General features: G+C 39.6%; 1 protein-coding gene across 1 annotated transcript; it reads left to right on the top strand.

Moving 5' to 3' along the window:
• The first annotated feature begins 27842 nt into the window (after nucleotides 1-27842).
• Nucleotides 27843-66646, top strand: ZNF875 (zinc finger protein 875). Its single transcript, XM_037820225.1, has 5 exons — nucleotides 27843-28122; nucleotides 28540-28628; nucleotides 36065-36191; nucleotides 37246-37341; nucleotides 60833-66646. The coding sequence occupies exons 2-5, from the start codon at nucleotides 28596-28598 to the stop codon at nucleotides 62512-62514; spliced, it is 1938 nt and encodes a 645-aa protein (XP_037676153.1). The 5' UTR covers nucleotides 27843-28122; nucleotides 28540-28595; the 3' UTR covers nucleotides 62515-66646.
• The last annotated feature ends 5443 nt before the right edge of the window (nucleotides 66647-72089 follow it).

Below are 72089 nucleotides of genomic sequence, written 5' to 3'. Positions count from 1 at the left end.
AGTATGTTTTTATTTGTGTGCTGGTTTGGATGTATTATGTCCCCCACAATGCCATGTTGTTCAATGCAATCTTGGGGGGGCAGAGCTATTAGTGTTGATTAGGTTTGAATCTTTTGATTAGTTTGTTTCCATGGAGATGTGACCCATCCAACTGTGGGCAATACCTTTGATTGTATTATTTCCATTGAGGTGTGGACCCACCCATTCAGTGTGGGTCTTGATTGGTTTACTGGAGTACTTTAAAAAGAGCCACACAGGCCTGGAACCTTGTTGCAGCCAAGAGAGACATTTTGGAGATGGCCATTGAAAGCAGACTTTTGCTAGCCCTGAGTATGCCTGGGAGAAACTAAGAGGACACCCCTACACTCCTAGAGAGGAACATCCTGGGAGAAAGCCATTTTGAAAACAGAACCCTAGAGCAGATGCCAGCCATGTGCCTGTGCCTTCCAAGCCAACGTTCCTCATTTCTCCATTAGTGTCTTCTTTTGATTTTAATTGATTTTTGTAGCATACTGTTTGATTACCTGCTTATTTCCTTTCCTTTGCACATTTTTAGGTTATTTACTTGGTGGTTACCCTAGGAATTATAATTAACATTGTAAACTTACAACAATCTAATTTGAATAAATACTAACTTCAATAGTTTATACAACTCTGCTCCTTTACAGCTCCATCCCAGTTTTTTTTCTTCTCACTAATTACACTTTTATACTTTATGTGATTGTACCAATTTGCTAGAGCGAAATACCAGAAATGGACTGGCTTTTATAAAGGGGATTTATTAGGTTACAAATTTACAGTTCTAAGGCCATAAAAGTGTCCAAACTAAGACATCAACGAGAGGATACCTTCACTGAGAAAAGGCCAGTGGTGTCTGGAACACCTCTGTCAGCTGGCAAGTCATGTCTCTGGTATCTGCTTTTCCTTTGCTCCTGGGTTCTGGTTTCAAAACACCTTCTCCAAAATGTGTGGGTTTCTGTCTCTCTTAGCCTCTTTGTGTCTCAGCTGCTGTGCATCCATGCTTGTTCTCTCAGGGTGTTTCTCTTTAAGTGTCTGGGGATTCCTCTGTTAGCTTCCCTGGGGAAAACTCTGGGCTTCATCTCTTAGCTTATCATCCAAACATCTTTCTCTCTGCATCTCCAAGTGTCTCCAAGCACTTGGGTCTTTGTAGGCTCTCAGCTCTCTTAAGGACTCCACTAATCTAATTAAGACCCTCCCTGAATGGGCAGGGTCACACCTCCAAGGAAACAGGAAACAATTTAATCAAAAAGTCTCACCCACAGCTGAGTGGGTCATGTCTCCAGGAAAACAACCTAATCAAAAGGTCCCACCCACCTTTCCTGGGATACATAACACTTTCAAGCACATTCCATCCCCTGGTCCCCAGAAAGACATATTCTTTCCAAATGCAAAAGTACATTCATTTCATCACAATATTTCAGTGACAACAGATAAGTACAAAGTCTTATCAAATCAGTTATAGGCATGTTTTGTCCTAAACCAAAATTCTCTGGCTGTGCAACTTAGAACAAGTTATTTGCTGCCAATATACAAAGAAGGGACATTAATAGGATAAACATTCCCATTGCCATAGGAAGAAATTTGAAGGAAAACAGGGTTTATGGGACCAAAACAATTCATAAAACCCACAGGGCAAGCTCCATTAGATTTCAAAGTCTGAGAGTCATTAAAGAATGACGATTTATTCTTGGGGCTTGACAAAGTGGGAATCCCAGCCTTTCCAAGGGCCTTCATAGTGGCCATGCACTCTCCAAATGCTGGGGTGATTTCTCCAACATATCCAAGAATTGGGAAGACCACCTTGTTTTCAGCCCCATCCTTCCCAAGCATTGAGGTGCCACCCAGACTCTGCATCTCCAGGGCAAAGGCTGTCTGCTTTCTGAACAGTGGAATGATGGCCACGCTCTCCTCAATCCCCAAGGAATGTGTTCCACACTCTCTGAGATCTGAGGCACCAATCTCTTTCTGAACAATGGAGTGGCCAAGCTCTCCTCAATTCCTCTGGCATCTAAGATCCCTTAGGTGGTTGCACTCTTAAACTCGGCGCTCTGAAACTCATCCTATCCTATCCACGTGCTTGGGTGGGCCCACTCTTCTGGCCCAAGGTTTCTTATCTTCCATGGTTCTGCTCTTGAAGTCATCCTTCCTTTAATTTGTCCCTTCTCCATCCCCTCTAGTGCAGACTGGCAGTGGTTCCATTTAAACAAATCTCACAAAATATTTATTGGCTTGGCATGCAAGCATATAGGGGTTAAAACCATCAGACAGTAAAAAAGAACACCCAAATCATCCCCCCATACAAAATTTTTCATTTAGTTTCTTGTCGCCATTTTCCTACTCATCCATCCATTCACTGGATAAAAGGACTGCAATCCACAAGATTTTCACAATCACACTGTCACCCTTTGTAAACTGTATTGCTATACAATCATCTTCAAGAGTCAAGGCTACTGGGTTGTAGTTTGATAGTTTCAGGTATTTATTTCTATTTCATTGCACTAAAACCTAAAAAGGGTTATCTATATAGTGCATAAGAATGTCCACCAGAGTGAATTCTCGGTTCCATCTGATATCTCTCAGCCACGGAAACTTTGTTTCATTTCATTTTGCATCCCCCTTTTGGTCAAGAAGACATTCTCAATCCCATGGTGTTGGGTCCAGATTAATTCCCACTCATATCTCATGTTGCTAGGGAGATTTACAACCCTGGGAGTCAGATCTGATGTGGGGCGGGGGGGGGAGGCAGTGAGTTCACCCACTAAGTTGGCTTAGCTAGAGAGAGAAGGTCATATCTGAGCAACAAAGAGGTACTCAGAGGGAGACATTTAGGCACAATTATAAGCAGGTTTATCTTCTCCTTTGCAGTAATGAGCCTCATAAGGGCAAATCCCATTATAGAGGGCTTGTCACATCAAACCATCAGTCTGCAATGTTTGTGAGAACATCAGCAACAATCCAGGTGAGGAAGGCAAACACCTCTGCATTTTCCCCCAGTTCCTCAGGGGGCCCCCGTATATATATTTTTATTCTCTGCCCAAATTACTTCGGGATGTGTCGCTATTCCACACTAACCTATGCAAACCTACCAGGTCTCACTTCCTATTCAAAGTTCTATGTAATTACGGTATTTGAACAAACTGTATGAGTTAAATTGTTTAGGAAATATAGCTCTTCCACCAACTAACCATCTTTTCCTTTGGTCTCACATGGAATTTGAGGTTTTTCAATGCAGTCAGTATTGTGCTTTACCCTTTGGCCCAATTTGCCCTAGCCCTAATGACGTCTTCTTCATTCATATATATGGTTGAATCCTGGACTCTTTTTCAGCTTTTTTAACAGTTGCTATATGTTCTATTACTGACTTTCATATCTGCCAAGTTCTACCTCTGAGTTTCAGTTGTCACACGGATATCCAGTGTTCTAGAGACCAATCACAAAGGGATCAGCACCTCACAGTTTGGAGACAGCCATTACAATTTGGGAATAGATTTGACTGCTGTAAGAGCTTACAATCTAGGGACCATTACAATAATCATTCCTCCATTAGGCTGTGCTCTAAGGTTCAATTCTGAGTTTCCACATTGTAGTTAGTACTTACTGGTGAGGCATTATAGTGTTTGCCTTTGTTTCTGGTGTAGTTCACTCAAAATGCTGTCTACAGGTTCCATTCACCTCGTTGTGTGTCTCAAGCTTCACTCCTTGCAGTTTCTCAATATTCCATTGTATGCACACACAACAGTTCACCATTCTGTTCCTCAGTCAATGTACTCTTAGGCCACCTCTAACCATTGCAAATCATGCATACTCTCTCCATGAACACCAGTGTGCAAATGTCCATTCATACCCCTGCTCTCAGATCCTCCAAGTAAATGCCCCCAAATGAAGTTGCAGGACCTTATGGCACCTACCTACTTAGCTTTGTGCAGAACCACCCCACTGTCTTTTCAGAAAGGCTATGCCATTCTACCTCCTAACTGACAGTAAATACCTTCTAACTGTGTTTTCTCCAGCACTTTTATGACTGCTAATATTTTTCCATACAATTTTATAGAGCTATGTTCACAAACCATATAATTATCCACAATGTACCATCAGTTGTTCATGGTATCATCATCCAGTTGTGTATTTATCACCACAGTCATCACTTGAACATATTGATTACTACAAAAAAGTTTTTTAATGAATAAAAAAAAGATAATAAAAAATAAAATACACAATACAATATAATAGTAGGGTCAGACAACACCACTAGCAAGAATTCCATATCCCTCCCTTATATCCCCCTCTCATACACATTTAGCTTTGGTATAGTGCCTTTGTTACATTTAATGGAAGCATATTCAGTATTATTGTTGACCATAGACTCCAGTTTACTTTGATTATATTTTTTCACAACAATATTGTCCATGGTTCATGTAAAAAGAAATTAAGTGTAATTATTATTGAAAGTTGCAAAATGTAAGTAAGAGAAACATTAAAAATAGTTATAGCACCATATTGGGAAAGTGGTACAGGAACTGGGGGGGTGATGTGAGCTAAATCCGCACCTATCAGAACAGGAAGTCCTCAGATACTATCTCAAATTGATATATTAAGAAATAGAATATATATATTATATAAGATATAGAGGTGAGGTGGGGCAAGATGGCAGACTTGTGAGCTGTAAGTTTTAGTTACTCCTCCAGGAAAGTAGGTAAAAAGCCAGGAACTGCGTGGACTGGACACCACAGAGCAATCTGTCTTTGGGCATACTTCATACAACACTCATGAAAACGTGGAACTGCTGAGATCAGCGAAATCTGTAAGTTTTTGCGGCCAGGGGACCCGCGCCCCTCCCTGCCAGGCTCAGTCCCGTGGGAGGAGGGGCTGTCAGCTCCGGGAAGGAGAAGGGAGAACTGCAGTGGCTGCTCTTATCGGAAACTCATTCTACTGATTCAAACTCCAACCATAGATAGACTGAGACCAGACACCAGAGACTCTGAGAGCAGCCAGCCCAGCAGAGAGGAGACAGGCATAGAAAAAAAACAACACGAAAAACTCCAAAATAAAAGCAGAGGATTTTTGGAGTTCTGGTGAACACAGAAAGGGGAAGGGCGGAGCTCAGGCCTTGAGGCGCATATGCAAATCCCAAAGCAAAGCTGATCTCTCTGCCCTGTGGACCTTTCCTTAATGGCCCTGGTTGCTTTGTCTATTAGCATTTCAATAACCCATTAGATCTCTGAGGAGGGCCGTTTTTTTTTTTTTAAATCCTTTTTTCTTTTTCTAAAACAATTACTCTAAGAAGCCCAATACAGAAAGCTTCAAAGAATTGCAATTTGGGCACGTCAAGTCAAGAGCAGAACTAAGAGAGCTCTGAGACAAAAGGCAATAATCCAGTGGCTGAGAAAATTCACTAAACAACACAACTTCCCAAGAAAAGGGGGGTGTCCGCTCACAGCCACCATCCTGGTGGACAGGAAACACTCCTGCCCATCGCCAGCCCCATAGCCCAGAGCTGCCCCAGACAACCCAGTGTGACGGAAGTGCTTCAAATAACAGGCACACACCACAAAACTGGGCGTGGACATTAGCCTTCCCTGCAACCTCAGCTGAATGTCCCAGAGCTGGGAAGGTGGAGCAGTGTGAATTAACACAGCCCCATTCAGCCATCATTTGAGCAGACTGGGAGCCTCCCTACACAGCCCAGCAGCCCAGAACTGCCCTGGGGGGACGGCACTCACCTGTGACATAGCACAGTCATCCCTCAACAGAGGACCCGGGGTGCACAGCCTGGAAGAGGGGCCCACTTGCAAGTCTCAGGAGCCATACGCCAATACCAAAGACTTGTGGGTCAGTGGCAGAGACAAACTGTGGCAGGACTGAACTGAAGGATTAGACTATTGCAGCAGCTTTAAAACTCTAGGATCATCAGGGAGATTTGATTGTTAGGGCCACCCCCCCTCCCCGACTGCCCAGTAACACGCCCCACATACAGGGCAGGCAACACCAACTACACATGCAAGCGTGGTACACCAATTGGGCCCCACAAGACTCACTCCCCCACTCACCAAAATGGCTAAGCAGGGGAGAACTGGCTTGTGGAGAACAGGTGGCTCGTGGACGCCACCTGCTGGTTAGTTAGAGAAAGTGTACTCCACGAAGCTGTAGATCTGATAAATTAGAGATAAGGACTTCAATAGGTCTACAAACCCTAAAAGAACCCTATCAAGTTCAGCAAATGCCACGAGGCCAAAAACAACAGAAAATTATAAAGCATATGAAAAAACCAGACGATATGGATAACCCAAGCCCAAGCACCCAAATCAAAAGAACAGAAGAGACACAGCACCTAGAGCAGCTACTCAAAGAACTAAAGATGAACAATGAGACCATAGTACGGGATATGAAGGAAATCAAGAAGACCCTAGAAGAGCATAAAGAAGACATTGCAAGACTAAATAAAAAAATGGATGATCTTATGGAAATTAAAGAAACTGTTGACCAAATTAAAAAGATTCTGGACACTCATAGTACAAGACTAGAGGAAGTTGAACAACGAATCAGTGACCTGGAAGATGACAGAATGGAAAATGAAAGCATAAAAGAAAGAATGGGGAAAAAAATTGAAAAACACGAAATGGACCTCAGGGATATGATAGATAATATGAAATGTCCGAATATAAGACTCATTGGTGTCCCAGAAGGGGAAGAAAAGGGTAAAGGTCTAGGAAGAGTATTCAAAGAAATTGTTGGGGAAAACTTCCCAAATCTTCTAAACAACATAAATACACAAATCATAAATGCTCAGCGAACTCCAAATAGAATAAATCCAAAAACACCCACTCCGAGACATATACTGATCACACTGTCAAACATAGAAGAGAAGGAGCAAGTTCTGAAAGCAGCAAGAGAAAAGCAATTCACCACATACAAAGGAAACAGCATAAGACTAAGTAGTGACTACTCAGCAGCCACCATGGAGGCAAGAAGGCAGTGGCACGATATATTTAAAATTCTGAGTGAGAGGAATTTCCAGCCAAGAATACTTTATCCAGCAAAGCTCTCCTTCAAATTTGAGGGAGAGCTTAAAATTTTCACAGACAAACAAATGCTGAGAGAATTTGCTAACAAGAGACCTGCCCTACTGGAGATACTAAAGGGAGCCCTACAGACAGAGAAACAAAGACAGGACAGAGAGACTTGGAGAAAGGTTCAGTACTAAAGAGATTCGGTATGGGTACAATAAAGGATATTAATAGAGAGACGGAAAAATATGGCAAACATAAACCAAAGGATAAGATGGCCGATTCAAGAAATGCCTTCACGGTTATAACGTTGAATGTAAATGGATTAAACTCCCCAATTAAAAGATATAGATTCGCAGAATGGATCAAAAAAAAATGAACCATCAATATGTTGCATACAAGAGACTCATCTTAGACACAGGGACACAAAGAAACTGAAAGTGAAAGGATGGAAAAAAATATTTCATGCAAGCTACAGCCAAAAGAAAGCAGGTGTAGCATTTTAATCTCAGATAAAATAGACTTCAAATGCAGGGATGTTTTGAGAGACAAAGAAGGCCACTACATACTAATAAAAGGGGCAATTCAGCAAGAAGAAATAACAATCGTAAATGTCTATGCACCCAATCAAGGTGCCACAAAATACATGAGAGAAACACTGGCAAAACTAAAGGAAGCAATTGATGTTTCCACAATAATTGTGGGAGACTTCAACACATCACTCTCTCCTATAGATAGATCAACCAGACAGAAGACCAATAAGGAAACTGAAAACCTAAACAATCTGATAAATGAATTAGATTTAACAGACATCTACAGGACATTACATCCCAAATCACCAGGATACACATACTTTTCTAGTGCTCATGGAACTTTCTCCAGAATAGATCATATGCTGGGACATAAAACAAGCCTCAATAAATTAAAAAAGATTGAAATTATTCAAAGCACATTCTCTGACCACAATGGAATACAATTAGAAGTCAATAACCATCAGAGACTTAGAAAATTCACAAATACCTGGAGGTTAAACAACACACTCCTAAGCAATCAGTGGGTTAAAGAAGAAATAGCAAGAGAAATTGCTAAATATAGAGAGATGAATGAAAATGAGAACACAACATACCAAAACCTATGGGATGCAGCAAAAGCAGTGCTAAGGGGAAAATTTATAGCACTAAACACATATATTAAAAAGGAAGAAAGAGCCAAAATCAAAGAACTAATGGATAAACTGAAGAAGCTAGAAAATGAACAGCAAACCAATCCTAAACCAAGTACAAGAAAAGAAATAACAAGGATTAAAGCAGAAATAAATGACATAGAGAACAAAAAAACAATAGAGAGGATAAATATCACCAAAAGTTGGTTCTTTGAGAAGATCAACAAGATTGACAAGCCCCTAGCTAGACTGACAAAATCAAAAAGAGAGAAGACCCATATAAACAAAATAATGAATGAAAAAGGTGACATAACTGCAGATCCTGAAGAAATTAAAAAAATTATAAGAGGATACTATGAACAACTGTATGGCAACAAACTGGATAATGTAGAGGAAATGGACAATTTCCTGGAAACATATGAACAACCTAGACTGACCAGAGAAGAAATAGAAGACCTCAACCAACCCATCACAAGCAAAGAGATCCAATCAGTCATCAAAAATCTTCCCACAAATAAATGCCCAGGGCCAGATGGCTTCACAGGGGAATTCTACCAAACTTTCCAGAAAGAACTGACACCAATCTTACTCAAACTCTTTCAAAACATTGAAAAAAATGGAACACTACCTAACTCATTTTATGAAGCTAACATCAATCTAATACCAAAACCAGGCAAAGATGCTACAAAAAAGGAAAACTACCGGCCAATCTCCCTAATGAATATAGATGCAAAAATCCTCAACAAAATACTTGCAAATCGAATCCAAAGACACATTAAAAAAATCATACACCATGACCAAGTGGGGTTCATTCCAGGCATGCAAGGATGGTTCAACATAAGAAAAACAATCAATGTATTACAACACATTAAAAACTCGAAAGGGAAAAATCAATTGATCATCTCAATAGATGCTGAAAAAGCATTTGACAAAATCCAACATCCCTTTTTGATAAAAACACTTCAAAAGGTAGGAATTGAAGGAAACTTCCTCAACATGATAAAGAGCATATATGAAAAACCCACAGCCAGCATAGTACTCAATGGTGAGAGACTGAAAGCCTTCCCTCTAAGATCAGGAACAAGACAAGGATGCCCGCTGTCACCACTGTTATTCAACATTGTGCTGGAAGTGCTAGCCAGGGCAATCCGGCAAGACAAAGAAATAAAAGGCATCCAAATTGGAAAAGAAGAAGTAAAACTGTCATTGTTTGCAGATGATATGATCTTATATCTAGAAAACCCTGAGAAATCAACGATACAGCTACTAGAGCTAATAAACAAATTTAGCAAAGTAGCGGGATACAAGATTAATGCACATAAGTCAGTAATGTTTCTATATGGTAGAAATGAACAAACTGAAGAGACACTCAAGAAAAAGATACCATTTTCAATAGCAACTAAAAAAATCAAGTACCTAGGAATAAACTTAACCAAAGATGTAAAAGACCTATACAAAGAAAACTACATAACTCTATTAAAAGAAATAGAAGGGGACCTTAAAAGATGGAAAAATATTCCATGTTCATGGATAGGAAGGCTAAATGTCATTAAGATGTCAATTCTACCCAAACTCATCTACAGATTCAATGCAATCCCAATCAAAATTCCATCAACCTACTTTGCAGATTTGGAAAAGCTAGTTATCAAATTTATTTGGAAAGGGAAGATGCCTCGAATTGCTAAAGACACTCTAAAAAAGAAAAACGAAGTGGGAGGACTTACACTCCCTGACTTTGAAGCTTATTATAAAGCCACAGTTGCCAAAACAGCATGGTACTGGCACAAAGATAGACATATAGATCAATGGAATCGAATTGAGAATTCAGAGATAGACCCTCAGATCTATGGCTGACTGATCTTTGATAAGGCCCCCAAAGTCACCGAAGTGAGCCATAATGGTCTTTTCAACAAATGGAGCTGGGAGAGTTGGATATCCATATCCAAAAGAATGAAAGAGGACCCCTACCTCACACCCTACACAAAAATTAACTCAAAATGGACCAAAGATCTCTATATAAAAGAAAGTACCATAAAACTCCTAGAAGATAATGTAGGAAAACATCTTCAAGACCTTGTATTAGGAGGCCACTTCCTAGACTTTACATCCAAAGCACAAGCAACAAAAGAGAAAATAGATAAATGGGAACTCCTCAAGCTTAGAAGTTTCTGCACCTCAAAGGAATTTCTCAAAAAGGTAAAGAGGCAGCCAACTCAATGGGAAAAAATTTTTGGAAACCATGTATCTGACAAAAGACTGATATCTTGCATATACAAAGAAATCCTACAACTCAATGACAATAGTACAGACAGCCCAATTATAAAATGGGCAAAAGATATGAAAAGACAGTTCTCTGAAGAGGAAATACAAATGGCCAAGAAACACATGAAAAAATGTTCAGCTTCACTAGCTATTAGAGAGATGCAAATTAAGACCACAATGAGATACCATCTAACACCGGTTAGAATGGCTGCCATTAAACAAACAGGAAACTACAAATGCTGGAGGGGATGTGGAGAAATTGGAACTCTTATTCATTGTTGGTGGGACTGTATAATGGTTCAGCCACTCTGGAAGTCAGTCTGGCAGTTCCTTAGAAAACTAGATATAGAGCTACCATTCGATCCAGCGATTGCACTTCTCGGTATATTCCCGGAAGATCGGAAAGCAGTGACACGAACAGATATCTGCACGCCAATGTTCATAGCAGCATTATTCACAATTGCCAAGAGATGGAAACAACCCAAATGTCCTTCAACAGATGAGTGGATAAATAAAATGTGGTATATACACACGATGGAATACTACGCGGCAGTAAGAAAGAACGATCTGGTGAAACATATGACAACATGGATGAACCTTGAAGACATAATGCTGAGCGAAATAAGCCAGGCACAAAAAGAGAAATATTATACACTACCACTAATGTGAACTTTGAAAAATGTAAAACAAATGGTTTATAATGTAGAATGTAGGGGAACTAGCAGTAGAGAGCAATTAAGGAAGGGGGAACAATAATCCAAGAAGAACAGATAAGCTATTTAACGTTCTGGGGATGCCCAGAAATGACTATGGTCTGTTAATTTCTGATGGATGTAGTAGGAACAAGTTCACTGAAATGTTGCTATATTATGTAACTTTCTTGGGGTAAAGTAGGAACATGTTGGAAGTTAAGCAGTTATCTTAGGTTAGTTGTCTTTTTCTTACTCCCTTGTTATGGTCTGTTTGAAATGTTCTTTTATTGTATGTTTGTTTTCTTTTTAACTTTTTTTTTCATACAGTTGATCTAAAAAAGAAGGGAAAGTTAAAAAAAATAAAAGAAAAGAAAAAAGAGAAACAAGGAAAAAAAAAAAAAGATGTAGTGCCCCCTTGAGGAGCCTGTGGAGAATGCAGGTGTATTCGCCTACCCCACCTCCATGGTTGCTAACATGACCACAGACATAGGGGACTGGTGGTTTGATGGGTTGAGCCCTCTACCATAAGTTTTACCCTTGGGAAGATGGTTGCTGCAAAGGAGAGGCTAGGCCTCCCTGTATTTGTGCCTAAGAGTCTCCTCCTGAATGCCTCTTTGTTGCTCAGATGTGGCCCTCTCTCTCTGGCTAAGCCAACTTGAAAGGTGAAATCACTGCCCTCCCCCCTACGTGGGATCAGACACCCAGGGAAGTGAATCTCCCTGGCAACGTGGAATATGACTCCCGGGGAGGAATGTGGACCCGGCATCGTGGGATGGAGAACATCTTGACCAAAAGGGGGATGTGAAAGGAAATGAAATAAGCTTCAGTGGCAGAGAAATTCCAAAACGAGCCGAGAGATCACTCTGGTGGGCACTCTTACGCACACTTTAGACAACCCTTTTTAGGTTCTAAAGAATTGGGGTAGCTGGTGGTGGATACCTGAAACTATCAAACTACAACCCAGAACCCATGAATCTCGAAGACAGTTGTATAAAAATGTAGCTTATGAGGGGTGACAATGGGATTGGGAATGCCATAAGGACCAAACTCCACTTTGTCTAGTTTATGGATGGATGTGTAGAAAAGTAGGGGATGGAAACAAACAGACAAATGTACCCAGTGTTCTTTTTTACTTCAATTGCTCTTTTTCACTCTAATTATTATTTTTGTTATTTTTGTGTGTGTGCTAATGAAGATGTCAGGGATTGATTTAGGTGATGAATGTACAACTATGTAATGGTACTGTAAACAATCGAAAGTACAATTTATTTTGTATGACTGCGTGGTATGTGAATATATCTCAATAAAATGATGATTAAAAAAAAAAAAAAAAAAAAAGGCAACTTAGACCAGAAAAGTAAATCAATTGTGAAAAATTAAAACCAACTACAAATTCTTTGCTACTGCTCCCATTCAGAAGTGGATTCCATACCCAACCCCTTGAATTTGGACTGGCCTTAGTAACTTGATTGACTGATGGAATGTGGCAAAAGGGATATTTTGGAACTTTCAAGGTGGGTTATAAATATCCTTGCAGTGTCCGCTAGGCCTCTTAGAATGCTCCTCCTGGGGGAAACCAGCCATCATGGAAGGAGTCCAATTAACCCGAGGCCACCATGCTGTTCCAGTCAACACCTCCAGCTGAGCCCAACCTTCCAGCCATCCCCACCAAGGCACCAGAAAGGTGAGGGGCGCCATCTTGGACCTCCAGATCAGCTCATCTGCCTGCTGAACACCCCGACTGACCTCCCCTAACACCATATGGAACAGAAGCATCACTAGCTGAGCCCTGCCCAAATTCCTGACCCACAAAACCGTGAAGCTAAATTAAAATAACTGTTGATTTAAGCCCCCCCCCAAAAAAAAAAAGATATAGAGGTAATTACATTGAGATATAGAATTAGAAACAGTTTAGAAGATTTAAATATGGAATCATTTGGGAGCAGGACTGGGAACAATGAAGGAACAGGGCAGGGGTATAGTTTTCATTAAAATCCCATTTGTTAGTGTGTGATTTTTTTCAACCACATGCATAAGATTTCTGGTATAAAATTGAAAATTCAATAAAAGAAGAAACCAAGTTGTATACAGGGGACCCCAAGATCACCCTCAGGTACAATGATTTGCTAGAAGACACACAAAACTCTGTAAAGCTGTTGTCATTTATGATAATGAAGGGATAGAGATAAATGAGCAACAGAAAAAGCTACATAGGGCAGAGTCCAGATGAGGCGCGGAACAAACTTTCAGTTGTTCCCAACCAGTAGACACATATGGACAGGACTGAATTCTCCTAGCAACAATATGTGGCAATATACAGAAAATATTGTCAACCAGAGAAACTAAGTTGAACTTTTGCATCCAGGGTTTTAATTGGGAGTTGGACACATAAACAAGGAATGCCCAGGTGGCTGACCTTACTCAGTCTCTATCTTCTCCAGAGGTCAGGCTGATTCCACATTGCCCAAGGCACCCACTATAAATCACATTGTTAGCATAAACTATCTGGTATGGCCCATGGCCTCTGGTAAACAATGACACTTTTTTCAGACAAGATATTGCAAGGGTTTAAAGATTATCTCCCAAGAACAAGGCAATAACCAAATGTTTTGTTGGAATATGCATATTTGAAACCTTTACCATAAGCCTTCCCCTGATAACCTGTGCTCTCAGATTCAATTCTCAGAGTTTGCACATTATTGTCAGTCCATATTAGTGAGGCTTTATAATGTTAATCTTTTTGATTCTGGCTTATTTCACTCAACATACTGTCTTCAAGATCCATTCACCTAGTTGCATATCTCACAGCTTCACTTCTTCTTGCTGCTGCTCAATATTCCATGAAATGCATACATCACAGATCAGCATTCCTTTTATTGGTTGATGCACCCTTAGGTCACCTCCATCTGTTGAGAATCATGAATACTGCCATCGTAAACACCAGTGTGCAATGTCCATTCATGTCCCTGCTCTCAGTTCTTCCAAGTGTATACCCAATAGCAGGGTTGCAAGACCATATGGCAACCTCATATTTAGCTTCCTGTGGGACCATGACACTGCCCTCCAGACGGGCTGCACCATTCTACCAACAGTGAATAGGTAAATCCCCATCTCCACATTTTCTCCAGCACTTGTATCCCTTTGTTTATTTTTTAACAGTTTTATTCACACACTATTCAATCCATTCTGAGTAAACAATCAGTGATTCCCAATACAGTCACATAGTTATGCATTCACCTCCACAACCCATATGAGGACATTTCCATTTCTTCCACAAAGAAAGAGGAAAAGGAGAAAAAAATGAAGAATAAAAAGATAAAAGATAAAAGAAAAATAAAAAATAAAGTAAAATACAATGAAAAGGTCAGACACCACCACCACCACCAAGAATCCCATATCACTCCCTTATAACCCCCTCTTATAGACATTTAGCTTTGGTATATTACCTTTGTTACAATTAATGGAAGCATCGTACAGTGTTACCATTAACTATAGACTCTAGCTTGCATTGATTGTATTTTTCCCTTGTACCATCCAAATTTCAACACCTTGCAATGTTGACATCCATTTGTTTTCCCTCTTTTAAAAACATTCTTATATTTGTACATTTAATCACCATCATTGACCACTCTAGGTTTCACTAAGTTATACAATCCCAGTCTTTATCTTCTATCTTTCCGTCTGGTGTCATACATGCCCCTAGCCTTGTGCTACAGTCACACAGTGTTATGCTATCCATTTCTGGATCTATATAATCAATCCTGTTTACCCTTATGTACTCCTTCAGCATCAAATGCCCAATTTCTAAGCTCTTTCTATCTCCTGATAACCTGTGTTCTCTATGTTAACTCTCCAATTTCACTCATCAATGTTAGTTCATATTAGTGAGTCCATAGAGTACCTGTCCTTTTGTTTCTGGCTAATTTCACACAACATGATGTCTACTGTCTACCATTTTGACTTTATATGTCATATCTTATTTTGTTTGATTTTATTTTCTCTCCTTTTTATTCTCACTGAGTCTTCATTTCTATATTCTTCTTGAAACCTCTCTCCTATCTTTTTCTATCTGCCTGTAGTGCTCCCTTTAGTATTTCTTGCAGAGGTTTCTTGTTCACAAACTCTCAGTGTTTGTCTGAAAATATTTAAAACTCTCCCTCATTTTTGAAGGACTGTTTTGCCAGATATAAAATTCTTGGTTGGCAGTTTTTCTCTTTCAGTATGTTAAATATATCATGCCACTGCCTTCTTGCCTCCATGGTTTCTACTGAGAAATCTGCACAGTCTTATTGAGTTTCCTTTGTATGTAATGGATCACTTTTCTCTTGCTGCTTTCAAAATTCTCTCTTTGTCTTTGACATTTGATAATTTGATTATTAAGTGTATCAGAGTAGTTCTATTCAGATCTATACCATTTGGGGTATGCTGTGTTTCTTGGATCTGCAATTTTATGTCTTTCTTAAGAGATGGGGAATTTTTAGTAATTATTTCTTCCATTATTGTTTCAGCCCCCTTTCCCTTCTCTTCCCTTTCTGGGACACCCATGACACATATTCACATGCTCCATGTTGTCATTCATTTCCTGAGACCCTGCTCATATTTTCAAACATATTTGTTTGAAGATCTTTAATTAGTTGTTTCAACTCCTGTATCTCATTTGAAGTGTAAGCTTGTTCCTTTAACTGGGCCATATCTTCATTTTTTCTAGTGTGATTCATAATTTTTTGTTGTGTAGGCATCTGGTTTCCTTGATTAACCCAATCAGATTTTCCCAGACCAGATGGCCCTGCTTCCCCCTTTCCTTAGGGAAGATAAGCCCTTTAGGGATTTATCTCCTACATTTGACTTCTTCCTTTGTCTCTCTAACTATCTTAACTCACCCTTGCCTGGATCAGCACTGACAACTGAAAATGCCTGAGGCTTTCTCTAATGAGCTATGTAGAAAAAGAGAAAAAAGGAAAAATAAAGAAATCCTCTTTTCAGAGCCAGTCCACAGCCCCCCAGTTACCAGTCAAGAACCAGAGTTGGTGTCTGGTTCTATGTCCCCCTTTTCTTGGCACATAGCCCTTTTTCAGTATTCTCAGCTCAGTCAACTCCAAAAGCCTCTTTGTTTAGTTAAGTATTTTTTTTTCTGTCAGCCCTGCCTCCTCGCTGCTTGGAGAAACCACTGAGTTCCTTTCCTGCTTGCTCTGGGTTTATCTGTGCTCGTAGCTTGTATTCAGTAGTCCAAATTCATCAACTAAAACCACAGTTGGAACTTGGTTGACCTACCTTCCCTTCCTCCTAGTAGACTGCTTCTTTTTCCCACAGGGAAGTGTGTCAGCTCAGCCTGCCATGCCAGTGGGGGAGGGGCTCCAGCTCTGCAGTTTGAGGAGATTTACTTAAGTTTTTATGCTGTGATCTCAGCCATTCCATCCATTCCAGACTAGTGTACGATGTGTGTCCAGTCACAGATGTCCCCCAGTGGTTGTTCCAGTCTATTTACTTGTTGTTCCTGGCTATATGCTAGTTGTTCCAGAGAACCAACTAAATTCCGCATCTCCCTATGCCACCATCTTGCCCTGCGCCCTGCCTATTTTTTAACTATTACTTTTATTATTGGTTCAATGAAGAATGTGTTGAGTTATTGGCTGGAAAGACAGACTACAAGATTGGAGAAAAAATTCCAATTTCATGCTGTTTATAAGGGTCAACTCAAACAGATTCAAACAGGTTGAAAATACAGGGATTTAAAAAAGGAATATCACAGTAAAATGTTAAAAACAATTCAAGTATAGAAACAATAGGACAAAAGGGGATTCAAATTCTTTAGCACTAAGTGAAAAAAATTAATAAAACTAATGAGTGGAGAAAAAGACAGGAAATAAAAGAATAAGAATGCAAAATAAATAGGATCCTTGAAATATGAAAGGATCAGTGAGTTTAAATAGATCATAATCACACAAATGTGTTAAGCATACATATCCTAGTAGGAGAAAACCACCTAATATAATTTGTTGGTTTTGATAATTGGACTATGGTTACATAACATGTAAACATTTTGGGGAGGATGTTAATGTTTATTAATGTGATTATAAGTATCAGTATCTGTGTAAGGCAAGCTGTAGTAAAAAGTTAAGCATTTACAGAACCAAGAAACAGGATTAATAAAGCAGACAGGGCAGAGTGTTAGAATAAGTTTAATTACTTTGCTTAAAGAAAAGTAGAAAGGTATTAAATTTTTAAAAATAATCAGTCAAATAATTTGGAAATTAAAATTAAAATTAAATCACTGGTTCTGGTCAACCAAGAAGGTGGCATAAAACACCTACAGAATGGGAGAAAATATTTGGAAACCACATATCCAATAAGGGTTTAATATCCAGTATATATAAAGAAATCATACAACTAGATGCAAAAAGACAATCCAATTAGAAAATGGGCAAAAGATTTGAATATACATTTCTCCAAATAAGCACACGAAAAGAGGCTCAATGTCATTAGCTGTTAAGGAAAAACAACTCAGAATTACAATGAGATACCATTTGCATACTCTCTAGAATGGCACTGCTAAAAAGAAGTGTTGGACTTCTGGGAAGATGGCAGATTAAGAGAGGCAGAGCAAAATTCTCCTTCACGTGAAAGACTAGGTAAAGGGCAGAATGCATTCCAGGACAGCAGGGCTGGGCAGGGATGTCTACACCACATAGTGTAGATCTAGCTGGAGAGGCAGGGAGACTGCATTTGTAAGGATCAGTGATTGTGTTCGGCCCAGACCACCACTGGGGATGGGTGGCTGCAGCCAGCTGAGGAGCATGGGAGGGAGCAGATTCCCACACACTATACACCCTTCTCAGCAGTTGGCTGGGGAGATAACCCTTCACAGCCCTGTAGATGATGGCTCCTATGCTGGAGACTGGCAGCTGGAGATGGCAGATGGGTGTGGAAGGGAGCAGCTTTCCACATCCTGTGCACCCATCTCAGCAATTGGCTGGGAATATAACACTTCATAGCCCAGTGGCCAAGAGCTCCTGTCCCAGGGACTGGTGGCTAGAGTCAGCCACTATGTGTGGTGAGAGCAGCTGATGAGCATGGAAGGGAGGAGCTTTCCATGCCCCATGCAACCATCTCAGCAGTTGGCTAGGGAGATAGCCTACTTCATAGCCCCACAGCTGAGAGCTCCCATGTGGGAACTTGGGATGCAGTGCACTTGTGGTGACCATACTCACTCTTCCTCCATGGAAGACTATGGTGTGCACAGCTGAGAGGCAAGGGCACTGCACAGAAGCTCCAGGTGCCCTTCCCCAATCCCAGGGACTCAAGGGTGCCTGGCAGACAGTGACTGCAGTGCATTTGAGCTGGAAGGTGAGACACACAGCTCCACAGCCCCAGAGTGGTCCAATTCCAGCTTTGAGAATTTCCAGGAACACTGTGCCCTGGTGCAGACTCCATGCCTAGCTGTGCAGTTCCCACCTTCCTCTCACAGGGCTGGCAGTCACAAGTGCACATTGAAAACTGGTGTGCTGATTGGATTTCCACCTGGATTGGACCCACTCAGTGCAGAGACGAAGTTGGGGGAGAGCTGGCTTGAGGGTAGGAGGTGGCTCAAGAGCACCATATGCTGGTACAGGGAAAGTGCACTCCACTAAACTGTGACTCTGACAAATTACACATAAATGCTCAAATAATCCTGCATTTCCCAAAATATAACCTTACCAAGATAATCAAATGCCCCGAACCAACAGAATATCATAAACAGCCTGAAGAACCAAGAAGACCCTAAAGAGCATAAAAAAGAATTTGAAAGAGTAAATAAAAAATGGATCTTATGGAAATAAGAGATACTGTTGATCAAATTAAAAATGTATTAGAACAGAATGGAAAGGCAGAAGAAAGGATAAATGAACTAGAAGAAACCAAGTCCTGAAACATATGACAATATGGATGAACCTTGAAGACATAATGCTGAGTGAAATAAGCCAGACACAAAAGGAGAGATATTGTATGTTACCACTAATGTGAACTCCCTGAACCATGCAAAATCAGTGTCTTATAATGTAGTATATAGGGGATCTAGAGATAGACAGAAGCTAGTAAAAGGGGGATGATAACCTAATATGTACAGACATGATAATGAGGGTGAAGTTAAAGTTATGGGAATGGACAGGGATGATTGTGGTTTGTTAATGTGATTATGAGTATCAGTGCCATATTGAAGGTGAACATGGTCAAAAGTGGTTGTTTAAAGGCATATAACCAACAGAGTAGCACTACCAATATAAGTGTTTGCATGATATACTTCTAAGGTATGACATGGGTACAAAGAGTTAACAACAGAGTGATATATGGAAAAACTACCCATTACATATTATAGACTATATTTAAAAGGAATATCCTACCAGCACTACACTAATACTAGGGGTGAATATTTAGCAAGTGATAAGAGTTCTGGGATGTTTTGCGTTGTGATAATTGTCTAAAATTGAGAGTGATGATGATTGTACAACTAAGTGAAGATAATGTGAGATACTGATTATTCATCTTGAGCAGAATGTATGCTATGTGAAATTAGGAACTCCGTACTTAAAAAGTCAAGCCCTCTCAATATTGAGGCTTGCTCTTGTGAAACTTACAGCTGTAAAAGGGAGGTTAGACCTTCCTATATTTATGCACAAGAGGCACCTCCAGAGAATCTCTTTTGTTTCTCAGATGTGGCCTTTCTCTCTCTGAGCCCAAATAAGCAAATAAATTCATTAACCTCCCCCCCCATGTGGGACATGACTCTCTGGTGAGTGAATCTCCATGACAATGTGGGACACGACTCCCAGGAATGAGCCTGGCCCTGGCGTTGAGGGATTGAAAATAACTCCTTGACAAAAAGGGGAAAAAAAAGGTAACAAAATAAGGTTACAATGGCTGGGAGATTTCAAACAGAGTTGAGAGGCTATCCTGGAGGTTTCTCTTATGGAAGCTCCAGCTAGATATCCCAAATGGCCACAGTATGACATGCCCTAACCAACAGTAGTCTCTAAATACCTAGTTCCCTATCTAGATCCTATAAAATTTTCCCTCACTAAGTTTATGTCTCAGCAGCTTAAATCCACCAGAGTGTTCCTATGCTAGACAAGTCCTAAAATCCAGAGGCAACAACCTCTTTAAGAACAACAATCAGATGCAGCAACTTTCCCTATAATGTTGACACCCCTTTTCAATATGAACAAGTTAGGGTAGTCTCTGCTTAGAGACCCCTGAAATCAAGAAAGTGATTAAACTAGAGGAAGGGGTAGCAACAAACAAGATAGGATTTAACAAAGGATTACAAGTACTGAATCTTTATATAAATATATTTTTTAGATGCTAGGGTATTAGAATAGCTAGAAGGAAATAACTGAAAAGGTGAAACTGTAACCCATAACATGCTTTGAAGTTTGCTCTATAGCTACTCATTAAATTTCACTTTGAAAGTTACCACCTTTCTGTATATATGTTATATTTTAGAATAAGGAAATAACTGAAATTGTGGAACTGTAACTCATAACATTCTTTGAAATTTGCTAACTACTCGTTCATACTGTGAAAGTTATTACTGTTATGTATATATGTTAAACTTAACAATAAAAATATGATAAAATGTATCATTTAACCAGCTTTCAGAATCCTTAAGAATTAAAGCATTATGTAAAAAAAAAAAAGTGTTGGCTAGGATGTGGAGAATTAGGAACACTCATTCATTGCTGGTGGCAATGTAAAACAGGTTGTAACCACTGTGGAAAATATTGTCAGTTCTTCAGGAAGTTGAGTATAGAATTATAGAATTATCATATGCCTCAGCAATCCCACTTCCAGATATCTACCCAAAAGTATTGAAAGCAGGGATTCAAACAGATATGTGCACACCACATTCTTAGTGACATTAATCACAATTGCCAATCTCAATGAAAATCTCTTCCAACCCAGCTCTTGAAGGGCTTGAGTCAGGGCAGCCACAAGACCAAAGGACATGCCAAACACAGAGTCAGACATGAGTTTTATTAGTCTCCAGTGGCAGCTGTCCGGAAAATGGAAACAGTGCTCTGCAAAGGTGGAAGTGCAAGGGGCATCTTCTAAGAGTTTATGACAAAGACATTCCAATGAGTATGAGAACAGTTTCAGCAGGGTCTCATGACACAGGGGTCTAGAGTTTTGTTACCAACATAGACGTCAGGGGAGAGGAGTTTTAATGCTTTACAAGATAAGTCCTTTACAATACCATCTGTACATTCTTGCTTCCCTGAGGAGGTCTATTGACTTTTAACTTCTCTCCCAGTCACGTGGGCAGCTGTGTGCAGCAACTTGCTCTCTGTAGGGAGGGGGAGACCAAACCCTGGGTCTCCTCAAAATCTCAGCAGTTTTTATTTAATAGAATTTGAATTGCTCATTCTAATACTCATTTGGAAGACAAAATTGGTCGGAAGGGTCAGAAAAGTTTTAGAATATAAAGGACTTGCCCTACTAGAGTCAAGTATTCTACAAAACTTCAGGTGGTATTGGGACATTAATAGACAAACATGGACTAAAGAGAGAGAGCCCACACATAGATCCAGATCTATATAAGGTTATTGGACAAGGTGGCATTTCACATCAGTGGAAAGGATGACTCTTCAGTAAATGGTGTTTGGACAACTGTTTATCCATCTGTGGAAAAATAATTATATCCATCCCTCACACCATACCCCAAAATAAGCTCCAGTGCTTGAGTTTTCATTGGGGTCTTTTTGCAGGATTGATGGAATCAATGTCCATGTGATTGAATTCCAGCACGCTTCTCTTACTAAGGTTGGACTGGTAAGACCTGACTTAAAGCTCCAACACCCTAATCACATGGTTGGTCTTTCTGGTTTGTGGCCCACTCCCCATTCTAAGATTACCTGTGTGGTTGGACCCACCCTGTCATCTCATTAGAAAAAAGTATCAGGTATGGTGGTTGTTGTTGTTGGTGGTGCTTCCAAGAACAACAAAAGATACTCTTATCATGGGAAATTCCAAAGTTTTGGAGGAACTGGAGACAAAGACAATCTATGTCCTCTATTATACACATGCCTAACTCACAGAGAAAATACCAACCAGAAAAGATAACTTGAGGGGAATGGAAAGATAGTTTCTTTGAGCTTACCACTAAGTGAGGTAGATTTTTAGTACTTTTGAGCATTAAGCACAGGCCTGGGAGGTCAATGGCATCTCTTCAGATTCCAGATCCAGCCTTTATTTATTAGCTGTCCATCCTTGGATCCACCAATAAACCCCTCTGGGATTTGTTTCATCATGAGGAAATGGTGACACCCAGGATTGCTGGCTGCCAGGTTCACATAGAATGACCCAGGGGAAGTATCCAGCCTTTGTCTTGCCCTTGGTGTTCCAACCTTTCCACTGTTAATTGACAAAATGCTGCTATACACACTTTCTGGGGATGTTGCTGGCATTTACTGTCTTCAGAGTTTACAGAGAAGCCTTTCACATATCCACCTTTTTCCCTGGCTTTTCATTGTTGCTAACTGCCTACCTCACCACCCATCTAGGTATAATTTTAACTGTGTATGAGTTTGGACAGATATAATTTTGGCCTATGAGTCTCCTCAAAACCTGATCACTCACCCCCACTTCCCCCAGGATGTGGAATTTCTCAGGACCTACCCTCCAGTCCATCCTTAGAGTCTCTATCTCTTTCCACCCCCAATACAAGTTTATTACTTGAATATTTCATGGTGGGCATCCCTCCCTGACTTGGTATTATATTAAATTATATTAGTTTATCTTTCTCTGTGTATTTGTGTTATGTTGCAGTTCTTGCAGGTAAATGGGTCTAGTTGAGCTTTGCCCTCTGCTCCTGAAGGACTTTTTGAGCAGAGATGGGAGAGCCTGTGCTGATGTTTCTTAAGGGTTTCCTCTCAGAAGGGAGAGGTTGAACTTTCCCAGGCAAATCTTGTTTTGTATTCATTTAGGTCTAGATTTTGGATGAATCTCACTAGAAGTTGGAGAGGTAAGGCTGAGATGTGAACATTCATACTGAGAAAGGAGATGACTTGTGCTGTGGTTTTCAAAGGGGTTGAATTAGGAAAGTCTAAATATAACCCAGAAGTTATGGTATGGCTGGAATGTGGGGTCCCCCTTTCCTGCACTGGCAATGAAGACATGAAGACCCATGTGGTGCCAGTGAGGGATAGAGATGCTATGGGGGTGAGAATTTTTTCACTCAATTCAAAGGTATTCCCAGATCACTTACCTATTTTTGTGCTGCCCCCCACCCCGACCCACCTCCTGCATAAGCTCTGTGCATCTCTTTGAAGGAGTAAATTTACATGAGCACAGAGATCCAATCTGAGCGGCACCTGTGGTTTGGGTTGTGACCTCATGTTATGGTAATAATAGAGAAAATGATCCTAACTGTAAAATCCTTTCGCTTGTGGGTGGGTAATTGGAATAAAGTATATGTGTTATTTAGTCTCAATCCCATTGTCCCTCCTGAAGTTCTTTAGTCCTTCATTCTCCCTGAAGTCTCTTTCAGAGCCCCTGCACTACTGGGCTTTAGTTTCTGGTGAGTTCTGTGGTTTATACATTTGTGTTTGCAATATTCTGAGTGGGGTGGCCAGGCTGTGATTTGCCATCAACTGCTGAAGGCAGTAGACACTATTCAGAAGGAAGAGGAGAAGCTGTGGTGATGTTCTGAAGTGCTTCCCACTAAATGGAGATTGACTTTCTCCATAAATGTTATATTTTTACTTCATCTCCTTGTCGATTTCACAATATAAATGCAGTTCATGTAAACATCTCCACTGGGTGATGTATGCATATAAGTATTTATGTAAACATATAAAGTCCACATATGTGGGTAAATTCCCCATACATGCCATTCATTTATCCATCATCATGTACCTATGGTGTTTAGCTCATTCCTCTACCTTATTTTCTGTCACTGTATCCATCTCTACCTGAGATAGATATTATTAAATATTAAAAAAAAAATACACAACTATTATGTTTCCTCTGTGTTTCTTCTCTCACCACCGCCCTTCCCCTCCACTCACACACATGAGAACATGGAGCCTCCTCCCCAGTTGAGGTTCCTTATGGGACCAGCAGTTCTCAGGTCCTGCTGGGAGGCCCCAGATTCTCCTGAACCCTCTGGCAGTCTCTCCTCTGCTCTAATCACTTTGTGGTTAGCTCAGCTGGGGCAGTGGGTTTTGCTGGCGCCCTGTGGATTTGGTACCACTCAGGGGTGTGGGCTGCTGTCTCCTGATGAACCCACAGCCTTGTCCTGAACCCCTGGGTTTCCTTGTAAGTGGACTTAAGTGCTGTGTCTTTCTGAGGACAGGATTGTGCCCATTTCCCCCATTTCTTTCCCGAGGGGCTGTGTTTTCACATGCTGTTTTTGACTCCCCATTTGTCCACTTGCACCCAACATCTGGAGACATCACCTGTATTGCCCTTCTGCTGAGCATAGGATGGGAAAGTCTCCACAACTAACTCTTCTGTGTTTCTTATACAATGTCAATCCCTGAATATACCCTCCAGGGGTGTCTGTCACCTTCTTCCTTCCATCCCTAGTGCAATCCTGTGCACCCACCTCCCCACCTTCTCTCTATATTGTGACTTTATGCATATGCTCTTCCAGCCTTCTCCATTCTCATTGCCCCACCTAGAGTCTGTTACCTTACTCTCTTCTGTCCTATTGTTCTGTTAGTTTTTCTAACCTGAAGGTGTTTTTCAGCTCCCTAATTTTCTACCTTAACTTCTAAGTCATAGATTACTGTAAAGCACCACCATTTTGGCCTCATTCTACAAGTCTTAGTTCGCAGTTTTATTCATCAGCATTCATTGGAAATTAAATTATTTTAAAATTATTTCTTCTTTGGCTCATCAATGATTTAAACTCCCTCCTCCCCCAATTCTGGAGTTTTGTTCTGCCTTTTTTTGTAATTTCTATTTAAACTTTTGAGTTTCAGAGTAGGAACTCTGTCTATGTTGTATATAAAGGTTAATAATTTTATGCTTTTTTTGGGGTACTATTTTTAAGACTGTAATATTTCTGAGCACTGATGTGTAGCAGTAACCTCTTAAATGTAGTTGGAAAACTGTAAGCAAGTTGTGAACGAGAGCTCTGTCTTACAGTCTTAATGTAAAATCTCCACTCAGATATGAATAAGCTTTCATTTATCACCCCAGACTTGGAGGCACCATCCCCAGGTGTCCCAGAGGATGTAAATCCTAAAGGAAGTAGTAAATAACTGAGATAAAAAACTGCTGAAGCTCCAGGCCTCTGTTACGTGTTACTCAAGATGATTATCTTTATCTCTGCCATGTATAAAAGACAATTGAAAAATCACCACAGAGAGACAGATTTGGTAAAATCTCCTCTGCTCTCCTGCTGGTGTAAATAAACCCCATTTTCCTCTTCAGCTGTTCAGTGTGTCTGTACATTTGGCCACACCAAGTGACGAACCTAGATTTGGGGAGGGCCCCACTGTAACCAAGAAGAAGGACTGATGATGATTACTGAATCATCATGTAGATATTCCTTTTTATTTTCTGATATATTAGGTAGACAGAGGGAACTATCTGAAACCTGAACTGTAATCCAGCTGCCTTGATCTCTGATAATGACTGTATAGCCTTTAACTTGTGCCCTTGTGATTGTAAAAACCTTGTGTGTATAACCTTCACTTGTACCCATCTATCCAGTTTGTCTACTTTAGAGTCTTACTATACTGAAGACAATCCCTAATGCTTATTAATGAAGGGTCTTGGGTCAGCCCAGAACTAACCGACTGCAAGTTCAAAATTATCTAGCTAACCCAAGCATGATTTAACCAAAATGGGCTTGCCTGTCATGCACAGTAGCTTAGACTTTAACCTACAAGACACCTATACCTCATTATAATACTAAATATCACGCCCATCATTATATTAAGGCCACCATTTTCTTACATATGTTCTGATTTTTATCTATGTTGAATTAATTTTAATCAGGCATGTTACCTAGATGGGCATGTCTATGTTTTTTTCAGTTTGTAATTTAGATGGATTGTCATATCTGTGAGGCTCAGAGCCCAGACAGAAGTGTGGGAAATGAGGATCCTCAAAGTACAGATATCACAGAGGGCTCCAAGATTTATGAGCCATACTCAGGTCTATCTGTGGTGTATCATTGTACCTGGGATATAGCACCCAGTAAATATCACCTTTCATTTAAATGAACACAGCTGTAAATGTTTTCTTAGGTGTCCTTGGAGTTTAAGACATGTTCTTTCCTCTTTCTGTTTTTCTAGAGTCACATCATCACCTGACCTGCTATTATATTATGTTTGATTTATTGCAAATACCTTATCAGCCTGGGTCTCTCCTCACTGCCTGGGAAACACATGTCAACTCACAGGGATTTGGATTCTCTCAGGATCCCAGCCCCCCAACCCTCACCCCCATTCCTCTTTCTGGAGTTTTCCAGCCCCTGCATTTCTTTTGTGCCTTCTCACAGCCCCATCCCTGCCTGATTTTGGTTCCCAATGAGTTCTGTTCTGAGCATTCTGCATTCTTGGACGTGAAATTTTTGGCAAGGCAGGTGACCTGGACTGGATCCCACCCTGGCACCCACCCAAGGGGAGAGGCTGACACTTAACAAGCAAACTCTGTTTCTAATTCTCCAGGTGAAGGGATGTTGGAGAAAGACTCTGGAGGGGGGTGTGACGATTTAACAATTGTCTTTGAATATGTATACCAAGGCCTTTGAGGTACCTTGGGGGCAGGTTTTTGGGAAGGATGGTTACCAAGAAACTAGAGATATTAAGGAAGTCAAGAAAGGAAAAGAGAAGGTAAACCACCATTCATCAATTCAGTTCAAAGCTCCTAAAGGGCTCTTTCTGACTACTAAATACCCAGCAGCCAGGCCCTTACCCTCCCACCAAGGCTACAGGCCAGTAGGAGCCATGAAGTTCATATAAAGTGTCAAATCAATTCTTGTGTTTCATTAATGCAGGGCTTGTGGGCGCAAAATTTCAGGGGGGGGGGCCCTAAACCCAGTAACCAAGATAAATATTTTAATGTAATGTTTTAAAAAATCAAAATCAATGCAAAAAATTCTCTTATGTACAAAACAGAATTATGCATCCTCTCACCCTCCAACTCCTCGTCACACCGCCACCACCACCCGGGAAAGTTTGCACCAAACTGCACTTTTTCTCCACGCTCCAATAAAATCCCAGGGATTTCTGATCAAGCCGCGCATCCTCACCACCACCTCCAGGATATCTCTGGCTATTTTCCCTAAGTTCAGCCTCCTCCACCCGCTGACCTCTCAAATCCCAGGGACACAAGACCAGAGAACGGCTCCCACCTCCATTCGGGGAGTTTGTGCATCCCTCCTGTCCCCGGGGACGCAAGACTGCAGTCGCCCCAAAGCAGAGTACCAGGCGAGCCGCATCCGGACGACCGGTCTTCTAAATCCCGAGCCCTGAGCCGCGCCCCTTCCCGCCACTCTCAAGCTCCACCCTAGCCGACCCTTGTCTCCGCACCGGGCGGGCCACACCGGGGCCGGGACCAGCGTGCGTGAGCCTTGCTCACTGGCACCACTGGAGGACTGGCTGTTCTGCCTGGCTGCCTGCAGACCACGTGCACCAGCACGGACCACATTTCCCAGAATGCTCGCCAGCGCTTCAGGACTACATTTCCCGGAATACTCGCGGTCCGAGCATCCTAACAATGGGCTCCAGGTCTTGGGTGTTTGAGGGGTGCAGAAAGGGTGACCCTACCTTGGAGAAGCCAACTACCCCTCCGCTTCTCTGCTTCAAAGACTACAAGCTCCAGATGCCCCTGCGCCCGCCGTCGTCCTTCCTGCTGGGTTGACGCAGCAGAGCGCTCTCGGTTGGTGGGTCCGGCCGGGGTTAGGCCTCCCTGCTGGTGTCTTTCCTACCCCGCAGCACTTCGCTCTCTGGGCTTCAGCCTCGGGATCGACAACGTGCACCCCCTGTGTTCCGTGAGTGCCCTATAGGCATGGCCTCATCCAGTCAGCACGTCCCTTTGCTCGCCCCCATTTTGCTCACAGGAACAGAGGCTGGGAGAGGCAGAGCTGTCTCTGAACTCGGGGGTTCTCCTGTAGGCACCTTCAAGCCTTTTTCCTTTCATTCAAACCCACAGGGTCAGAGAAAAAGCCTCATCCCGCTGCTGGGCGAAAGGGGCTTCACTCCCTGGCCAGAGCTGAGAGGCCGCGCTTGTCGGTACTCTACAACCCTGGGCCTTTTTTTCCCCACGGCTCTGTTGGGAATTGGGCTGAGCTGGTGATTTCTATGACACCTCCGATACTCAATAGTAGGGCTGTGGGGCGGATCCCACGTTCACTCATGGGGAGGAGTTTTCTACCCAGGTGCTCTCTCATTTCTCTTCACGTCCCCAGATCTGTCTTCTGAGACTTTACCCTTCTTCAGGGAGAGCACTCAGGAGACCAGGAAAATGGCCACGCGGCTCCTGAGAGCCAGAAAAGAGGTGAGAATTTCCGGTAATTCCATGTTGGCAGTCAATAGGTTGGATCTGTTCCCTTACCTTGCCCTGTAGACTGCCCTTTTGGTATTGGGCAAAGTCTGCTCTTGGTTTGGTGGGGGTGGCTCATCTAACATGGAGTCCCCCCTCAGTATTTGTTTCTGCTCTGTCCACGCCTGAATCACCCACCAAGTGGTTAATTATGAACAACACACATGGAGCAGCTTAAATGAAAATACTGGGACATCCATGCTCAATTGTTCAATGTTATGGGTGAAGGGCAGGGACAGCAGAGATCTCCGTGGCCCAAGTGAGGGGGAGAACTTCCAGGAGGTCCAGGGCTGTCTGAGCTGTACCTGATGTGTTCCATAATTTGGAGAGTTGTGGGGGGATAGGCATGCCAGTGGATGTGTGGTGATACTGGGATGCTAGGCTACTGGGCTCACTGCCACTGCCACAATGTGGGAGGACTGTAGTAGCCAGTGGATTTCCTTAGGGTTGATTTTTAAAATATGTGCAGGTGAAAATATAGACTAGCTGTTCACATTTTGATATGGCCCAAACCAGATTTTACATTTGAGAGCATTTTCTGCATTTGATAATTGGGAGATTTCACCAAAAGTTCTGGATTGCCTGCTTCTCTGAAAATGAATCTGCCCTGAGATGCACTGGCCCTTTGTGGCAAGCAATTTGAACTGAACGGTGCCTTCATACCTTTAGACAGGGCCTTGTGGGGACTATTTGCTGTACTTCTTAGTTTCCTCCACACTGAGGCTGAAGCCATTTGCCAGTTCACCTGCCTGCCTCTCTCATTTTTAATACTTATTTGGTTCCTGAGGACTTTGCATTTCCCAGCTCTTAGTCTGATCCAACGATCTGGAATGGCAGGCAGAGGAGCGTAAACTTTGTCTTTGAGCAAGCTGAATTTTGAAGGATGCTGAGAAGAGGTTTGTCATAAGGAAACCAGTGCTATCTAACAAAGAGTGATTGATGGTGTTCAGCGGCTAAAGGGAAAGCTTTCTAACCCTTGGGAATGGTGATTATGATGAACTTTACTTAATTGAACGCAGTTAACATTTATTGCGCCTCTACACAGTTACCAGGCTGGTAACTGTAATTTTTTATATGAATTGATTTGGCTAGTTCGGGTCAAGCATCCTATCAAAAAAAAAAAAGAGTAAAATTTGGACAGGAAAAGAGATCTGGATCTATTCTTAGTTTAGGCTTCCTGCGCTGGAGAGTTACATGTTCCAGGATTTTATCAGAACAACATTGAGAGTTCTGTGTTTTCATTCCCAAAACATGTCACTCATTTGAAAGTATGAGTACCAAGAATGCATAAGAAATCCAATTCAGGACATTTCCTAAGGTAACAGTGAGTCATTTGTGTGTGAACGTTCTGCACCTTTCTTATTGTTAATAGGGAAACATTCTGATTTGCTAGGAAAAGAAGTTTGTATCAGTTGACGTTTCCTGGCCCCGTTCTCCCACTTTCAATGGGATTCTTAGGTCTACCCTGAACTGTATTCTGTCTGTAGCTAGCATCTTCCACAATATAGCTTTTTTGTTTTTTAAAGTTATTCAGGAAAAACTGATCAAAGAGCATGAACATTTGAATGCCTAAGTTATTGCAGATGAAACCTCTGTGCCTAGAGGAGTACCTGGCACATATGAAATGTTTGGTACATGAAGGAACCACCACCTAAAATAAATTATTTGAAGGAACTAAATAACAAAGGAGTTTTTGTTGTTTGTTTTGGAATATGCTATCTAAGGCATATAATTAACCACATTTTTCAGGGGGTTTGAGTAGATTTTCCAGTTACTATGATTTGTATGACATCTGAATTATACAGAAAAATCTAAGTAAATACACAGTAGGATATTAGGTATCTCTGCCAGGAACCTCGCCTAAGAGGATAAATTAGAATTTGTATTAAGCTTGTAACAAATGATATGGTTTGGCGGGCATACATTATTACTAATTCTTAGTATTTTATCATTGATTCTTTTCAATAAATTTGCTGAATAGCTGCTACGTGCAGAATACTTTGTTAGTCTACATTTGATGATGTGCAAAGCACAGTCTGCACCCTTAGGAGTCTTCCATTTTATTTTAGTTTTCATCCGTCATTGGGATTTGATTTGATAAATTTATACATTTACATAACTACACACCTACATGCATACATTTTTACTGTCCTTTAAGATAAAATCACAGTGTATTAAGGCTAGTGACATGTATCTACCCCAAGCCCATAATTTAAAAAATGAAGGAACAGCCAACATTTATCCTACTAAAAGTGGCTTCTATGATAGTCCATTGAAAGGAAGAACCTGTTCACTGTTTCTCAATCTTTGGACATTTAACTTGTTCCCGATGTTTAATTGTTAAAAATATGGTCAACTTTGTGCATGAATCACTTTTATAGATTTGCATTTCTTTTCAAGACAAAATATGACAAGGTGAATAGAAATGACTGTTTTGAAGCATTATGCACTCAACCCCTGTTGGAGCTTTGAACTCTGCCTGTCCTAAAGCAATGATTTTTTTCCTTTTTTGAGATTCCATTCTTCCTTCACTGTCTTTACTTTACACATGCAGTTTTACGTTCCCAGGGCAGTCTTTAGTCTTCTTTCAAGCAGATGCTCATAGTATGTCCTGATTTGTTTCCACATGTTGATATGGTCCTTTACGACCCAATGCATGCTTTGGTAATCCTCATTTTCCCCATATATTACAGTAACATCAGTTTTTTTATTCAGAAACTTTTAGTAGCTCACAACAGTGTCTTAGATATTCAGGACAGTCCTGATTTCAAATGTTTTGTCCTGTCATCTGATATCATGTTCTGATTATTCATTCTGAAAATGTTTTTTTGCCACCACAGTGAAGTCATTTTATATATAGCTTTTATGGAGATAAATTCACTTTTTATTCATGAAGCTGAAAAAAGGGAGAAAAATAACATTCAAGTGATTTAGGTCAATTTGTTCTCTTCCGTTTAATGAGTTCATACCCTGGAGAGAGTGAGAGATGGGAGGACTGAATCTGTTACTCTCTAGGTCTTTCTTCTGAGTTTCTGACAGCCTGAGCATCTCAGCAAGGCAAGGATGATGTTAGTCAAAAGAATTTGTCATCTAACATGACTCTTCTATCAGTGAATCAGCGTTTGCTGCACAATAAACCACCCCAAAACTTAGTGGCTTGACATAAAATCACTTATTTGCACACAGTGCACACAATGTGGTAGATTGGCATTTGGGGCTGGGCTCTGGTGGTTAGTTCTTCTGCATGTTTCATCTGGGCTTGCTCATGTTGTTGTTGTAGCTGGCACCTTAACTGGCGCTGAATGACCATCCATGTGTGACAGTTAGCAAGCTGGTTGGCTGTGGTGTCTTGTTTCTTCTTAGTTCTCTTCTACATGGGCTTTGGCTTATTCCAGAGACTGCTCGGGCTTGGTCAAACATTGGTCTCAGGCTTCTCTACACAGCAAGACAGAGAACAGCCCCAATGAACAAGCATGTTTTAAGCCTCTGCTTGTGTCTTGTTTGCTAATGTCCCTATGGCCAAAGCAGGTCACATGGCCAAGTTCAGAGTCATGATAGAAGGATGTAGATACAGGAAGACATGATTCATTGAGGTTCATTACTGTAACTATCACAGTCTGCCTTCTGGCCCCAATGATTCACATCCTTCCTACGTACAAGATACACTCACCCCTTCTCCCAGGATCCCTACAAATTTCATCCTCAAACTCAAAATCAGTAACTATATGCATCAGTCTGGATGAGGCTAAGGCTTTTTTGGTGACAATACTTTTGAATCAGAGACATATGTACTAAAAAGATAAGTTATTTTTTCCCTCTACCCCCAACCTAATATACAGTGGTGAGGCAGGGGCAGGAGAACTGCGAAAGACACTCCCATTCAAAAAGGGGAGTGATGGGAGGCACGTAGGGAGCCTCTTTTCGTTCTGAATAGACTGTAGCCCTTTTGGCCCAAGCTGATTCATCTTTGTTCCAACCTGGCTCTTGAAGGGCTTGGGTTGATGCAGCCGTAAGACCAAAGAACATGCCAGGCACAGAGTGAGACATGGGTTTATTAGGACTTACGAACAGGAGGGTCCTTGGTGGCAGTCACCTGAGGAAAATGGAATTCGCACTCTGCAAGGATGGGGAGTGCAAAGGGCAGCTTATAAGAGTTTAGGAAAAAGATATTCCATAGGGTATGAGAAGAGAGTTTTAGGAGAGTCTCATGACACAGGGGTGTGGAGGTTTGTCATCAACAGTGATCAGGGGAGGGGAGTTTCAGTGCTTTGTTTATGATATTATCTGTACGTACTTTTTTCCTTGAGGAGGTCTGATGACCTTCAACTTCTGTCCCGGTCAAGCAAGCTGCTACATGCTGTGGGGTCTCATTCCCCATTAGGGATGACCTGGATCCTGGGTTCCCACAAACTTCATTAAAGATTTCATGGGTTTCCTATGTATCAGATTATAGTCTACTTGGTTAGACAAAAGCTACACTCATAATTCTTTCTGAGATAGGCCTCTCGTCTTTTGGCAGGGTGTGAGGGTACTTTGGGACAATTCCTGAAAGAATCTCAGAAGCCATTTTGTCTGGCTTAGAGAGTCTATTAGGTACCACCTTAACACTTTCAGAAGTCTTAACAAAAGATTTTTCAGCCAAACTCTTGATTTGATCTTTACCCTGAGGCTATTTCTTATTTTGAGATTATTTTGCTGGCTGGAGAGACTGGAGATATAACAACAGTTTTATTTTCTAACCCAGCAAGTCCTGGCCCCTCTACATTTCCTCTAAATGGTGCTTGCAAACTGCATAGTCGTTCCTTAGTGCTTCTCTTTCTATATGTTATCATAGGCAGATAGAAGCTTCCAACTGAAACAGTATTTCTGGAGATCTCTTTGGCCAGAACTGAATATTCATTTGGTATATTTTCTCTTTTCCAAGTTACTGCAGGCAATAGTTTTCCTGATACACAAGAGTTGCCTTTTTCAAGCTGCTGTGTCAGTGTCCTCATCACATTTCCAGCCTCCACCAACAGGCTGTTTACTCCTCTTCCAACCTTTGCTAATAGTTTCGTGAATGCTTTTCCAGTCTCTGCCAATGTCCTGATCCCAAAGCCAATGTTACATGTTTAGGTTATTTGTCGTGGCAGCACTTTACTTCTATATACTAATTTAGTGGCTTGAAAAAACTTAGTGGCTTAAAACAAAATCATTCATTATTTCATAATACTATGGGTTAATAATTAGGCTTGGCACAACTGAGTGGTTCTTCTGTTGGCTTGCCTGGGCTTACTCATGTGACTTCAGTCAGCTAGATGGTCTCACGTGCCTCAGTTCACGATTCTCCTTCTTGTGGTCTATCTAGCAGGCAAGCTCAAGTTATTAACATGGTGGCCTCAGGGTTTCCTGTGCAGAAGGATTACCAGTGAGGCCTCCTCTTGCCTTGACTTTACTTTAGTTCCCCAAGCTGCTAGGTGCGTTACTACTCAGTGGGAGAGGCTTGGAATGGGTCACAGGGAGTCATCTATATATTTACATACCTCCTACATGCAAGCTCGTTGCATCTTTAGTTCTCAGAGAAACCATGAGTTGTTCCAGAATTGCTCAAAAAACCAGTTGTCCTAAATTTGTTGAAATGAGATAGGTGGTCTCTAATGTAGCTCCTTCATCTGAGATTTTGTTTTTATTTATTTATTTTTGTATAGAGTTTTTATCTCCAAAATTTTATCATGAACAATTTTAAACATGCAGAAAAAATAGAAAGACTTGCATATTGAACACTCACATACCCACTACCTAGATTCAACAATGAACATTTTGCTACATGTGCTTTACCACCTATCAATACGTACATTGTTCTATCATCAATTTAAGGGTAATGCTCAAATATTGCCTTAAATGCAGAACTTAGTGTATCTTCAACATAAGCTACCACCCTATAGTAGAGGCTATTTTATGTTCCTTTGGCATTTCAAACCCTCTTAGAGGTTGCTACAACATTTTCCAGCTAGCTGCTTTTCACTCAGTTCCCTCCCAACACACATGCCTTGTCTGGAGAGCCCAGCCCTCTTCTCTATCTCTTTTTTACCCTTCCAAATCCCACTTGCCCTTTAAGATTGAGACCACACCTTTCTCTCTTGTAATCTGCCCTGTTCACTATCCCCCGTGACCTTTCCCACTTGAGATTCCTCTTACCTAGTGTTTTACAACCATGACTGTACTTAAGGGTGTTTTAAAGTATGAAAGTCTGAACCCCATCCACAGAGAATCTGATTTTATTGATTTGCGGTGGGGTAGTTCTAATATGCAACCCGGGATGAGGAGTGAGAAACTACAGTTCTCACTCATCCTATCTGTGCCTTTCCATTTGTGGTTACGTACTTTAGGACTGCTATTACTATAGGGAAGAAGGGTCTTAAAGCCGTTCCAAACCCTTCCAGTGCAGAACAGCTGAGTTGGTAGGAGACAGGAAATTCAGGGGAGGGTCCTCCAAGAGAGTGAGAACCCTGGGGAGGGTACAGCATAGAATTATTTTGAGAGACACAAACGTCGTGGGGGTTCAGGCAATAAAAATTAATAGCATATATATTATCTTATAATTAAGGGAATACAGTAAAACAGGGAAGGTGAAGAAGGGTATGGGAATGTCCAGGGGAGTCCTCCTTGAGCACTTAGAGTGCACAGCAGTCGGTTGTCTGCGTACTTCACATTTATGAACTCATTTAATCCTCACAACCCTGTGAGACAAACCCTGTTATTCTCATTTCACAGAAGAAGAAATGGAGACACTGAGAGGTTAACTAATTTACTCAAGGTTATACTAGTTGGGGGCAGAAGTGGGTTCCTAATCCAGGCAGTGTGGTTTGAGTCCATGCTATTCACCACCACTTGCCTCCACTTTTCAGGCCTGAGCAGGGAGAGTGGCAGTGTCAGTTAGCGGAAAGAGTGTGTCCTGCTCTAGGAAGCACATGAATTGGTGGATTTTTACAACCCTAGGGGCTCAGCTGTTTCAAGTAGAACACAATGCTTAGATCTCTGAAATTCTTCAAACTCAGAAAAATGATTACTTTTTCTCTTATTTAATTGTGTGTGTATATGTGTGTGTATGATGTCTTCCTCTTCTCTCTGCCTAGATTTAAAGCTCCCCATGTTTATGGAGTTATTTTCGTTTTGTTTTGTTTTGTTTTGTTCTTATCCCGCATAGCAACCAACCTAAAATGTTAACAGTAATAGGTATGCAAATGTTGGTTGGCTGCATAGAAATAGGAGAATAATGGTCTTTGAACCACTGGCACAAAGGTCACCTTTCAAAGTAGTTTTAGAAATCTTACCTACCTCCCCCTACTCTTCCTCCCCAGCAGTGGGTAAGGCTGACTCCTGGATGAACCAAGGTATGTTTTATGTTGTAGGCATCTGTGACATTCAGAGATGTGGCTGTGGATTTCACCCAGGAGGAGTGGAGGTTGCTGAGACCTGCTCAGAGAACTCTGTACAGAGACGTGATGATGGAGACATACAACCACCTGGTCTCACTGGGTAAGGATGGCTTTTCTTAGTGCTTACAATCTGCCCTAAAGAGCATTTTCCAGTCATCACGAGAAAAGGCTATCCGTGGAGCAGCTTTGTCTTAGGGTTGGGCTTAAAAGCAATAATTTACCTTTTTTTTTTTTTTTTTAAATCTTCATTTTATTGAGATATATTCACATACCATGCAGTCATACAAAACAAATCGTACTTTCGATTGTTTACAGTACCATTACATAGTTGTACATTCATCACCTAAATCAATCCCTGACACCTTCATTAGCACACACACAAAAATAACAAGAATAATAATTAGAGTGAAAAAGAGCAATTGAAGTAAAAAAGAACACTGGGTACCTTTGTCTGTTTGTTTCCTTCCCCTATTTTTCTACTCATCCATCCATAAATTAGACAAAGTGGAGTGTGGTCCTTATGGCTTTCCCAATCCCATTGTCACTCCTCATAAGCTACATTTTTATACAACTGTCTTCAAGATTCATGGGTTCTAGGTTGTAGTTTGATAGTTTCAGGTATCCACCACCAGCTACCCCAATTCTTTGGAACCTAAAAAGGGTTGTCTAAAGTGTGCATAAGAGTGCCCACCAGAGTGACCTCTCGGCTCCTTTTGGAATCTCTCTGCCACTGAAGCTTATTTCATTTCCTTTCACATCCCCCTTTTGGTCAAGAAGATGTTCTCCATCCCACGATGCCAGGTCTACATTCCTCCCCGGGTAATTTACCTTTTAAACCTAGTTTTAGTGGAGTTGAAAGCAGGTAGATTTATTCAGGTTGTATATGTCACTCTGCATTTCCAGACCTCTCTCCCAAGGCTGGGGCTCTCTTCCTATTTTATCTTACTCCAAACTCAGGAGATTTTCATCCACCAGGTGTCAGTATGCTGTCTTTTTAATTGGAGTCACCTTTCCTTACTTAACCCTTCCACTGCAGAGACTCCACTATTCATAGGCCCTCTGTACCACCCTCTGGATCTCCCCACAACCCATTTGGTTCTGAGTTCTGGGATGGCCTCCTTGTGAGTCTCCTTGTTTTCTCTCCCTCTGGGCAGGAATTCCATTTTCCAAACCAAAGCTCATTACTCAGCTGGAGCAAGGGGTAGAACCCTGGAGAGAAGAGAGAAAACATCTACTGGGCATCTGTCCAGGTAAGTGAGAGTACAGGGCAGATGGTACAGTCAGTAGATTGGCAGGTGGCGAAGGAAGAGGTATCTCTGAGGTAGTAAGGAGGAAGCTCTTCATCAGGTTTTGCAGGCTGGTAATGCTGCCTGGTATGGCCTCCCTTCCACAGAGGGGTGTTCATGACATTTTTTTTTTCCTTGTCTTTTTCCTCCACCAGAAGCCTCCCTTCTTACCATTTGGCTTGCCTTCTCCAACATGCTCAGGTTGTCCTCATTCACGGGCTTCTCTTTCAAATGGAATGGCTTTAAGACCCTTCTTCCCTATAGTAATAGCAGTCCCAAAGTACGTAACCACAAATGGAAAGGCACAGATAGGATGAGTGAGAACTGTGTTTCTCACTTCTCATCTTGGGCTGCATATTAGAACTACCCCACCATAAATCAATAAAATCAGATTCTCTGTAGAAGGGGTTCAGACTTTCATACTTTAAAACACCCTTAAGTACAGTCATGGTTGTAAAACACTAGGTAAGAGGAATCTCAAGTGGGAGAGGTCACAGGGGATAGTGAACAGGGCGGATGACAAGAGAGAAAGGTGTGGTCTCCATCTTAAAGGGCAAAGAGCCTGATCTTTAAAAACTGCACCTACCCCACAAGCGTTAAGTCTGCCACCTTTCTAGAAGTTTTCCAGTTTCTCTTATGCCAAGGATAATCAAGAACCTTTCTGTAGTGTTCTGCATATTTTAAAACTTTATATTACTGGCACCATATTGTGTATATCTTTTTGCAGTGTGCTCTCTTCAGTGACAATTCCATATTGAGATGCATGGCTCTGGTTCATTTATTTTTACTACTCTATAGTATTGCAATATATGCATAATTATAATATAATTCATTTATCCATTCCATTTTTGTTGGACATTTATGGTTTTACCAATTTTGGCTGTTAAAGAATGCTGTTAGAAACATTCTCATACATACTTTGGACACGTAGGTACTTGCTTGTCTAGGATATATAATTAGGAGTGGAATAGCTATGTCACATTATTGTTGCCTTGTTCAACCTGAATAGATAATGCTAAATTGTTCTCCAAAGTTGTTTTTACTCATGTAGCATTGTCTGAGAATTCTAGTTGTTCTACACCCTTGCTAACACTTAGTGTGGTCAGACTCTAATTTTTGCCCATCTTTTAGATATGAAATGGCATCTCACAGAGGTTTTAATTTGATTACCATTAAGTTCTTGTGTTGACTGGCATTGGTATTTCCTCTTCTATAAATTGCCTCTTTAAATCATTTGCCTGCTTTTCTTTTCCTTGTTGATTTGTAGAAATACCTTCTAAATCCTAGAAATAAATTCTTTTTCAGTTAGATGTATTGTGTCTGTCTTCTTCCAGTCTGTGGCCTGCCTACCTGATTTTTAAAAAACTTTTCAATTTTGAAATAATTTAAGACTCAATATTAAAAAATAACAGAGTTCTCATATATGCTTCACCCAGCTTTTCTCAAGGATAACGTCTTATATAATCATAGTACATTTTTCAAAACCAGGAAATTGATATTGGTATTATCTTCTTAAATTAAAAAAAGACCTTATTCGGATTGAGATTGCATCAGTTTTTACATATACTCTTTTTTGGTAGTTATTGTATAGAGCTATGAAATTTTATCTCATACATAGATTCATGTAACCAACACCACAATAAGGAAACAGGATATAGAACATGTTCTATCACTAGAAAGAAACTCCTTCATATACCCTTCTTCCAACCTTTACCCCTGGTAACCATTGATCTGTTCTCCATCGCTCTAATTTTATTTCAAGAGTGTTATAAAAATTATTTTTTAAATGGCCTTTTATAATAATTTTAAATCTGGTTGGATTTGTCAGTCTTTTTTTGTGTGTGTTTTTTATGGGGTTTTTCGTGTCTCATTTAAGAAATCCTTCCCTTTGTCAAGATCATAAAGACGTTATTTAGATTTTCTTCTATAACTTTTAAAAAAACTTTGCTTTTTCCACTTAGATCATTAACCTAAGTGTTGGGAACTAGGGATTTATTTTTATATGTTTCTAAATGGATGGTCATCAGACACCATTCAATGAATAGTTCATTTTCCCCTATTTAAATGCCGCCTCTAGTATTTTGAGTTTCAGTATATGCATACATTAGTTTTTGGGCTCTCTTTTCTGTTCCATTGGTGTATTTGCTTATCCCTGCATTAATATCACACTGTTTTAATGTACTATAGCTTTATAAAATCTTGACATCCGGTCGGTTAAGTCCTTCCATGCTATTCCTTACTGTGTTTTTATTAGTTTCAGTCCTTTGATGTTTCATACACATTTTACAGTCAGCTTGTCAGATTTCATAAAATATTGTCAGGATTTTATTGTAATTGTGTTGAATTTATATATTAATTAATATATATAAATTATATATTATATATTAATAAATTAGAATTGGACAATATTTTACAATATTGTCTTTCTATTTATTAATGTGTCTGTCTCCATGTATTACACCTCTTCATTACGACTTTTTGCTAAGTTTTATAATTTTCTCTAAATGCACATCTCTCTTTATAAATAGGTATGTTAGTTTTCTAGGGTTGCCATAAAAAATTCCCACAAACTGGGTGGTTGAAAACAACGAAAATTTGTTCTCTCACAGTTTTGGAGACTAGGCTAGAAGTCCACAATTGAGGCGCTAGCAGGAACTGCTCCCTCTGAAGGCTCTAGGGAAGGAAGGATCTGCCCTCACTTCTTCCAACGTCTGGTAGCCCCAGGCACTTCTTGGTTTGTGGCAGCATAACTAATCTCCGCCTCTGCCTTCACCTCCACTTGGCGTCTTCTTTTGTGTCTGTGTCTCTTCTTATAAGGTCATCGGTCATATTGATATAGGGCCACCCTAATCCAGTATGACTTCTTCTTAACTAATTACATCTGCAAAGAACCCACTTTCAAACAAGGTCATTTGCGGATACTGGGGTTTGATACATAGTTCTTTTGCTATTGTTCAGTTCTAAATGTTTCCAGTTTTCATTGTTATCTATTCTAAGTATGCTGTGAGGTTCCTTTTCCTATTATATTACCTTGGCAACTTTGTCAAAAATCAATTGACTACATGGAATGGTATGCTTGGGTGTGGTTGATATAAGAAAATTTATGTTGCATATATATTTCTACAATAAAAAAGAACAAAAAAATGGACTATATATATTCCTGGATTCTTTATTCTTCTCCACTGATCTTTGACAATACCACATTGTCTTCATTACTGTAGCTTCATAGTAACTCTTGAAATCAGGTAATGTAAGTCCTTCAGCTTTATTCTTTTTTGAATTTGTTTTGCCTCTTACAGGTTGTTTGCATTTCCTTATGGATTTTAGAATCAGTTTGACAATTTCTTCAAAAAAGCCTGCTAAAATTTTTATTGGGATTGCATTGAATTTATAATATTAATTTGGGGAGAACTGACATCTTCATATTGAGTATTCCCATTGATGAAAATGGTATACATCTCTATTTCTTTAGGTGTTCTTTAATTTGTCTCAGCAGTCTTTATAGTTTTCAGTATACCAGTCTTGCACATATTTTGGTAAAGTTATCCCTAAGTATTTCATATTTTTGAATGTTATTATAAATTGAATTATATTTTAAATTTCAACCTCCAGTTATTTGTTCACTGCTAGTATATGAAAATATTGATTTATATATTTTGTCCTTGTTTCCTGTAACCTTGCTTAATTCACTTTTTAATTCTAGTAGCTTTTTTCTAGATTTCTTAGAATCTTTTTTGTACATGATCATCTTATCTATGAATAAAGACAGTTTTACTTCTTCCTTTCTAATCTGTATACATTTGATTTCTTTTTCTGGTCTTGTTGCAATGGCTAAGACCACTGATACAATGTTGATTAGAAATCACAAGAGTAGACATCCTTTCTTTGTTCCTTATCTTGTGTGGCAAGCATTAATTATTTCACCATTTAGTGTGATGTATATCTTTATCAGGTTGAGGAATTTCCCTTCTGATTTAGTTTTGCTGTGATTTTTTTTTTTTTATCATTAATGGGTACTAAATTTAGTACAATGATTTTCTGCACTTATTTGGATCAGAGTTCAAATAGAGCCTGCAAATGATAAAGATTCTTTTTCATAAATAAAGTTCTTGTATATAGTCTTATTGGTATACAGCCACACCCATTTATTTACATATTGTCTAAGGCCACAACAGGAGAATCAAGTACTTTCAACTGGGATTGTATGGCCCCAAAGTCTAACATGTATTTTTTCTTGGTCTTTATGAAAAAATTCCCAGATCCTTGTTTTTAAAGGTCATATGATCTTGTATCCTGCCACTTTGCTGTACTTGTTTATTAGCTCTAGTAGCTTTACTATAGTTTTTCCTAATTTTCTACATATAGGATCATGTTATCTTCAAACAGTGAAAGTTTTACTTCTCCCTTTCCAATTTGGATGCCTTTTATTTCTTTTTCTTGCCTAAGTGCTAGAACTTCCAGCACAATGTTGAATAACAGTGATGACAGTGGGCACCCTTTTCTTGTGCCTGATCTTAGAGTGAAAGCTTTCAGTCTGTCCCCATTTAGTATGATGTTAGCTGTTGGTTTTTTCATATATTCCCTTTATCATGTTGAGGAAGTTTCCCTGTATTCCTGTCCTTGAAGTGTTTTCATCAAGAAAGTATGCTGACTTTTGTCAAATGCCTTTTCTGCATGAATTGAGATGATCATGTGGTTTTTCCTCTTTAATATATTGATGTGGTGGTAATCAATTACTACGTTAATTGATTTCCTTGTGTTGAACATTCCTTGCATACCTTTAATAAAACCTACTTGGTCGTGGTGTATAATTCCTTTAATGTGCTGCTGGATTCGATTTTCAAGTATTTTGTTCAGAATTTTTGCACCTATATTCATTAAAGAGATTGGTCTGTAGTTTTCTTGTAGTATCTTTGTCTGGCTTTGATATTAGGTTGATTTTGGCTTCATAGAATGAATTAGGTAGCTTTCCTTCATCTTCAATTTTTTTTTTTTGAAGAATTTGAGCAGGATTGGTACTAATTCTTTCATGACTGTTTGGTAGAATTCACATGTGAAGCCATCTGGTCCTGAGCTTTTCTTTTTTGGGAGTTTTTGATGACTGATTCAAACTCTTTACTTGTGATTGGTTTGTTAAGATCTTCTGTTTCTTCTCGAGTCAATTTTGGTTGTTCTTGCTTTCCTAGGAAGTTGTCTATTTCATTTAAATTGTCTAGTTTGTTAGCATATAGCATTATCTCCTTAATTTCTGTGGGATCAGTAGTTATGTTCCCCCTCCCATTTCTGAGTTCTCCTCTCTTTTCTTTGTCAGCCTGGCTAAGGGTCCATCGATTTTATTGATTTTCTTAAAGAACCAACTTCTGGTTTTGTTGATTCTCTCTATTGTTTTCATGTTCTCTATTTCATTTATTTATGCTCTAATTTTTGTGATTTCTTTCCTTCTGTTTGCTTTGGGGTTAGGTTGCTGTTCTTTTTCAAGTTCCTCCAGGTGAGCAGTTAAGTCCTCAATATTTGCTCTTTTGTCTTTTTTAATATAGGTGTTTAGGGTGATAAATTTCCCTCTCAGCACTGCTTCTGCTGCATCCCATAAGTTTTGATATGTTGTTTTGCATTTTCATTTGCCTCAAGATATTGATTTCTCTTATAATTTCTTCCTTGACACACTGTTTAAGAGTGTGTTGTTTAGCCTGTTATTGATTTCTAATTTTACTCCTTTATGATCTGAGAAAGTGTTTTGTATAATTTTGATCTTTTTAAATTTATCGATACTTGCTTTGTGAACCAACATGTGGTCTATCCTGGAGAATGATCCATGAGCACTTGAGAAAAAGATATATCCTGCTGTTGTTGGGTGCAATGTTTTGTAAATGTCTGTTAAGTCTAGTTCTTTTATCATGTTATTCAGAATCTTTGTTTCCTTATTGATCTTTTGTCTAGATGTTCTATCCATTGATGAGAGTAGTGTATTGAACTCTCCAACTACTACTGTAGAAGTGTCTACTTCTTTCAGATTTGTCAGTGTTTGCCTCAGTTATTTTGGGGCACTCTGGTGCAGTGCATAGATATTTATGATTGTTATGTCTTGATGGATTGCCCATTTTATTAATACATGGTGTCCTCCTTTGTCTCTTTTAATTGTTTTGCATTTGAAGTCTACTTTGTCTGATATTAGTATAGCTACCCCCACTATTTACTGGTTGTTGTTTGCATGAAATATCTTTTTTAAACCTTTCATTTTCAACCTGTTTTTTTTCCTTGGGTCTTAAATGAGTCTCTTGTAGACAACATATCATATAGATGGATTCTGTTTTTTTCATCGACTCTGCCAATCTATGTCTCTCCTTTTTTATTGTGAACTTTAACATATATACATAACAGTGATAACTTTCCAAGTGCAATTTAACACATTTTTAGAGAGCAAATTTCAACTTTGGTCATTTCCATTATTGTAAAATATAAAATGCATACAGAAAGGTGTCAACTCTTAATGTACAGCTCAATAAGCAGTTATTTAGGTAATTTCAAAAATTCTTATGCATTACACTATAACAGTCTCAGTCCCTTCCTGATTATGCAATACAAGGTATATACAGAAAGGTGAAGACCTTCACAGCACAAATGAATGAGCAGCTATAGAACAAATCCCAAAGATGCTATAGCCTTCAGTTCAACCATGTCATTTCCCTCCTTCTAGCCATTCTAGCCATTCCAACACTCCAGCATCCAAAAACATATATATAATTATATAAAGTTCCAGTATTCATAGACCTTTGTTAAATCATCTTGTCTGTTTCTACCCACTCCTTTCACTTAATCTCTTTCTCCATCTTCAGGGGTGTCTTTGCATTGAGCACCCTAACTTGTTCATGTTAAAGGGGGTGTCGACAGTATGGTGAAAGAGGCTGCAACTATGTCTTTCAATACTCTTCCTAGCTCTTCCCGCTCTGGAACACCAGTGATTCTTATTTTGTATGCTTCATGTTGTCCATCATTTTCCTGAGATGCATTTCAAATTTTTTTTATTTTTTTCACCATTTGTTGTTTTGTGCTTTCACTTTCCATTACTGTATCTTCGAGTTCGCTAATTCATTCCTCTATCTCTTCAAGTTTGGTGTTATGTGTCTCAAGGATCTTTTTTATTTGATCAACAGTATCTTTTATTTCCATAAGATCTGCTATTTTAAAAATTTACTCTTGGAAATTCTTCTTTGTGCTCTTCTAAGGTCTTCTTCATGTCCTTTATATCCTGAGCCATGATATTGATGTTTGTTTGTACTTCTTTGATTAATTGCTCCAAGTTCTGTGTCTCCTCTGGCTTTTTAATTTGGACATTTGGATTGTTCATATCTTCTGGCTTCTTCATATGCTTTATAATTTTCTGTTGTTTTGGGCCTCTTGGTATTTGCTTGTCTTGATAGGGTTGTTTTAGAATATGCAGGATTATTTGAACATTTATCTATAATTTGGCAGAGCTATAGCTTGGTGGAGTGCACTTTCCCTGACCTACCAGAAGATGGCACTCCTGATCCACCTTTTATGCTCAAACCGGTTCTCCTCAACTTTGTCTGCATACTGAGTGGGGGTCCATAGCATGTGAAGGTCCAATCAGTGCACCAATTTTCTGTGTGCACTGGGGACTGCCAGCCCTTTTGGTGTGGGGGCATGTCTTGTGCAGTTTGGCAGGGATTCTGCTCCAGGACACAGTTGTTCTGGCCATTCCTGGGGTTGTGGGTGGAGTACCCTGGGGCTGCAGAGCTGGTGTCTCACTTTTCAGCTCAGATGCCCCTCAGTCCCTGTCTGCTGTGGGCTCACAAGTCCCTGGGATTGGGGGAGTGTTCCTTGTACTGCCACATAGCATCCCTGCCTCTAGGCTGTGCACACTGCAGTATTATGTGGAGGAAGGGTCGATGCCATCACAAGCCTGCCAAATCCTGAATTCCCTCAAGGAAGCTCTCGGCTGTGGGGCTGCGAACGGATGTCTCCCAGCTAGATGCAAAGATGGCCACATGGGGCATGGAAAAGTGCCCTTTCTGCATTTGTCTGCCTGCTCCAACCTCTAGTCCCTAGCACAGGGGATCTTGACTGTGGGTCTATGAAGGGTTATCACCCACTCCAGGAAGTGAGGAGGGTGCCCGGGGAGTGGAAGGCTATTCTCCACTGTGCCATCCACCAACTCCAGCTGCTCATTCCCAAGTGATGTAGTGGACCAAACACTCACCCATCTTGATTGCCATCTTTTGATTTCTTCATGTACATACTCATTATGGGTGTAGAAGTCTCTTCCCACCTGGTGGAACCCTGGAACAGCTGTTCTGGGGTGCTTTCTGTCTGATATCTAGAGTTTTTCACAGAGGAGAATTTTGCTCTGTCTCTTCTAATCTGCCATCTTGGATCCCCTCCTATGTCTTTTGATTGAGGAGTTTAATCCATTAACATTTGATGTGATTACTGTAAAGGCATTACTTTCTTCGACCATTGTTTTCCTTTTGGATTTTATATGTCACAACTTCTTTTTCTTTCTTTTTACCCTTTTAGCTACCCTTACTGCTAATCTTCATTTCTACACTCTTCTCCAAACCTCTGTCTCCTGTCTTTTCCTATCTGTCTGTAGCACTCCCTTTAGTTTTTCTTGTAGAACAGGTCTCTTGTTCGTGAACTCTGTCAATGTCTTGTTTATCTATAAATATTTTAAACTCTCCTTCATTTTTGAAGGACAAGATATAAAATTCTTGGCAGTTTTTCTCTTTCAATTTGTTGAATATGTTGTACCACTGCCTTCTTGCCTCCATGGTTTCTGCTGAGACATCTGCACTTAGTCTTATTGAGCTTCCATTGTATATGATGGTTCGCTTTTGTCTGGCTGCTTTCAGAATGCTCCCTTTGTCTTTGACATTTGACACTCTGATTAGTTAGTGTCTTGGAGTAGGTCTACTTGGTTCAATTCTGTTTGAGGTATGCTTTGCTTCTTAGGCCTGTAATTTTGTGTCTTTCATAAGAATTGGGAAATTTTCATTGATTGTTTCCTCTATTATTCTTTCTGCCCTGTTCTAGTTTGCTAATGCTGCTGGGATGCAAAACACCAGAGATGGATTGGCTTTTATAAAAAGGGGGTTTATTTGGCTACACAGTTACAGTCTTAAGGCCATAAAGTGTCCAAGGTAACACATCAGTAATCGGGTACCTTCACTGGAGGATGGCCAATGGCGTCCGGAAAACCTCTGTTAGCTGGGAAGGCACGTGGCTGGCGTCTGCTCCAAAGTGCTGGTTTCAAAATGGCTTTCTACTAGGACGTTCCTCTCTAGCAAGCTTGCTCCTCTTCAAAAAGTCACTCACAGCTGCACTGAGTTCCTTCTCTTTGAGTCAGCTCATTTATATGGCTCCACTGATCAAGGCCCACCCTGAATGGGTGGGGCCATGCCTCCATGGGAATATCCCATCAGAGTCATCACTCACAGCTGGGTGGGGCACATTCCAAGCAAATCTAATCAGCACCAAAACGTCTGCCCCATAAGACTACATCAAAGATAATGGCGTTTGGGGGACATAATACATTCAAACTGGCACATTCCACCCCCTGGATCCCAAAATGACATTATCTTTCCAAATACAAAATACATTCATTCCATCACAATATCACAAAAACTTAAATCATTTCAGTAACAAAAGTTAAGTACAAGATCCTATCAAAATCAATTACAGGCATGGTGGGTTCTAAGGCATAATTCTCCTTTAGCTTTGGATCTATGGACTTAGAACAAGTTACATGCTTCTGATATACAAAGGAGGGACATTCATAGGATAAACATTCCCATTGCCATAAGGAGAAAGAGTAAGGAAAACAGGGTTAACAGGACGAAAACAGTTCCTAAAACCCGCAGGACAAACTCCATTAGATTTCAAAGTCTGAGAGTCATTTACAGAACGATGTTGCATCCTTGGGACTTGAGAGAGCGGGAGCCTAACCCTTCCTAAGGGCCTTTGTGGCAGCCCTTTCCTCTCCAAATGCTTGGGTGAGTGCTCTAACATATCCACACATTGGGGAGACCACCTTCTCGGCCCCACCCTCCTCAAACATCGGGGCAGCTCCCGGATTCCCTTCCATCTCCGGGGCACATGCTCAACCCCTTCAGAACAGTGTGGTGGCAGCCAGGCTCTCCCCAATTCCCTGGAAATGTGCTCCACCCTCTTTGGGACCTGGGATGGCAAAACACTTCCAGAGCATCAAGGGGGAATGCCCAGCCTCAACCTCTGGGGCAAACTCACCCTTTCCATGCCTGTGGGCTGCTCCGCTCTCCCAGCCTGAGACCTCTTGACTCCAGACCTCAACCTCCAGGGCTGTGTCTTTGAATAAATTTTTCCTTCAATTTGTTCCTTGTCTTTCTCCTCCAGTCCCAAAAGGCAATGGCTCTCTCTATAAAGATCTTGCAAAAATTATGTTGGCTTCTCATGAAGCATGCAGGGGTCAAAGCCATCACACAATAGGACTTTCCACAAATCCTTTCTGGATAATTCCATCTCCAATCTTGGCTTGTACTGAAATGGTGGCTGGGTTCCATGTTTGGTTACATTCTCACGTTGGGCTGTAGCTTCTGGGATTCCACCCCCTGGAAGCCTGTAATTTTCCAAGGCATCAGCTTCTGGTTTCTTTGAATCCAAGAGTTCAGTTCTAAGTTGATTTCTTTCCGCTCACATTTTACTATAAGCTGCAAGGAGAAGCCAGGGTACGTCCTCCACATGTAGTCTGGAGATCTCCTCAGCTAAGTATTCCAGGTTGTCGCTTTCAAATTCTTCCTTCCATCTGACACCAGGACTCAATTTTGCCAAATTCTCTGCCACTTTAAAACAAGGATTGCCTTTCTTCCAGTTCACAACAACAGATTCATCATTTCTGCTCAAGGCCTCGTCAGAAGTATCTTTAGAGTCCATATTTCCACAGTCTCTTCAAAGCAGTTTAGGCCTTTTCTATGAAGCTCCTCACAGTTCTTCCAGAATATTCCTCTTATCCATTTAAAAAGCCTTTCCAACATGTTTGTATTTGCAAACTCAGCAGCAAAAGCACCCCACTTCTCTGGTACCAAAATCTGTTCTAGTTTGCTAATGCTGCTGGAATGCAAACCAGAAATAGATTGGCTTTTATAAAAGGGGGTTTATTTGGTTACACAGTTAACAGTCTTAAGGCCATAAAGTGTCTAAGGTAACACATCAGCAATTGGGTACCTTCACTGGAGGATGGCCAATGGTGTCCGGAACACCTCTGTTAGCTGGGAAGGCACATGGCTGGCGTCTGCTCCAAAGTTTTGGTTTCAAAATGACTTCCTCCCGGGACATTCCTCTCTAGGCTGCAGTTCCTCAAAAATGTCACTCTTAGTTGCACTTGGGATATTTGTCCTCTCTCAGCTTCTCCAGAGCAAGAGTCTGCTTTCAATGGCTGCCTTCAAACTGTCTCTCATCTGCAGCTTCTGTGCTTTCTTCAGAGTGTCCTCTTAGCTGTAGCTCCTCTTTAAAACATCACTCACAGCTGCACTGAGTTCCTTCTCTTTGAGTCAGCTCATTTATATGGCTCCACTGATCAAGTCCCACCCTGAATGAGTGGGGCCATGCCTCCATGGGAATATCCCATCAGAGTCATCACCCACAGCTGGGTGGGGCACATTCCAAGCAAATCTAATCAGCACCAAAACATCTGCCCCACAAGACTACATCAAAGATAATGGTGTTTCGGGGACATAATACATTCAAACTGGCACATTCCACCCCCTGGACCCCAAAATGACATTATCTTTCCATATACAAAATGCATTCATCCCACAACAATATCACAGAAACTTAAATCATTTCAGTAACAATAAGTACAAAATCCCATCAAAATCAATTTAGGCGTGGTCAGTCCTAAGGCATAATTCCCCTCTAGCTGTGGATCTGTGAACTTAGAACAAGTTATGTGCTTCCAATATACAAAGGAGGGACATTCATAGGATAAACATTCCCACTGCCATAAGGAAAAACTGAAAAGAAAACAGGGTTCACAGGACCAAAACAGTTCCTAAAACCTGCAGGACAAACTCCATTAGATTTCAAAGTCTGAGAGTCATTTACAGAACGATGTTGCATCCTTGGGGCTTGAGAGAGCGGGAGTCTAACCCTTTTTAAGGACCTTTGTGGCAGCCCTTTCCTCTCCAAATGCTTGGGTGAGTGCTCCAACATATCCACACATTGGGGAGACCACCTTCTTGGCCCCACCCTCCTCAAACGTTGGGGCAGCATCCAGATTCCCTTCCATCTCTGGGGCACATGCTCAACCCCTTCAGAACAGTGTGGTGGCAGCCAGGCTCTCCCCAATTACCTGGGAATGTGCTCCACTCTCTTTGGGGCTTGGGGTGACAGAACATTTCCTGAGCATCAAGGCAGAAGGCCCACTCTCAACCTCCAGGGCAAACTCACCCTTTCCACACATATGGGCTGCTCCACTCTCCCAGCCAAAGACCTCTTGACTCCAGACCTCAACCTCCATGGATCTGTCTTTGAGGAAATTTTTCCTCCAATTTGTTCCTTGTCTGTCTCCTCCAGTCCAGACTGGCAACAGCTCTGTCTATAAAGATCTCACAAAAATTCTGTTGGCTTCACATGAAGAATGCAGGGGTCAAAGCCATGGGACAATAGGACTTTCCACTAATCCTTTCTGCTTAACTCCTTTTCCTATCTTGGCTTGTACTGAAATGGTGGCTGGGTTCCATGTTTGGTTACATCCTCATGTTGGGCTTTAGCTTCTGGGATTTCACCCTCTGGAAGCCTGTAATTTTCCAAGGCATCAGCTTCTGGTTTCTTGGAACCCAATAGTTCAGTTCTAAGTTTATCTCTCTCCAATCACATTTTACTATAAGCTGCAAGGAGAAGCCAGGGTACATCTTCCACACATAGTCTGGAGATCTCCTCCACTAAGTATTCCAGGTTGTCACTTTCAAATTCTTCCTTCCATCTGACACCAGGACTCAATTTTGCCAAATTCTCTGCCACTTTAAAACAAGGATCAGCTTTCTTCCAGTTCACAACAGCAGTCATCATTTCTGTTCAAGGCCTCATCAGAAGTATCTTTAGAGTCCATGTTTCCACAAACAGTCTCTTCAAAGCAGTTTAGGCCTTTGCTATCAAGCTCCTTACAATTCTTCCAGAATATTCCCCTTATCCATTTAAAAAGCCATTCCAACATGTTTGTATTTGTAAACTCAGCAGCAAACGCACCCCACTCCTGGTACCAATATCTGTTCTAGTTTGCTAACACTGCTGGAATGCAAAACACCAGAAATAGATTGGCTTTTATAAAACGGGGTTTATTTGGTTACACAGTTAACAGTCTTAAGGCCATAAAGTGTCCAAGGTAACACATCAGCAATTGGGTACCTTCACTGGAGGATGGCCAATGGTGTCCGGAAAACCTCTGTTAGCTGGGAAGGCACATGACTGGCATCTGCTCCAAAGTTTTGGTTTCAAAATGGCTTCCTCCCGGGACATTCCTCTCTAGGCTGCAGTTCCTCAAAAATGTCACTCTTAGTTGCACTTGGGATATTTGTCCTCTCTCAGCTTCTCCAGAGCAAGAGTCTGCTTTCAATGGCTGCCTTCAAACTGTCTCTCATCTGCAGCTTCTGTGCTTTCTTCAAAGTGTCCTCTTAGCTGTAGCTCCTCTTCAAAACATCACTCACAGCTGCACTGAGTTCCTTCTCTTTGAGTCAGCTCATTTATATGGCTCCACTGATCAAGTCCCACCCTGAATGGGTGGGGCCATGCCTCCATGGGAATATCCCATCAGAGTCATCACCCACAGCTGGGTGGGGCACAGTCCAAGCAAATCTAACCAGCACCAAAACATCTGCCCCACAAGACTACATCAAAGATAATGGCGTTTGGGGGACATAATACATTCAAACTGGCACATGCCCCTTTTCCCTTCTCTTCTCCTTTGGAATACCTATAACACCTAAATTCATGTGCCTCATGTTGTCATTCAGTTCCCTGAGACCCTGCTCATATTTCTCTATTCTTTTCCTTCTCTGTTCTTTTGTGTGTAGGATTTCAGATGTCCTGTTCTCTAGCTCACTAATCTTTTCTTTTGCCTCTTCAAGTCTCCTGTTGTATTTCTCCATTGTGATGTTCATCTATTCTATTGTGTCTTTCATTCCCATAAGTTCTGTCATTTTTTTTTCAAGCATTTGAGTTCTATATAGACACCCTGTGTCTTCTTTATATCCTTCATCTGTTTTTCCACATTTTCTTTCAACTCATTGATTTGATTTAGAAGATTTGCTTGAACCTCTTTAATTAGTTGATTCAAGTCCTGAATCTCAGTTGAGGTGTTAGTTTGTTCCTTTGACTGGTCTATATCTTCATGTTTCCTTGTGTGACATGATTTTTTGCTGTCTAGGCATCTGATTTTCTTGCTTAGTTTATTCTGGAGGTTGTTTTCTCTTTTGCCTAGGGTTTTCTTGTTGGTTTTTGTTCCAATTTGCTAATGCTGACATTTTGTAAAATACCAGAAATGAGTTGGCTTTTATAAACGGGATTTCTTTGGTTATAAAGTTACAGTCTTAAGTCAATAAAATGTCCAAGGTAAGGCATCAAAAATAGGGTACCTTCACTGGAGAAAGGTCATTGGCTTCCAGAAAACTTCTGTTAGCTGGGAAGGCACATGCTGGTGTCTGCTTGCTCCCAGGTTGCATTTCAAAATGGCGTTCTCCAAAATGTCTGCATCAGCTTCCAGTGGCCATCTTTAAAGTGTCTGTCTCAGCTGCAGCTTCTCTCTAATATGTCACTCTCAGTTGCTCTCCAAAATGTCACTCTTAGCTTCTCTGTTCTGTGTGTGAACAGTGATCCAATTAACACCTACCCTGAATGGGCAGGGTAATACCTCCATGGAAATTATCCAATCAGACATTTCACTCACAGTTGATTGAGTCACATCTCCATGGAAACACTCAATCAAAGGATTCCAATCTAATCAACACTAATACGTCTGCCCCCACAAAACTGCATCAAAGATAATTGCATTTTGGGGGACATAGTACATCCAAAATAGCACAGTTGTTTTAATCTATATCTGTTCTTTGTTTCTCTTGCTGGCCAATTGTCAGATTGGCACTGCCCCCAGTCTTCCCCCCAAAATCAGGTGCCCATAGTGACCTGCCTCAGTGATGGGAGGTGGGCCCAGGAGACCCCAGCAAGTTCACTGTGTTTGGCAAAACAAATATGCTGGCTTCCAGTAGTGCTCTGTTTTGCTGATCAGCAAGACCTGGGTTTGTTTTAGAGCCCTGCTTTAACAGTTGGGTCTTCCATATTTCTCAGCCAAGATATGGCCAGGTTTCTGCACAGGGCATGTAGACCAGCTTCTTGGTCCTAAGAAACAGTTTGGAGCATCTTTTTAAGTCTTACAATTCCCTTGCACCTTCTGGTCTGTACAGCAGATGGCACTGTTCAGTAACGTAATTGTTCTCAGAAGCTGCTTTGCCTCTGAGCACAGGCTGCATGTGTACTAGTGAGCTGAAACTGTGGTATTCCCATGCTTTCACTTTGCTGGCCCAAATCTGGCTCGATGTGGGGCTGTGTTCCTCACTCCACCAGTGGAAGAGGACTCCCCCAGCTGACCCAGTCCTCCAGCCATCCCCCAGGCAAGGAAATGGCTGCCTGCTGCTGCTTCCCTCCAGGGTGAGGGAAGGACTTTCAGATTCAGAGCTGGAAACACAGTCTCTGTCTACCTTTTTCAGACTCTTTTGTCTCTCACTGACCTGAGCCTTGAAACGTCCTCCCCTGTCCCCCAGATCTTCAAACAATGGGGGCATGTCTTACTGCTGTGAGATATTTTATAACCTGTGTCCTTGTAGGAGAGGTCACATCTGCTGCTTCTGTGACTGTCCCATGCTGGGACTGAGGGGGAGGGCAGAGGACCAGCTGGTTAGAGATGGAAGATTCCTACCTGTTATTTCTTCTCTTTCTTCAATTTGGCATTTGTAGGGTTCTTCTCCAGTCTATATCCTCCTCCAGAGTTCGGAACGATTTATAATTGTTCTTTTTCTTTCTTTGAATCTCTGGAGAGAATTTGTCAGTAGCTGTTTACATTGCCATGTTGATGATGTCACTCCCCATGTGTAGCTTTTTAAGAAATTACCGAACTGTTTTACGAACTAGCTGTATAATATTACATTTCTACATTTCTTCATCCTTGTCAAAACTTGGCATTGTCTCTAATTTTGATTATAGACATCGTAGTGGGTGTGCAGTAGTATCTCATTGTGGATTTTTTTCCAAGTTGTCATATGACTAGTTTATTCCTTTTTTAAATTGGAGAAGTTGTGGCTTTACAGAACAATCATGAATAAAATACAGAATTCCCATATACCACCCTATTATTACCACCTTCTGTTGATGTGCTACATTTGACACCATTGATGAAAGCACAGTTTTATAGTTGCACTATTAACTATAGCCCATGGTTTAACTTTTAACTGATTGTGCCGTGCAGTTCCATGGATTTAAAAAATTTTTTTTTTACTCTATTACCATATATACAACCTAGCATTTCCCCTTTTAACCAAATTCAGATATATTTTTCAGTACTGTTAATTATGTTCACAATGGTGTGCTACCATCACCACTATCCATTGATAATACATTTCCATCCTTGCAACATTTTCAGCTTTAACTTCCCATTCCCTGTCCCTACCTCATCCCCTGGTAACCTATATATTAGATTCTGACTCTATGACTTTGCTTCTTCTAATTGTTTTGTATCAGTGCAGTCATACAATATTTGTCCTTTTGTGTTTGGCTTATTTCACTCAACATGATATCTTCAAGGTTCATACATGTTGTAGTGTGTATCAGGACTTCATTCCTTTTTTATGGCTGATAACGTGCCATTATATGTATATACAATTCTACTTACACATTCATCAGTTGATGGGCTCTTGGATTGCTTCCATCTTTTGGCATTTGTGAATAATGCTGCAATGAAAATCAGTGTGCAAATATCTTAGTCCCTGCCTTCAGTTCTTTTGGATATATACCTAGTAGTGGGATTGCTGCCTATCCTTAACTTTCTGAGGAACTGCCAAACTGTCTTCCACAACGGTGGCACCATTTTATGTTGCCGCCAGCAATGAATGAGTGTTCTATTTCTCCACATCCTCTCCAACACTTGTTATTTTCTGTTTTTTTTTTTTTAATAGTAGCCATTCTAATGGGTGTGAAATGGTATCTCCTTGTTTTGATTTGCATTTCCCTGATGGCTAATGATGTTGAGCATCTTTTCATGTGCATATCTGCTTTAGAGATATGTCTATTCAAGTCTTTTGCCCATTTTTTAAATTGGGTTGCTTGTCTTTTTTTGTTAAGTTGAAAAATTTATTTATTCTAGATATTAAACCTTTATCAGATATGTGGTTTCCAAATATTTTATCCCATTGTGTAACTTGTCTTTTTACCTTTCACATTAAATTCCTTTGAGGCACAAAAGATTTTAATTTTCACAATGTCCCATTTTATCTTTTTTTTTTTTTTTTCTTTTGCTGCTTGTGTTTTGGGTATAAAGTCTAGGAAACTAGTGCCTAATGAAAGGTCCTGAAATGCTTTCCTACCTTTTCTTCCATGAGTTTGATAGTTCTGGATCTTATATTTAGATCTTTAGTTCATTTTGAGTCAATTTTTGTATATGGCATGAGGTAGGGGTCCTTCTTTCTTTTGCTAATGGAGATCCAGTTTTCCCAGCATTATTTGTTGAAGAGACTGTTCTTTCCCATTTGAATGGTCTTTGTTCTCTTGTAAAATATCAGTTGGCCATAAATATGAGGGTTGATTTATGAGCTCTCAATTTGATTCCCTTGGTCTATATGTCTGTCCTTGTGCCAGTACCATGATGTTTTGATTACTGTGGCTTTGTGATAAGTTTTAAGTTTAGGAAGTGTAAATTCTCCAACTTCATTCTTTTTCAAGATGGCTTTGGCTATTTGGGGCCACTTACCCTTCCATGTAAATTTGGTGATTGGCTTTTCTATTTCTGCAAAGGTTGTTGGAATTTTGATTGTGATTGCACTGAATCTATAAATCATTTGGGTAGATTTGACATCTTAATGATATTTAGTCTTCCAATCCAAGAACATGGAATGTCCTTCCATTTATTTAGGTCTTCTTTGATTTCTTTTAGCAATGTTTTGTAGTTTTCTGTGTAAAAATCCTTTACATCCTTGGTTAGAGTTATTCCTAGATATTTGCTTCTTTTAGATGCTATTGTAAGTGATTTTTTTTCCTGATTTCTTCTTCCAATAGTTCATTGATTGTGGAATGAAACACTACTGATTTTTGGGTGTTGATCTTATATCCTGCCACTTGGCTGAATTCATTTACTAGCTCTAGGAGCTTTGTTGTGAATTTTTCAGGATTTTCAGTATCATGTCATCTATGAGTAGGGAAAGTTTTACTCCTTCCTGTCCAATTTGGACACTTTTTTTTTTCTTTTTCTTGCATAATTGCTCCTCAAGAATTTCAAGTACAATGTTGAATAACAGTGTCGACAGTGGGCATTCTTGTCTTGTTCCTGATCTTAGAGGGAAAGCTTTCAGTCTTTTATCATTAAATAGGATGTTAGCTGTGGGCTTTTCATATATATCCTTTATCATGAAGAGGACGTTTCCTTCTATTCCTGGTGATCTACGTGTTTTTATCACAAAGGGGTGCTGGATTTTCTCAAATGCATTTTCTGCATCAATTGAGATGATTGTGTGATTTTTTTTTCCTTTATTGTGTTAAGGAGGTGTATTACATTAATTGATTTTCTTATGTTGAACCACCCTTGCATACCAGGGATAAATCTCTACTTGATCATGGTGTATAATTCTTTTAATGTGCTGTTGGATTCTGTTTGCTAGTATTTTATTGAGAATTTTGCATCTATATTCACAAGAGATATTGGTCTGTTGTGGTATCTTTATCTGACTTTGGATTAGGGTGATGTTGGTTTGTAAAATGAATTAGAGAGTGTGCCCTCCTGTGCCAGTTTGACTATATTATGTCCCCCCAAACACCACTGTCTTTGATGTAATCTTATGTGGGCAGACCTGTCATTGTTAATTAGATTGTAATTCTTTGAGTGTTTCCATGGAGATGTGCCCCACCCAACTGTGGGTGATGACTCTGGTTGGATAATTTCCATGGAGGTTTTGGCCCGCCCATTCAGGGTGGGTCTGATGTGAATTACTGGAGCACCATATAAGATCAGACAGAAGGAGCAAGCTACTCAGCCAAGAGGGACACTTTGAAGAATGGACAGGAACTGAGAGAGAAGCTGCAGATGAGGGACAGTTTGAAGATGGCCGTTGAAAGCACACTTTTGCTCCAGAGAAGCTGAGAAAGAAGAAACACCCCAAGAGCAACTAAAAGTGACATTTTTGTGGAACTGCAGCCTAGAGAGGAACGTCCTGGGAGAAAGCTATTTTGAAACCAGAACTTTGGAGCAGACACCAGCCATGTGCCTTCCCTGCTAACAGAGGTTTTCCGGACACCATTGGCCATCCTCCAGTGAAGATACCCAATTGCTGATGTGTTACCTTGGACACTTCATGGCCTTCAGACTGTAACTGTGTAACCAAATAAACCCCCTTTATAAAGCCAATCCATCTCTGTTTTTTGCATGCCGGCACCATTAGCAAACTAGAACACCTCCTCTTCAAGTTTTTGGAAGAGTTTGCATAGAATTGGAGTTAAGTTTTCATGGAATGTTTGGTAGAATTCTCTTGGGAAGCCATCTGGTGCTAGACTTTTCTTTGTTGGGAGGTTTTTGATGACCGATTCAATCTCCTTAGGAGTAACTGGTTTGTTGAGATCTATTTCTTCTTGAGTCAAGGTAGGTAGTTTTTGTGTTTCTAAGTATTTGTCCATTTCATCTAGGTTATTTAATTTATTGACATACAGTTGCTTATAGTTCTTCTTATAGTCCTTTTATTTCAGCAGTGTTGGTGATAATGGTCCCCTTTTCAGTTCTGATTTTCATTACTTGTATCCTCTCTTTTTTGTTCTTCATCAGTTTTGCTAATGATTTGTTGATTTTATTGATCTTTTCAAAGAAGCAACTTTTGGTTTTGTTTATTCTATTGTTTTTTTTTTTTATTCTCTATTTCATTTATCTCTGCTCTTTTATCATTTCCTTTCTTCTGCTTGCTTTGGGTTTAGTTTGCTCTTTTTTATCTAGGTCTTCCAGTTTTGAAGTTAGGTCTCTGATGTGAAGTCTTTCTTCTTTTATAATGTATGCATTTAGAGCTATAAACTTCTCTCTCAGCACTGCCTTTGCTTTATCCCATGTATTTTGGTATATTGTATTTTTATTTTCATTCACCTTAAGATATTTCCTAATTTCCCTTGTGATTTCCTCTTTAACTCATTTGTTGTTTAAGAGTTTGTTGTTTATTCCCACATATTTGTGAATTTTCCATTTCTCCCTCTGTTTTTAGATTTCTAGCTTCATTCTGTTGTGGTCAGAGATGATACGTTGTATGATATCTTCCTGATACCCTGATTAAATGTCTCTCTTTTACTCTAGTAATTCTCCTTGTCTTCACATCTATTTTGTCTAATATTAAGTTTTCCATTTCTCTTGTGGTTATTGTTTGCATACTATATCTTTTTCTATCCTTTTACTGTCAATGTGTTGTGTTTTTGGATACAATATGTGTCTGTTGTAAAAATCCCACTGTTGATTGGATATTGCTTTTTAAATCCAGTCTGACAATTTCTTCCTCTTGATTGGAGTGTTCAGTTTGACCATATTTAATGTCATTATTGATATGATTGGATTTAACTCTGCCATTTTGCTCTTTATTTTTTGTATGTCTCATGTCTTTTTGTTCCTTTGTCCTCTTTTATTGCCTTTTAATGGATTGATGAATATGTAAGTGTACTTTTAATTCCTCTCAATTTTTCTAATTCTCTTTTTTTGAGTTATTTCTTAATGATGCTCTATGAATTAGAATATGGATTTTAATTTATCACAATGTATTGCCAATTAATATTAAATTAATTCCAGTAAAATATTTTGCATACTGTAAAGCTAACATTGTTTTGTTATAGTTATTGCTTTTTACAATCTTTGAGGGAAATTAAGAGGAGAAAAGAGAAGTATATATTTATTTAACATTTCATATTTACCCACATGTTTATCATTATCTATGCTCTTCAGTTCTTCCTATGGATTTGAGTTGCTGTCTGGTGTCAGTTCTTTTTTAGCCTAAAGGACTTACTTTAGCATTTCTTTTAAGGCATGTTTGCTAGCAGATCTCTTATTACTTGTTAATCTGGGAAAGTAAATTTCAGTTTTGAAGGATAGTTTTTCAAGAATAGAACTCTGTAATAGTTTTTTTTCTTCTAGCCCTTTGAATATGTCGTTTCCACAGCTTTTTGACTTCCATTATCTCTGATGAGAAGTCAGCATTAATTATATTGTTTTTCCTTCTGTACAGAAAATTTGAGTCATTTTTCTGTTGCTGTTTTCAAGATTTTCTCTTTGCCCTTTTTTCCAACAGTTTGACTATGATATTTCTAGCTGGGGATGTCTTCATGCTTATTTTTCTTGGGATTTGTTGCGCTTGTTGGATCTGTAGATTAATGTTTTTCATCAAATTTGGGAAATTTTGGCCATTATTTCTCCAGATTTTTCCTGCTCTTTTTTCCTTTCTCCTTCCCATAGGTTTCTGTGGCTATGTTTGCTTTTTCTTCAATCTTTTTTTTCACCTTGTTCTTCAGTTTAGATAATTTCTATTTATCTATCTTCAAGTTCATTGGTTCTGTAGCAAATTTAAATATGCTGTTGTATTTTTCCAGTAACTTTGTAATTTCAGTTGTTTTGCTTTTTAATTCCAGACTTTCCTTCTGGTTCTTTTTAATAGTTTCTGTTCTTTATTAAAATTTTCTATTGTTGGGTCATTATTATCACATTTTCCTTTAGTTATCAGTGTTTCCTTTAGTTCTTTGAATGTATTTATAATATCATTTTGAAGTCTTTTTTTCCCCTAAATCATCATCTGGGCCCACTCAGAGACACTTTCTATTGACTGCATTTTTTTCCTGAGTATAGGTCCCTCTTTCCTGTTCTTTGATAACTGGGAATTTTGGATACTATATTGTAGCATCTTTGGTTTCTGATTATATTTTCTGCCTAAAGATTGTTTGTTGGTAGTGCTCTTTGTTTATTTAGTAACTTTTTTTTACTACCTCTGTGGAATACGTCTCCCATATGGGGATGATGTTTCTGTTCAGTTTTTTATTTTATTCTTGTGTTTATTTTTAGTTCTGAGATGTCAGCCTTGTGCCTGCATAGCTTAGTGGTCTGCAGTGATTGACCATAGATTGAGCTCAAAGACCTAGAGCCGGTAAGGCTTCCATTCCAGTGGGTAAGCATGTGGGTCACGGAGCACATTCAAAATTCAGGCAGTTTTCAAGTCTTTCCCACCTTTTACTTTTCACTGGGCTCTCTTGTTTCTCTTCTGTACCTGGGTGCAGACTCCTTGTGTATGTAGCATGGGTCCCCTCCAGTCTTTCCTGATTGTACCCACAGCTTTCCAGTCAGCCAGGGTTGTGTGGAGAGCTTATTAATCCCCTCTCTAGCCATCTCATTTATGGGGTCTCCATGCTAAATTTCTTTCTATTCTACCAGCCTGATTCTTGTCCCAACAAGGCCTGCAACCCAGGCTAGCAGAGTTGCTGGCCTTCTCTGTTCATTTACCACCGAGATCACTACTTTTATTGACAGCTCCACTGGGCTTGATTTTCCCCTTCTATTCCAAATCAAGTGAGCTTCCTCCAGCAGCAGCAAAACTAATGGTTTCATGACTTGTGCTTGTGTAACTACCACACCAACCAGACTGCAGGATGGGAGGGGTGAGACAGCTCCAGGCAATAATGCCACAGAGTCCCACTCTTCTTTCCCAGATTTCAGTGTTTCTCATGAATGAACTTTTCTCAATTTAGTGCATGCTTTTGGTTGATTTGGTTGGTATATCCCCTGAAAATTTTTAGTCTGTTGGATAATGTGAAAACAAGTCCTTGATATGGGATTTCTGTATTGCAATAGAACAGTGGCTGACAAATTTTTTCTATAAAGGGCCACATAATAAATATTTTTAGTTTTCCAGGCCATATGCAGTCTGCCACATATTCTTCTTTTTAAATTTTACAACCCTTTAAAAATGTAAAAATCGTTTTGTATGGCAGACATACAAAAATATATCATGGGCTGGATTTCATCCACTGCGTGAGTTTGCTAACTCCTACAGTAGAAAATGTAATGTGCAAAGTGAAATGAAAAATGGGTCTTGGGGCAGATGTCTTAGTGGCAGAGAGGGGTGTATTTTACTTAAATATGGTAAAATAGTCTCAGCAACCCTACCTTTGACTATTCTCTCTGAAAACTTTCTTTCTTCATTAGGATCAAAGCAAGAAATTCAGCTGTGTCCCTCCTGCCCTCTGGCATTCCCCAGTGAGCAAGCCCTCAGCCAGCATGTGTGGCTCAATCATCTCCCTCAGATATTTTCAAGTTTATGTGCAGAAAATCATCTCCATCCAGGAAAGCAATATCCAGGAGATCAGAAACAGCAGCAGAAACTACTCTTTGACAAAAGCTGCTCAAGTGACAAAGCAGAAGTTCAAAGGAGAGAAGACTCCAAACACTTGTTTGGGAGATTAAGGAAGAGTAATATTTCAAAGGCATTCTCCAGCTCCCGTGAAGAGGAGCCAGTAAGGTCCAAGGAAGACATCACATTGCTGGACGTAGGGCCTGGCCCAGAACAGAGGACAGATCTTAAAGAAACAGACAAAGTTTTTAATGATTTAGAAATCTCTGGATTTGGAGCAATGAAATGTGGAGGAGAATTTGGGCTGGGCTTTATCAAGAAGTCAAACGTACTCAGCCTTCAGAAGACACACATTGGAGAGACAGCTTATATGTACAGTGAGTGGGAAAGAGGCTTTAGCAGTATGTCAATCCTCATCAAAAACCAGAGGACACATTCTGAGGAAAAGCCTTATGTGTGCAGGGAGTGTGGACGGGGCTTTAACTGGAAGTCAAACCTCACTGCACACCAGAGGACACACTCAGGGGAGAAACCTTATGTGTGCAAGGAGTGTGGAAGAGGCTTTACTTGGAAGTCAAATCTCTTTACACATCAGAGGATACACTCAGGGGTCAAACCTTATATATGCAAGGAATGTGGGCAGAGCTTTAGCCTGAAGTCAAACCTCATCACACACCAGAGGGCACACTCTGGGGAGAAGCCTTTTGTTTGCAGGGAATGTGGACATGGCTTTCGCCAGAATTCACACCTCATCAGACATCTGAGGACACATTCAGGAGAGAAGCCTTATGTTTGCAGAGAGTGTGAGCAAGACTTTAGTCAGAAGTCACACCTTATCAGACACCTAAGGACACACACAGGAGAAAAGCCTTATGTATGCACAGAATGTGGGCGTCATTTTAGCTGGAAATCAAACCTCAAGACACACCAGAGGACACACGCAGGGATTAAGCCTTATGTGTGCCTGGAGTGTGGGCAGTGCTTTAGCCTGAAGTCAAACCTCAACAAACATCAGAGGTCACACTCAGGGGAGAAGCCGTTTAAATGTAGGGAGTGTGGGCAAGGCTTTACCCGGAAATCAACCCTCATTTCACACCAGAGAACACACTCAGGAGAGAAGCCGTTTGTATGCAGGGAGTGTGGGCGAGGCTTTAATGATAAGTCAACCCTCATCTCACACCAGAGGACACACTCAGGGGAAAAACCTTTCATATGCAAGGAGTGTGGTAGAAGGTTTAGTCAGAAGCCAAACCTTTTCAGGCACAAAAGGGCACACTCAGGTGATATGCTCTTTGTGTGCAGGGACTGTGGACAAGGCTTTTGTGATAAGTTAACTCTTATTACACACCAGAGGGCGCATTCAGGGAGTAAGCCTCATGTGTGCAGGGAATGTAGGCAAGGTTTTAGCCGGCAGTCACATCTCATCAGACACCAGAGGACACACTCAGGGGAGAAGCCTTATGTATGCAGGAAGTGTGGGAGAGGCTTTAGTCGGAAGTCAAACCTCATCAGACATCAGAGGACACACTCAGGATAGAAAGCTTTGTGTACGAATATAGTGAAGCCTTTAGCCAGAAGTCACATTTAATTGGATACCAGAATACACACATAGGGCAGAGAGTCTTTTTTTAGGGAGTTGGGCTGTAGCTTTAGTAGTAAGTTGGCCATCGCCAGACACCAAACCAGAGGCGTCTTATATGTGGCAGGAGTGTGCATGAAGCTGTAGCAGAGTCGGAAACCATGGTTCACCTGAAGGGGCTTCACTGGCCCATTTCTAGGAGCTCTGGCTTTCCCTGGCTGGTATGGTGAGTTGTAGAAGGTCACTCAGGTAACTTGATGGAGGGAGTACTTTTAAATAGGTTGAAATTAGGGAATAGAGATGATTCCAGATTCCAGTGTCATTTCCCATGTATATTTAAACACTCCTTCCATAGTTAACCTAGATGTTACAGAAATGACTGCTAGAACTTGTCTCTTTTGATGTCCATCTCACCTTCTATCTGAGAAAGACACTTAGCAGACAACCTCAGAGAGAGTTTGAGGAATGGTGAATTCATGGGGACAGGGTTAGTGCAAGGATAGAAGAGGATTTTATTATGCAGAGGGCTGACAAGTGAGAAAGATCAAAATGTGCTTGCTCTAGGTTTTGGGAAGTGTCCATCTTTTGAAATACCCTAGCTTTGCTCACTTCCTGGGCTTCTCTCCTCTTCCCAGGTTGAGTCTGTACTGAAGATATTTTTATTGACTGGTGTATTTGGACTAGAAATATATTCTGTGCTTTTATGAAGAAAACATATAAACACATGCAGAAATAGAAAACTAAATCACTTTCTATTCTCCCTTGAATTACCATCCAACATCTCAGAGGTAATTCTTTTGTTTGAATCTATCCAACCGCTGTAAAATATATCATACTTCTGGTCGGGAATTCTCTCTTTTTGAAAATCACAGTGTTACACAGATTAATTTATAAATCCCATTTTTTTTTCATGGAACTTAACTAAATAATTCTGAATTTTATTTGGAAAATAAAATTTCCAAGAATGCGCAAGACAATATAGAAACTTTCTAATGACATATGTCTTTTTGTCCTGATAAAGGCATTTAGAATAGTTCTCAGAATCATCTAACAAATAGAAAACAAACCCATCTATAGATGAGCATTTAGAAAATGTAATGAATCAGTATTTTAAATTAGGGAGAAAATGGTAAGTACAAAACACAATGTTTGGAATACTGGTTATCACTTTAGGGAAAATTTAGGTTCCTAAAGTCTCATTATACAAAGGAGTTAGTATTTAGGGAGTTAAGACAACCCCAGTTGGTATGAAGTGTAGGAGCCTTAATCTGTGTTCAACTTCTAAGTAAACTTGAGTAGAGTGAGCAGAACCTTGTGAAAAATTATCACATATTAGCCTAGATGGAGCAGTTGGCATGGCCTGCCCTTCTTACCCCTCCTCCATGGCAATTCCTAGGCTAATTTTTATACTCCTACTCAAAAGAAAAATACCTTTTGAGTTTTCATCCCACTGAATTTTAGAATTTCATAATTCTTTCTCATTAAATCATGGCACAAAAATAAGGTTTCCAAAAATTAAGTACTTCTCTTAACTGTTTATTAACTTTTAGAAAGAGTTAACATAATTTTCTCAGTTTTCAACTAAAATATTTTGCCTTAAATTGTTTAAAACTTTAAACAAGAAAAATTAGAACAGAACTGCTACATAGAAACTCAAATAGATTCAAACAGATACAAACCCTAGGAGACAGTTTCTATAGGACAGGAACCAAACAGAACTGGAAATGTTCTGAGAAAGGGAGAGAAAGACGCACTATCCCTTGGCCCAGTGTCACCAAACTGTACTAGTAGTTACTGTATTTTTCATCACCATACACTTGCAGTAAAAAATGCCAATTTTGCTTAAGACTGTTTTACTTAAAGCAGTAAAAATTAATTTTATTAAATCTTGACCCTTAAGGACATATTTTAAAAATTAAACTTCTAATTTTAAGATTATTGTAGATCACATGCAGTTGTAAGAAATAATATAGAGATCCCATCTACCTTTACCCTCTTTACTCCAATGAGTAAAACATCTTGCAAAACTGATGTTGCTCTTTAAGAGTGTACATCATTTTCATATCTTTTTTTTTTCATTTTCATATCTTTTTAACATTCTACATGATGAAATGGGAAATGCACATAAAGCCAGTCTGCACACTGATGTATGATAGGCTGTTTCAAGAAAATGCATTTCTGTGATTGAGTTGTGGGCTAAATAGGCACTTTTTTATGGGCACAGTTTTTATTTGAAACCAATAAACTATGGTTATTCATACTTAAGTATTTGGTAGACATTTTCTTTAAAATGAATGAAGTGACTTAAAAAAACAGTAGTTTTTGCTAATTTGACTTTCAAGAACAATATTTGAATTTTGGGAAACAAGTATCTGCCACTGTGAGCTTGAGAGCTTCTCAATACTTCATCTGTTGTCATCACAAAGGATGAAGAATGGTGGTGATATCAATGAGTGTGATTTTGTAATTCCATATAATGAAATGTATCAACACTTGGAAGATCTGCCTAACTCCTTGAACCTTAATTTTCCAAATGATCTATGTATGATGCTGCAAAATGCTGCATGGATAAAAAATCTTAAAGTATGTGAAAAACAAAGGGATTTTAGCTTAACAGATCAGGTTCAGATTCTACATTGCAAGTAACCTTTGAGAAATTACCACTTGTTGACTTCGGGCATAGTTTCAAAGAATAGTATCCACAATTATCTGAAAAGACACTTCTCTGTGTGAGGCCAGATTCTTTTCATGTATCTCAACCAAAATAACATATGGCAACAGATCAAATGCAGGAATATATATACTAGCTGTCTATTATGAAATAGATACATTTATGTAAAATACAAAATATAATAGCCTTCTAAGTTTTTTGTGGAAAATATTCAAATCTGAGTGAAAGTGAAACAGTTAACTTTTCACCTTTAAATCTGTTATTTCCAGAAGTGTATGGTATATATCACACAGTGAGCAGTACTTGACACACAAACCAGAAAAAAAGCTGTATGTCATAATATCTAACATATTATTAACATATATGCTTTAGTATTATTTAACTAGGCATAGAATAAAATTACCAAATAAACCCAAAAAATGCAAATAAAACACTTGTTCAGTCTCAATGACACATGTAAACCTACAGTCTGACATATGTTGTTTCATCTAGACAAACTGCAGGAACCTTGGGGCATATTCATTTCTAGAACTAAATTACATAATTACTAAATCTCTATGCTGTGGCTCTGTCTTCCTTTTACTGTATGTCACTTTCTTTCTTAATATTCTTACCAATTCTTTTCTGTTTTTTATCAAAGCCACTTTGCACTTTTAATCATCTTTTCAGTTTGTCTTATTTTGTATTTCATTAATTTCTGTTTATAACTATTAGTATCAGTCTAATTTCTTTAAATTTATTTTATTGCTTTTTCAGTTGTTTAATCATAGTTCAATTTATTTATCTTCCTCTTTTGTACTTTTCTTCTGGAAAGCAGTATATCTCTAAATGGCCTATAATTTCCATTCCTATTTTCTCTTTAGGCCAGTAATCACTATTAGTGAGTACTTATAAACAGCTAGATGTATTTACTCATTTTTTCAGTCCCCTAGCATTTAATTTTATTTTATAGTATTGTTGCCAGTTAATGTTTTTTGTGATTTCTCTCATTTTTAATTCATAAAGTTGTTTTCAAATCTGAACAAGCTCTGAATATTGTGTATTTTTTTAAAAAAACTTTCTATTGTAGTAACAAATACACAACACAAAATTTCCCACTTTAACCACTTTCCAGTGCACAGTTTTAAATACATTCATAATATTGTGCTACCATCACCATTTCATGTATTTTAAAGCAAATATTTAATTAATGTGTAAATGTGTGTATATCTACATTAATGATAATATACAAAATTAAACCATAATTTGTTTATGTTGATGTTTTTCTACATATTTACCTTATTAGTGTGCTGTTGTTTGATAATAATGATCTCTTTTCATTTTTATTATTTAATTTTAATGTATGGTTAACATGTAAAATTAGATCTCTGATGTAAGTATAGATTAATTAATATTAATAGAACAAACACTGATATATCCACCCCAACAGAAGAAATAAACCTTATTTATTTTTCAAAACTTGATACTTCCATTTCCATAAGCAGTAAAATAAATTTACAATCATATTAGGAAATATTTGTCCATATATGTCTATCTGATTTTCTTAAATACATTTCAGAGCTATTACATTTAGATCTATAGACGTTATGACACTGTCTGATGGATTTTTCCCATTTCAAACTATGAAGCAACCCCAAGTCCCATTCAATGCTTCTAATTAGTCTCTCTATATTGCTGCACCTGCCTTTTTTTGGTACTATTTGCTGTGGATAGCTTTTCCCCAGTTCTTTATTCATCTTTTTTTAAAAATTCAGTTTTATTGAGATATATTCACATACCATACAGTAATCCATGCTGTACAATCAGCTGTTCACAGCACCATCATATAGTTGTGCATTCATCACCACAGTCAATTTCTGAACATTTTCATTACATGAAAAAGAATGAAAATAAGAATAAAAAATAAAAGTGAAAACAGAACACCCAAATCATTCCATCCCCCCATCCCACCCTATTTTTCATTTAGTTTTTGTCCCCATTTTTCTACTCATCCATCCATACTCTTGATAAAAGCAGTATAAGCCACAAGGTTTTCACAATCATACCATCACATCATGTGAGTTACATAGTTATATATACAATCATCTTAAAGAATTAAGGCTATTGGGTTGCAGTTCGACAGTTTCAGATGTTTACTTCTAGCTCTTCAAATACACTAAAACCTAAAAAGGTGTATCTATATAACTCATAACAATGCCCTCTAGAGTGACCTCTCCACTCCATTTGAGATCTCTCAGCCACTGAAACTTTATTTTGTTTCATTTCTCTTCCCCCTTTTGGTCAAGAAGATTTTCTCAATCCCACAATGCTGGGTCAAGGCCCATCCCCAGGAGTCATGTCCTGTGTTGTCAGCGAGCTTACATCCCTGTGTCATGTGCCATATAGGGGGATGGCAGTGAGTTCATCTGCCGAGTGGGCTTAGAGAGAGAGAGAGGGCCACACTGGAGCAACAACAAGGTTCTCTGGGGGAGACTCTTAGGCACAATTATAAGTAGGCTTAGCCTCTCCCTTGCAGTAACAAGCTTTATAAGGGCAAGTCCCAAGATTGAGGGCTTGGCCTACTAAATTGTTAGTCCTCAATGTTTGTGAGAATATCAGTAATAACCCAGGTGGGGATGTCTAACCTGTTCATATTTTTCTCCAGTTCCTCAGGGGGGCCCTGCAAATATATTTTTATTCTCTGCTCAAATTACTTTGGGATGTATCAGGATTTCACACAAATATGTACAAACTTACCAGATCTCAATTCCTATTCAAAATTCCAGGTAATTATTGTGTTTGAATAAATCGACCATACAAATTAAATTACTTAGTGTGCTGCAGAAAATATGCACCAAATAAACATCTCTTCCCTTAGTCTCACACAGAAGTTGAAGTTTTAAAATACAGTCAAAATTGTCCTTTACCCTTCGGCCTGATATGCCTTAGTCTTAACCAGATCTGCTTCATTCATATCTCTAATTGAAGTCTGGATTCTTTTTCAGGTTTTTTAACAGTTGCTGTATGTGCTAATACTGACATTTACAGCTGCCGAGCTTTAGCTCTGAGTTTTAGGTGTCACACAGATACTCAAAGTTCCAGAGACCAACCAGGTTATACACAAAGGGATCAACATCTCAGAGTCTGGAGACAGCCATTACAACTCAGGAATAGATGTGACTGCTGTAAGAGCTTACAATCTAGGGACCATTACAATAAGCATTCTTCTGATAAGCTTTGCTCTAAGATTCAAGTCTTAGAGTTTACACATTGTAGTTAGTCCATACTGCTGAGGTATTACAATGTTTGTGTTTTTGTTTCTGGCATACTTCACTCAAAATGCTGTCCACAAGATACATTCACCTCGTTGTGTGTCTCACAGCTGCACTCCTTCTCGCAGTTGCTCAATATTCCATTGTATGCATACACCACAGTTCACCATTCTGTTCATCAGTCAGTGTACCCTTAGGCCACCTCCATCTAATGCATATTGTGAATACTGCCTCAATAAACACCAGTGTGCAAAGGTCCATTCATGTCCCTGCTCTCAGATCTTCCAAATATATTTATTCATCTTGATAATCTTACTTTGTGAATGGAGTGTCACAGAATCCCATTTGATTTGAAGTGGCAAGTGTCAAAACCAGTAGATTGCAATAAGTTATGTAAATACACCATATGCCCTAGAGCAAACACTAAAAATTATACAAAGAGATACAATAAAGGACACCATGAATAGATTGTATGGTATGTGAATATATCTCAATAAAACTGTCAAAAAGGAGGGGAACAAACAGATCACAAATAATAAAATGGTAGTCTTAAATCCTAAGATATCAATAATTGCATTAAATGTAAATGATCTAAACATATTGTGCCATATATGTATATGATCTAAACATATATATTATGTCCCCCAGAAAAAGCTGTATTCTTTGATTCAATCTTGTGGGGTCAGATGTATTAGTGTTGATTAGGTTGGAACCTATTAGTTCAGTGTTTCCCTGGAGATGTGACTCAATCAACTGTATGCAAGACCTTTCATTGGATTATTTCCATGGAGGTGTGGTCCCACCCATTCAGGGTGGGTCTTTATTGGATCACTGGAGTACTTTAAAAAGAGCCACATGGGTCCAGATGCAGAGAAGCTGCAGCTAAGAGAGGACAAAACGCCCCAAGAGCTGACATTTTGGAGAATGCCATTTTGAAACGCAACCTAGGAGCAAGCAGACAACAGCCACGGGCCTTCCCAGCTAACAGAGGTTTTCCAGATGCCAATGGCCTTTTTCCAGTGAAGGTACCCTATTGTTCATGACTTACCTTGGACACTTTATGGTCTTAAGACTGTAACTTTGTAACCACATAAACTCCCTTTATAAAAGCCAATCCATTTCTGGTATTTTGCATTCTGTCAGCATTAGCAAACTGGAACACATATCAATCAAAACAGATTGGCAGAGTGGGTTAAAAGTATAACTGCATGGTATGCTGTCTACAAGGAACTCATTTCAAATAAAGTGATATAGGTAATGAAAAACATACATCATGCAAACATCTATTTAAAAAAACTGGCATGGCTGTACTGATATCATATTAAAGTAGACTTCAGAGCAAGGAAAATACTAGAGACAGAAATGCTACACAATGATAAAAAGTTACATCCACCAATTCATCATAATACTAAATATGTATATACTAAATAAAACTTCAAATATATGAAGTGAAAGCTAACAGAATCGAAAGGAGAAATAGACAAATTCAAAATTATAGTTGAGGACTTCAGTATCCCTTTTTCAAAGTAATTGACAAAATGACTAGACAAAATCATCAAGGATACAGAAGAACTGAACAATAATGTCAATTAACAGGATATAGTTGTCAATTACAGGACACTCCACCTAACAACACGAGAACACAAATTCTTTTCACATACCCACAGAACATATACCAAGAACAACCACATCCTTGGCTATTTTAAAAAAAACCTCAAGTTTAAAACACTTGAATTCATACAAAATGTGTTCTCTGACCACAATGAACTCAAACTAGAAATCAGTAAGAGGAAGATGCAGAAACATCTCCAGACATTTAGAAATTAAACAACAGACTCCTAAATAATACATTCATCAAAGAGTAAGTTTCAAGGGAAATTAAAAAAAAATAAATCAAATGAAAATAAAAATACAACATAACCAAACTTGTGTAATGCAGCTAAAGCAATGCTTAAAGGTATACTTCTGGCACTATAAAAGTATTAGGCCAATAATCTAAACTTCACCCTGAAGAAATTTTAAAAAGAAGAACAAAATAACCCCAAGGCAAACAGAATGAAGGAGTTAATAAAGATAAGAGCAGAAATCAATGAAATTGAAAACAAAATCAACAGAGAAAAATTAATGAAACCAAAAGCCAGCATTTTGAAAAGATCCACAAAACTGCTAAATCTCTAACCAGTCTGACTGTATTAATTAGGGTTTTCTAGGGAAACAGAACCAATAGGAGATATCTCTAAATATGAGATTTTATAAAAGTGACTCATGCAACTGTGGGGATGCATGAGTCTAAATTCCATAGGGCAGGCAGCAAGTGGGCAACTCTGATGAAGGTCTTCAATGAATTCCACAGGAGAGGCTGGCTGGCTGAAGAGTAAGTGCAAGTTCTGTCTCTTCTCCCTTAAGAGTTTTCAACTCATTAGAATGAATCTAACAGATTGAATTCTCTCATTGTGGAAGACATGTGCTTTGTTGATATAATCAGCCACAGATGAAATCAACTGACTGATGATTTAATAAACCAGACTTCTAACCAGCCACAAATGCCGTTGGAGTAATGGTTGGCCAGTGCTTGCTTGACCAGACACCTGGGCACCATCAACTAGCCAAGTTGACACATAAACCTAACCATCATGGTCCACCTCTTGTCAAATTGGCAGCTGTGCACATCACCTTAAACGATAGTTAATTTCTAAATAGAACATAATCAGAGATATATATTCTGCTTAATAGTAGTCAGCTTTCCTGCATGCAACCAGAAGCACATTAAATCTCTCCAGAATAGCGTGCAAGTCCTTGGGTAATATTCACTCTTAAACTTGATATCCTCTAACTTAAATAATATAATATGAACAATACAACTTATGTCATACGATATGGGAAAAAATAGAAAACAAAGATATTTGCTCTCTGGACAAATACAAACATACTCATAACAAAACAAGGAGGAAATATTCATGCCATCATTGTCCAAAATTCCATCCCACCCACAAAAGCAATTAATAAATTGGCAAAAATTGTCAGAATCAACTTCTTCAGAACTCTGAAAACTGATCAAAAGATGACAAAAACCAGGGGAATGATTAATCAAGAAAAAGGAGTTGAATCTCAGTCAAATAGCTCTGTGGTACTTTAACTTACCTTGGTCCCATACCCCACTCTTCAGAATGGCAGCAGCCTTAAACACAACATTCCACATTCCTGGTTTAGGCATCTAGTACTGGAGGAGGCAGAATGGACATTATACTTAGAGAATTGTGGGGATTTTTAAAAATTTCTGGTGGCCTCCTGAGGGACAGTCTCAGGGAGCCTAATTTGGACTCTTTGAGTACTGAGGCAGCTACCCAGAGGACATTTGTCAAAAACATTTATGGGAAAATGTATTACAAACTATTACCTGGGGCAATGGGTAAGAGTTGGGGAAAATCATAAACTAAAATAACCAAAATTCTTGGCAGAAGAGGCTGGGGAATGACAGACTTTGGGGGAAATAGTGGATCTGAAAAGCCCCCACATACTCCAGGAACTCTAGAAGGACACAGACATTCTCAGGGCTGGGCGTATGCTCAGAAAAGACCTGAGAAGGTCCTAAGTTTTCACTTGCTGACCAT

This window comes from Choloepus didactylus, chromosome 27 (genome assembly GCF_015220235.1).
Source record: "Choloepus didactylus isolate mChoDid1 chromosome 27, mChoDid1.pri, whole genome shotgun sequence".
Classification (NCBI taxonomy): Eukaryota; Metazoa; Chordata; class Mammalia; order Pilosa; family Megalonychidae; genus Choloepus; species Choloepus didactylus.
Note: the sequence above shows the minus strand (reverse complement) of the source record. Positions and strands in the feature narration are given on the sequence as shown.

What these genes read in the sequence shown, in the direction of transcription:
- ZNF875 (XM_037820225.1), top strand. Translation starts at nt 28,596, where the DNA reads ATGGCCACGCGGCTCCTGAGAGCCAGAAAAGAG. An exon ending in TCCTGAGAGCCAGAAAAGAG is followed by an intron (nt 28,629 to 36,064) that starts GTGAGAATTTCC and finishes TTTATGTTGTAG; the next exon opens with GCATCTGTGACATTCAGAGA. An exon ending in CAACCACCTGGTCTCACTGG is followed by an intron (nt 36,192 to 37,245) that starts GTAAGGATGGCT and finishes CCCTCTGGGCAG; the next exon opens with GAATTCCATTTTCCAAACCA.